This window comes from Solanum dulcamara, chromosome 9 (assembly GCF_947179165.1).
Source record: "Solanum dulcamara chromosome 9, daSolDulc1.2, whole genome shotgun sequence".
Taxonomy (NCBI): domain Eukaryota; kingdom Viridiplantae; phylum Streptophyta; class Magnoliopsida; order Solanales; family Solanaceae; genus Solanum; species Solanum dulcamara.
This window is the reverse complement of record NC_077245.1, coordinates 5,898,462-5,958,218: the sequence shown is the minus strand read 5'-3', so window position 1 is coordinate 5,958,218 and position 59,757 is coordinate 5,898,462. Positions and strand designations below refer to the sequence as shown.

Sequence of the window (59,757 nt, the reverse complement as noted above, 5' to 3'; positions counted from 1 at the left end):
ATTTTCTATAGTTTGTTGCTTCATCAGTTATGTATATCCTGTGATAATTATTACCCTTTTACATCAGTTCTGATATATAGATGTGTATGTGATGCATAAGTACTAATACATATATTTGAAATTTAATTCCTGCAGATTGTTGCTTCATCAGACTATCTTTATTCTGTTTACGAATTAGGTATAAGATACATTGTGTGTCTAGAAAGAAAAACATGCACTTGTGGTAGATTTCAACTAGACGAGATACCATGTCCACATGTAATTGCAGTGTTGAAAAGCAAGAACATTACTGACCTGCACCCATACTGTTTTGATTACTACAAACCAGAGGTGCTGGCAAATACTTATGAATTACCAATGATTCCAATGCCAGATAAGAAAGACTGGTCTGCTCCGAAGGAAATTTTGGAAGAATTTGTCTTACCACCAATATACAAAAAGATGCCAGGAAGACCAAAGAAAAGGAGAAAAAAGTTCGCTAGTGAGAAGATAACAAGTAGCAAAAATGCTTGTGGACGTTGTGGCCACGAAGGCCACAACAGAAAGACTTGTAATTTTATTCCTAAATAGATATGATGTTTGTGGTATCTCGGTATACATTCTATTTGAATCATATAATTATATCTATTTTTATATTTTATATTTGAGTTTGACACATGACATAAACATACAAATCTTTTTCAGTTGATATATATCAAGATTAGTACATTCAATTCTGATACATTAAATATAATGTATCGGGATACTTAAATCAGCAGTTACATTTAAAATATTTACAATTGGTGAAAAACAAAATTGTACATTCTGTTGCTATAATTTTTTTAAAAATAAAATACAGGACGTCCATCGGTTCTCCTTGACTTGGAAAAATGAAATCTCACATGGGTTTTGTTTTGGATCGTTATTTTCCTAAACATAAACATTCTTGTCTTTTCAACAACCATAATTCCACAAGAGTTGTGGGTGATACATAAGATCTTATTTGATATAGGTTGTAGATGTACCATATGCAGTAAATCTTGATACATGCGAATCTGATACATAAGCAAGATATATCATAAGCATTAAATCTTGAGACATGGAATTCTTATGCAAAAAATAAATGTATCGGAATCACTAAATGTTGAGAAATGAGAATCTGATACATGTGCATGATATATCAGAATCAATAAATCTTGATGCATGAAAATCTCATATACAGAAAATCTGATACATGTGCATGATGTATCAGAATCAAAATGTGACACTTATGAATACGATACTTGATACAAGTTTAATACAGTAAAATATGATACATAAACTTTGATTTTATATTCGAGTTTGACACCAAATAAAAACATACAAATCTTTTCAATTGATATATGGAAAAATTATAACATTTCAGTTGCTTACTAATTCTGATACATTACAATTAATGTATTAGATACATTAAAAGTAGCAGATACATTTAAAATGTTTACTATCACAAAAAAAAACTATTGGACATCAATCAGTTCTCCTTGGCTTGGAGAGATATCTCTCCTAGTTTTTTTTGGTTCGTCGTTATCACTAACATAACCATCCATGGCCTTCTGACAACCATATCTCCACAAGAGTGCGGCATATCTTGAACGGAAGAATTCGGCGTTTAGTCCAGTATTTGGAATAGAAATTCCATTACTAAGATATTCAGCAAAAATGGCCAGGAAAACTCCACAATCCCTGCAAAGAAAGGAATACACAAGTTTTAAAAAAGTAAAATTGACATATTAATGATTTAGCTATACATAATTGTTAATACTCACAAGCTGTCACTTATCGGTTGAACAATTCCTTCAATATATTCAACTGCAAATGAGTGATGTAGTTCAAGCATGTTACCGGTTGATTTGCCTTGTATGAATCAAGAGACGACCAATCAGTACGTTTGTTGTTGTCAAAAAAACCATTGTCTTGCAGGTATGTTGGTAGCATTGCTGCTATCTTTTGGATCTCTAGGGAAGGGTTACTACTTCTTCGTCTAGGCGATGAATCATACACACGTATCAACCTCTTTTTCAACACAACTACCGCAAGAACCCAATGAAAATCCCTGTCGCAGTTTACTAGAATGTATACCTCATCTACCAAATGCCAGGGCAACCCGACTGGTATTGAAAAACCTCTTATTATGTTCTTCACGGATCTCTTGTGATGAGCTATAACAGTGGACCTTGTCATATCTTCTTGGGTAGAAATGTCAGGTGGAATATGATAGTAGCATGTGTGTACATATTCGATGTAAATTTTGAAAATACAGTTTGTCGTTGTGTATCAATACTGATTGTTCAACTGCATCTTCGATTTCTTCCGAAGATAGTAAAATATTACATCGATGTGCTGCACATTTTAAGAAAGTATTAGTTATATAACAACAAACATCATGTATCAGATTATGTATGTATCAGATACATTAATCTATATATGTATCAGATACATTAATCTATATGTATCATATAGTAAGTATAAGTTGTATCATATTCTTTATGATAAAATTTTTACCTCATCGTTCCAGCATCTGTTCGGTTGTGACATTAGGTAGAACCAGTTCTTATCTTTAGGAAATGCCACTACAAAGTCCATTTTTTCAAAGCCGAATGAAGAGCACTTAGATCTGTAATGATCCTTCTTCGATTTCTTGAATGAAAGCTTGTAGTTAAATAACATAACAAATATAATACACAACTTGTATGGATATAAGTTGTATATATCATACTTATTTGTTGTCATGCGATTTTAGTAGTCCTTTATCTATCCATTGAGAGTAGTTTGTGAAAAGCTCAGATGGGGGATGATAGCATATACCAAAACCTTCAAAAGGGTGTGTCTGATGCATAAAAGATGACAATTTTTCCTTACCCTTTTCACTCGACCCAAAGTTTGAAAGATACGACGATTGTAAGATCTTCGAAGGAATCCTGCTTCTTCGAAATGGTGTCTTCGCATCGTCAGACAATACATTGGGTTTTGATGGAAGAGTGGTTGGTACCTGGCTATCGCGTAATAGACATTCATCCTGAACTACTTGCTCATGACTAACAACGGTCAATGGCATGGCTGGTAATGGAAGTCCGTATATTAGAGCATCTATCATATCCAGAGTTTCAGTCAAAAATGGTGCTGAAGTATTAGATTCCGATGTGCTTGGTTTGATTTTTTCTTTTTCAATATCCTCAACTTGCTCTTCTACTTTGTCAGTTTTATCAACGACTACTCTTCCATCTTTCTTTGCAGTGTTCTACATGTAATGTATAACATCATTACAAAACTTATTAATGTTGACTTTATCTCAATAATGTATTTGATACATTACATGTAATGTATCAGAATCAGCAATAAGCTGATCAGTATATGCTCTTTGTGGTTCCATTTGGTGTGCTGATACATCCTTTAATTGTGATGTAAAAATTAATATTTACGGTTCCTACAAATGTTAAAAAAACAATTACTTAATAAAAAAACTGTTGATATCATACATTATCTTAAAAAAACAATTACTTAACAAAAAACCTCCTGATATCATACATCATCTGCTACAATGTTATGTTCTGATACATCATCCACCTTTTGTATCTTGATGGATGATTCATCTTCCTGGAAACATAATAACATTTACTTATGATATATATGTACTAAATGTCTAGATATCTATATATTTAAAGAGGTTAAGCTTATACAATATATATATAGCATCAAATTGATCATCAATTTGTTTCTGATACATTACCTTTAATGTATCAGAAGAAACCTGCTGATCAAATGATTCTGGAATATCTGATGAAATATTTTGTTCTGATATATTGTCAACCTATTTTATCATGGTGGATGGTTCAGGTCCCTAAAAATATAATAACATTTACATATGATACATGATAATGAAATGTATCCAGAAGTTTAAAAGCAAAAATATCAAATATTACGTGATGTATGTACCTTAATATCTTCCTGTATATTAGATTGGTCATTTTGTTGGGTGGGTCAGATTTATTTGCAAAATTGTTCACCTCCAATTCAGTAGGTGTTTTTTGTTGTTCAACCACATATAATGTTTGATCAAAATCATCTGTTTTAAGTTGAGATGATGTGCGAGTCATTCGGTTCGCTATACTGCCGATGGCTTTCAAAAGATCAATATGATTTGAATCAATTTTATTCTCCAAACGCTTGAACTTCCGGTCAACCTTGATACAGGTATATGAAAAATCAGAATGTATCACCTAATTAAAAGTATATTGTATGTGATACATCTTAAAGTAATAACTTACGTATCTCTTTAGAGACTTCTTTATGGACTTCTTCAATGCTTTGAATTGCATATGAACAATTTGATCCGAATGACCGGAAGATTCACCTCCTACCGCTGACTTCGCCGCTGGTACATTGTCAGGAGAAACATGCTTTTCTGATTCATTTGGTGGTATGGAATCCTTATGCATGTTGACTATTTCTACTTGAATTGGCTCTTTAGTAGAAGAAGTCTTCATTCTTTTGGAAGGAGGTGGAGAAGATGTATCAGCGACATGACTAGATCTATTTAATAATTCTGTGGGTGGTGTTGTTGAAAAGTCCTCAAATTCGGGGACTTTATGACGTTTTCTGAAATTGACCTTGGCAGCTGATGTTGAAGCTTCAGGTTTTTGTTGATTGCCATGAATGACAATAGATTCCATTTCATGTTGAGATTGGACAATGTTGGAGCATCGATACTGCAAAAAAGATTGATTGCTTGTCAGAAAACAAGTGAATAATTGATACATGTTAATTCTAATACATAAACATGATGTATCAGAAACATTAATCCTTGATACATGAGAAACTGATAGAAAAACAACATTATCTGAAGTAATAGAATCTGATACATAAATGCAGATGTATCATGATATGTAATTTTTGATACATTATAATTTGATACATAAGATAGAGTTTTCATGAGCTGTAAATACTAATAAATGAGTTTCTGCTACATATAATTATATGTATCAGAAAGTTTATAGCTTGATACATTTTCATTTGATACATAAAGTAGATGTATCAGATACATTATATCTTGATATATTTATAACCTGATACATAAATATATGAGTTGATACATCTACTTTAAGAATCAAATTATACTGTATCAAGGTCATAAATATATAATGTATCTTAGATGTTATGTATAATGAATCAGTGCATAAACGAATAATCTTCAATGCATGTACCTCACTTAAGATGGTAGACATGAAGGACTCAAATTTTGGCTTCACGGCAACAACACGCCAGTTAAGAATTTTGGGAATTTTATTACCCACTCTTACATCAATTTTAGAGGGAACTTGAGATGCACATTCATATATCCATGCATTCAGAGCGTTTGGCATGCCGCCTAGACGATATATTTGTTTGGCATTTGAAAACTCCTACCGCATTCCTTTTATCAATTTAGAAAATGTTATTTTCCCCCATGGGTATTGCTCATACCTACCATCTTCAACCATCTTAAACTCATCAACAGATATAGGTGCATCACCTAGTTGAGAAAAAACAAAAGTGTGGATAAAGTAGAGAATGGCCATTTTAACAGCGTCTTCGTTTGTTTTCCATCCTCCAACCAGAAAACGCTCAACGAAATGAGCTTTATTGACCCCATTTTTGGCACCAGAAAAATATAAAGATAATAATCTACTTGTTGGATCATCAGAGTATCAAAAGTCATTGATATTATCGGTACATAGCAAGCTAGTAATGATAGCAAAATCGTTTATTGTAAATCGTAGTATATTACCCTGCACTTGACGAATGTGCAATTCTTCTTTCTTTTTTTGCTCTAACTCAAGAAGTAAGAGACATTTGATGATTTGCCCTTGAAAATTGCAGTTTGGCATATCTAAGTAGTGACCAAATATGGATTGCCTAAATAACTTTATACCTTCTTCACCTATTGATGATTCAAAATCATCAAGAAAATTAGCCCTATATGCCGTGCCGAATCTCAATGGGTGGGATGGGATCTTCTTGATGACTTATTTCATTCCCTGCATTGACATGAAAATGGTTAAATACAACTTGAACTTTATACATAAATACGATGTATCATATGCATTAAAATATCTAATACATGAGATGAGATTCTGATACATACAGAAGATGTATCAGAAACAGTAAGGCTTTATAAATTATAATCTGATACATAAATGTAGATGTATCAGAATCATTAAAACTTGATACAATAGAAACTGACACTTAAACACGATGTATCAGAAATAATAAATCTCCAAAAAAATTGCATTTGAAAAAGACACTATGTATCAGAAGAGATAGCGCTTGATACATGATAAGCTGATACATAAATGATATGTATCAGAATCAAAAAACCTTCACAAAATTTTCATTAAAAAAACCTTAATTGAACCCATACCTTTGGGAGATTAGGGCGTGTTGTAACCCCTTCAATCTTGTTGTCTATTTCTTTGGGTGTATGTTTAACTGTAGCTTTCGACTTCAATTTCTCACGTAGCTTATCCATCACTGCTGGATCGTTACGATATTTGGATCTAACCTCGTCGTAACCTTCCCAAGACGAATCAGAACCAGGTGAAACAAGAATTCCTTGATTTTTATTGGACTGTTTGAGACCATGAACGGATTCCATATGTATCATTGAAGGTATGAGATACAAAAACAGAAAGATTTATAGAAGAAAACAAATGATAACAATTTTAGAGGATTTTTCAAAGATTTACAGAAGAAATCAAACGATACAAATTTTAGGAGAAATCAGATTGAATGAGGATGAAGTGAAATTCCATATAAGGAAAGATTAAAATATACCTTAGTTGGAACCTTGAAATTGATTAACAGATGTACTCATAAATTCAAAATCTCAAAAACGGTTGAAGAGGAGCGAATTAAGTCGAGCAAATTAGGGCGAGGATGTAGGAGGAGGCGTGATGTATCAGTGAGGGAGAGAGAGTTAAAGGAAAAAGATGGATTTTGGAATTTTTTTGGTGTAATAGGAAATAAAAGTAAATATAGCATCTTAATATGTGTAAAAGGGTAATTTATCCTTAATTATATGCTTAGATTCGTAGTGCCAAACTATATATAGTAATTAGTATGTACCAAGTGGTCGATGCATTATATAGCTATTATGACTCTTTCCAGTTTGATTGATTAATATTCCAAAACACAATTTAACAGTGGGGTTGGATATGCTTGTGGTCCTCCATATATATCACAACGTACACTGTCCTTTCATGGTGTACTATCACATTAAAGTGATAATAATTGACTTTGTCTTAATGACTTGCATAGCCATTTGCTCTCTAATTGAATTATTTATTAAAGCAGTTTGGTGTATTAAGCTCTCTTTATGTGTAAGATTCGAAAAAGGGATGAATCACAAGATAATTATTCATAAACGTAAGATACTTAAAAAAAATTCAGATATTTGAGATTGTTTTGTCTGACAGGTGTACTGCTAGTTAATTAGAGGACCAGAAATGGCTTAATTAACACACTGTTGATTTAATTTTCACAGGTATCCAAAATCTTGGCCAATAGTTGCATGTCTTAGCCGTTACTCAATGAAAACATATAATTTTTGTTTTTTTGACATAATACATAAATAGATATTTAAATTTGACCTTAGCTGACAAGTAAGCCTCTAACTTAGATAGTGACACCTCAACTTGGTCTTTGTTGGAAAAATGCGGACTAACACAAAAATATATATAATCAAAATAGTGGAAATAAAATGGAAAAACAATGACATTAAGAATTTTACGTGAAAACTCTTTTATATAAAAGAAAAAAACATGAGTCAAGAGGAGCAACTGCTATCATTATAATAAGAAATTTTACCGTGGGTAGTCACGAGTATAATATTCAAAGTGATCACAACATACTCAAAAGGAATAACACTCTTTTGATTTTTCACCTTATTAAAAATAACGCTCACATTCTGTTACTATCTTCTTATAATCTATGGTATACCTCACTTGCTTTCTAATATTTTTTTCTCTCTATCTTGGTGTGTTTAACAAATGAGCAAAAGTGTCATATTTATAGGAAAAAAATTGTTTCCTTTGATGTCATTTATGATATCAATTAGAAACCAAAATTCAAAGTTAGGTTTCTTGGTAAGAAAAAATGGTGAGATTTGGTTGTTGAGATTTTTCAACTACCGATCCATATTTTTGACTCCAATTTTTTAACCTAACAAAGAAAGAAATTTGCGGCATGAGATGGATACCAACAGTCGAGACTGACAACCACACATTTCAACTCGTCCCTGTTATGCCTTGTGAACACCTAATAGTGACGTGATACATAATTTTTGTGATTGTGAGAAACCTATCAGGTCTTGTTGGACTGGCCATATCCGATCTGTCTTGTTTCTCCAAAATGGTCACCAAAAACACAGTGGTTATGAAAAACTTTTACTTTTCAAATGTTGGAAGTAAGCTTCACGAAGAGGCAATTTATAGCCTTCAAATCCTCATTAAGTGATAACAACTACTAGTAGTAGAAACAAAACTAGTTTAGTGCCGTGTCATAAAGGCTAGCTTTGAAGTAACACATTTTCAAGGCTGTTGTTTCACTGGTGAAACTGTTGCTCTCAAACGAACATACAAGTATACACGGTCGATAAGTCATATTCAAGTTGATTAATTTTTTGAAAGGTGCAAGAGTTGTAAAACAAGTGGAGTAATTAAAACAAGCAATCGAATGTAACAAATAGGCAAGCCTAGATTGACGAAGTCAAGAAAATGAGATATCGAAGGTTGTGGTCAGCTAACAAATCCATTGAATAGTTCATTTTAATGGACTAATGGAATTATTTGGTTTATTAATTGACAAAAGTTAATAGTTTTCGAGTATTTACTCACCTGTTCAAGTTAACCTAAAATTAACAAGACTGTGTTAATATAGAAAAATATCATTCTATTGCAAGAAAGAAAAGAAAATAAGCCACATAAATTGGGACAGGGGAGTAATATATAGACATAATACATAAATATGTCTTTAACTTGGTCTCAGCTAGCATCTATGCCTTTCAACTTTGGGTGTGCACAAGTAGACATTTAAACTTGTATAAAGTTGAATAAGTAAATACACATGTCCTACGTGGCAAATACATGTAGAACACCACGTAGGATGTTGCATAGGATGAAAATTGCCACGTAAGATATCAGTAGGACAAGTTTGTTTATTTGTTCAACTTTATACTTGTGCACACCCTAAGTTGGAGGACATAGATCTCATATGAGACCAAATTAAAGGGTACGTTTATGTATTATATATTCTAGTTAACTAGCAGCCAAATAGTTTGATGTGATTTTAAGGCCTTCAGAACTAGACGGATTTGTACTGAAAAAGGTCAGTTTACATCCAGATATCTAAACCTGCATAGGTAGGTCCAACATTTTGGTGCAAAGAAACTTATTCAACTCTTATAACTCCCATTATAACTCTTGGGTTAGGTAGCATGTGATAGAGCAGTTCCTAATGGGAAGTTTTCTGCTTAAGTTACGGGTATTGTTATGTGGTTTTCTATGCTCAATTTGTAGTGCAAAGGATATCATCACTGCAACTGACTTTCTAACAGATGGAAAGACCATTACTTCATCTGATGGAAGCTTTGAGATGGGATTTTTTTCCCCGGCTAGTTTCACGAATAATTGGTATGTCGGAATATGGTACAAGCATGATGTACCTGATAAGTCTGTGGTATGGGTTGCCAATAGAGCAAATCCATTCAACAACACATCAGGCATTATGTTGAAAATCATAGATAAAGGACGACTTACTCTTCTCACTGCTGCTAATACAATCATGTGGTTTACTAATTCATCAAGGCATTCGGCTGTGAAGAATCCAGTTGCACAGTTGTTGAACTCTGGGAATCTTGTCATAAGAGATGCAAATGATACTAAACCTGACAACTTCCTGTGGCAGAGTTTTGATTATCCTACAGATACGCTCTTACCAGGCATGAAGATGGGTAAGAACTTTGTAACTGGACAAGAATTTTACCTGTCCTCATGGAAGAACGAATATGATCCATCTCCAGGGGAATATACATATCATTGTGATCCAACTGGATATCCTCAGGATGTCATGAGGAAAGGTAAAGTTAAGGTGTTCAGTACTGGACCATGGAATGGACTCCGCTGGAGTGGTGTACCAGGACTGACAAAAAATACTATTTATACATTTAAGCTGGATCTTGATGAAAAGAAAGCATTTTACAGTTTCACGCTTCTGGGTTCTGTTATGACCAAATTAACCATGAACAGTAATGGTGTGCTTCAGCGATCAATGTGGTCTGAGAATAGAGAGGAATGGCATGTTTACATTTCTTCACCTGAAGATACTTGTGACAACTATGGAACATGTGGTGCATATGGTAGTTGCAACAACATACTCACTCCTGTGTGTAGCTGCTTAGACAAGTTTGTGCCTAAAGATCCAAGAAATTGGGCAATGACAAATTGGTCCGGCGGGTGTGTTAGAAGGAAACCCCTTAATTGCCAGAATGGAGATGGGTTTCTCAAGTACTCTGGTATAAAGCTACCAGATACACAGTATTCATGGTTTGATGTGAGTATGACACTCCACGAGTGCAAGCAAGCTTGCTTGAGGAATTGCTCATGTATGGCTTACGCAAACCTTGATATACGCAATAGTGGGAGCGGCTGTTTGCTTTGGTCCGGCGACTTAATTGACATTCGAGAATTACCAGGAGGACAGAACATTCACATAAGGATTGCTACATCAGAGTTAGGTAACATTTGTGAATTTCATCAAATTTGGAGTATTAGCTGAATGATTTAAACTTCCTAATTCTCAAATTTAGTTGTGTTTTACTTAGATATTGTGGGGTCCAGTGCCCAATTTTTTTTCAAAAGAATGCAGCTGCCAGTTGTTTCATTTTGTCAACAAATAAAGTTGCCTTTTTTTTTTCAATTTGTCAATCTTGGCAACATGCAATTTTCGGTGGAGTGGCACAATTTGTCAAAAATTGTGAACGGTGAAAGGAAAATTTCACCTATAAAAGGAGCTCTTCAGCTCCTCATTTCAATCATCTAATTCACAGACAGAGAGAAAAATATTTGAGCTGTGAGGTATTCCATAGACTATAAGAAAATAGACTGTGAAGAAAAATAGACTGTGATCGATATTTTTGTAAGGTGGTGATCAAAAGAGTGTTATTCCTTTTGAGTGTGTGGTAGTTTTTTTTTGAGTGTTGTACTCGGTACTATCCAGTGTAAAATTTCTTACTATAGTGATATCAGTTGTTCCTCTTGAACTGTGGTTTTTTCCCTAGATACATAAATTCTTGGTGTCATTATTTTTTCATTTTATTTCTACTATTTTTTACTATATGTATTTTTGTGTTAGTCTGTTTTTTCCAACAAACTGGTATCAGAGCAAGGTTCTATCTGAGTATACTTTGTGATTGCAGCATAGTCTGAACATCCACATCAGAAAAGATTTACTTTGATTTAATATACTTTTTTTAGGAGGGAAACGATGGAAGCCAACACTAGTAGAATAGTTACTTTGAATGGTGTTAATTATGTCATTTGAAAGAAAAATATGGAAGACTTGCTTTATGTCAAGAATTTTTATCAACCAGTCTTTACTATTGTAAAGCCTGATAATAAAACAGATGAAGAGTGAAATTTGTTACGCAGACAGGTGTGTGGATTTATTAGGCAATGAGTTGGCGATAATATGTTGAACCATATTTCTGGGGAGACACACGCTCGTATCCTATGAGAGCATCTTGAAAGCTTGTATGCTCGGAAGACTAGAAATAATAAAATATTCTTAATAAAGCAAATGTTAAGTTTAAAATATCATGATGGTTCTCTGATGATAAATCACCTGAATAATTTTCAGGGAATCATGAACCAGTTATCTGCTATAGACATTAAATTTGACGAATAAATTCAAGGCTTACTTCTACTTGGTTCCCTACCAGACTCTTGGGAAACATTTAGAACTTCATTATCAAATTCTGCTCCGGATGGTGTGATCTCTATGGATTCTTCCAAGAGTAGTGTCTTGAACGAAGAAATGAGAAGAAAATCTCAAGATTCTTTTTTTTCTTCATCGAATGTCCTGGTAACTAGCTCTAGGGGGAAATAAAAATCGCGGTTCTTAAAATAGAGAACATAGCAGAAGCATATTCAGAGGCAGACTTAGGGATATTGAGTTCTATCATTGTGGCTGAAAGGGCACACAAAGAGGTTCTGTCGGAAATTGAAGAGGGAGAACAAAGAAAAAGAGGAAAATAAAGAAGATGACAATAAAAATTGCCTAGCCACCGTATCCATCGAAGATCTTGTTACATTCCTTGATGCAGATCTGATATATATTATTTGTGATGAGTCAAGCTAGGTTGTGGACACTGGTGCCGCATCTCATGTGACATCAAGAAAGGAATTTTTCTCCTCTTATACTCCTGGTGACTTTGCACCTAATTTCTGTTGGTGTTATAGATGATGAAGGATATGTTAGTACCAATGGTGGTGGAAAATGGAAACTTATTAAGGGTTCCTTGGTTATGGGTCGTGGTAACAAACGCCGTCGTCTATACTGGACTACGGTTTTTACTTGTGCCAATATGGTGAATGCAGTTGACAGCGATAACTCCTCAACATTGTGACACAAGAGGCTTAGCCATAGCAGTGAGAAAGGACTCAATATTTTGGCCAAAAAGAAATTGTTGTCTGATTTCCAAAGTACTAAATTAGAAAAGTGTGAGCACTGCTTGGGTGAAAAACAAAACAGGGTCTCCTTTAAGTCTAAACCTCTTTCAAGAAAGACAGAGTTGCTTGAGTTGGTGCACTCTGATTTATGCAGTCCAATGGAGACAAGGACACTGGATGGTGCACTCTATTTTGCCACTTTCATTGATGGCTGCTTAAGAAAACTTTGGGTCTATGCCTTGAAGACTAAAGACCAAGTGTTAGGTGTCTTTAAGCAGTTTCAGGCTTCAGTTGAAGAGAAACTGGAAGGAAACTGAAATATATTCGTACTGATAATGGTGGTGAGTATTGTGGATCATTTGACGAATACTGCAAACATCAAGGTATTAGACACCAGAAGACTCATTCTAAGACTCCTCAGCTTAATGGGTTGGCTGAGAGGATGAACAAGACCTTGATAGAAATAGTTAGATGTTTGCTTTCTGAAGCAAAGTTGCCGAACTCCTTTTGGGGTGATGCCTTATTGACCGCTGCACATATTATTAACTTATCTCCTACTGTTGATTTGCAAAGTGATGTTCCAAATAGAGTTTGGTATGGAAAAGATGTTTCCTATGACCATTTGAAAGTATTTGTCTGCAAAACCTTTGTACATGTGCCAAAAAAATGAGAGGTCAAAGTTAGATTCCAAGACAAGACAGTGCATCTTTATTGGATATAGCCTTGATGAATTTGGTTACAGGCTATATGATCCAATTGAGAAGAAGCTGGTGAAAAGACGTGATGTCGTCTTCATGGAAAATCAAACCATTAAAGATATTGACAAAGAGGAGAAGCTAAAATCATCAAGTTCAGATGAAGTAGTTGTCACAATCCAAGCCTAGGGCCTAGACGTGACATGATGAATGAGGCACCCAAAGGTACCTCACCCAAGCCTCTTAGCATTCATTAAGCATTTCATGGGTAATGGTAAATAAATCAAGCAAAACAATTAAGGGATATAAGGACTAAGGGACTTCACATTAATAGAGTCAAAGATAACATAATATCATTTACTATATCTAACAATACCTTCTACATTAAGACTTGGCGGGGGCTAAGACATGTCTCTAGCTCACCCTCAAGATTAAGTCAAAACACCAAACTTAATTTAAACATCTAAACATAACATAATCTAGCATAAGAGAGGGACATGCATAGGTAATTTGCATAAGTGAATGCATGCATGAGAAATCATCATATGAATCCTTAAAACATTCACTTTGTGGGGAAGCGACCTTAACCGACATTAAGACCATGCGAGCCATTACATGAAATCCAACATAATCCCCTACGTTGGCATAAGGAGACTACTTGTCGGGTAAAACTCCGCCAACTTTACATTCATTCATTAACTTTTGACTTTAAGGGCTAATTGTGGATCCACTAGCCTAAAATAGCCGACAAGGATCCCTATGGTGGCACATAGTTAATGTAACATGAGACTTTCTTAAGGACCCCTTACGTCGAGTCCCCATCTATATGCTACATTCGGTGCTAGGTCAAGTCCCACGGAATAGCATTTAAACATCAATATATCATAAACATCATATAACTTTAACATTAAAACATCAATCGGTGGAATAGCTCATAAAACCTTTCATTTAATTCAATGCTAAAATTATCCTTTCACATTGAAACCTTACTTTAGCTAAGAAGCCCTTCATCAATCAATCATTTTATAAAGACTCCCTTTACATAAACATTTACCTCATATCATTCATTGGGAGTCCAAAACCTTCATTTCAACTTCACTTAAATTATGAGGAAAACTAGATGGGTTCTTTTCATAAAACTTTCAAATGCATTTTAAAGAGTTCTTGCATGTGTGAGAGTGATGAAATACATCAACTTAGAACATATCAAAACAACCCACCATTCATATTTAAAACCTCTTTCAAACCTTCATATTGGCACTTTAATAACATCATAACTTTGTGAAATCAAGAGTCAATATCCATCAATATATGTAAAGAAACTTCAAATATATCATAATCTATGCATTTAAAGTTATCATGTAAAAGCCCATAGGATTTTATCATTTGGAATGGAAATACTAGGTTGAGAAAATATTTGGGCTCCATGGGTAGAAGGACCCATGGATGAAAACCCACATACCTTGCTTGAATTCACTGAGAATTGAAGAAGAACCTTGAAGAAGTCGGAAATCCTAGCTTGAATTTGGAGAGAAACCTTGAAGGACTAAGTGAGTTCTTGCCTTGGAAGGTTTGAGAGAATTAATTGAATAGGGGGTAGGGGGTCTTAAAGAGAAGGGTGTTTTCAGACTTTGAACTTGGCTATAAAAGTGTCTAGGTTCATTGAATCGAGCTTTGGAAAAAACACAATAGCCCTTCATTAAATTTGTAAAATTGGCCCTATGAGACCCTTCTATAGGTCATCGTCGTAACGACGAGTCGTGAAAACGATTACAGGCCTGAGAAAAGAGCCTAAAATATAGTCTCTGAAGTTTAGGAATGACTCGTGCAAATGACCCATCTTTAAGGAAATGACTCATTCCCAAGGCTCATCCTACAAGTCCCCAAAACCTGCAAAACTCAAGTCTCTAAAGTTTACAAACGACCATTGTATACGACCCGTCCTATCAGGAATGGTCCATTCTCAAGGCTTGTTCTGCAGGTCCCTAAAACCTGCAAAATTCAAGTCTCTGAAGTTTTGCGACAGGTGGTTTCTATGACTCGTCTTCTCGAGGACAACTCATCCTGGAAGCTCGTAGAACCTCTCCTGAGAGTAACTCTTATTTTCTTCTCGAAGGGTCATTCTACGACCCAACCTTATGAACCGTAGAAGGACCTACAAGCCGTAGATGGGCTCATTCGCATGAATGGGTTCGAAAGTCTGAGACTTTTCTCTTTGGTTTCGACTTTCCGACTTACGGGGCCTTACAGTAGTCTATCTTGATCACATTACTCATACAAGTGTGAATGACATTGGTGGGCTTGATGATTATGGTGATGCTCAGAATCAAGTCCTACATCAATATATTGATGTTGATGATAACAATGATGTTGTTATTGATGATGCTCGTGCTCATGAATTTGTGGACGAATCAAATATTTCTCTTAAGAGGTCCACAAGACAACGCATTCCCTCATCTCGTTATTCACCCAATGAGTATGTGTTACTCACTGATGAGGGTGAACTAGAGTGCTATGAGGAAGCCATGAAAGATGAACATAAGGATCAGTGGATTGAAGCAATGCAAGATGAGATGAAATCTTTGCATGAGAACTACACTTATGAGTTGGTGAAATTGCCTAAGGGCATGCGAGCTTTGAAGAACAAGTGGGTGTTCAAAGTCAAAATTGAAGAACACAGCTTGAAGCCTAGATACAAAGCTAGATTGGTTGTTAAAGGATTTGGTTAAAGAAAGGGTATTGACTTTGACAAAATATTTTTTCCTGTTGTGAAAATATCCTCCATTCTTACAGTTCTTGGTTTAGCTGCTAGTCTTAATTTAGAGATTGAGAAGATGGATATGAAGACAGTTTTTCTTCACGGTGACCTAGAAGAGGAGATTTATACGGAACAACCTAAGGGCTTCAAGGTAAATGGTAAAGAAAATTTTGTGTGCAAACTCAAGAAGAGTCTCTACGGGCTAAAGCAAGCACCTAGACAGCGGTACAAAAAGTTTAAATCTATTATGGGAGAGAAAGGCTACAAGAAGACTTCTTCAGATCATTGTGTATTTGTACAAAAAAATTTTGATGATGATTTTATCATCCTCTTGCTATATGTGGATGATATGTTGATTGTTGGCAGGATTACTTCCAAAATTGATGAGCTGAAGAAAGAGTTGTGTAAGTCTTTTGCTATGAAAGACTTGGGTCATGCCAAATAAATTTTAGGCATGAAAATTACTCATCTCAGGGATAAAAGAAAGATTTATCTGTCACAAAAAAGTACATTAAACGTGTACTGGAGCGCTTTAATATGAAGAAAGCTAAGCCTGTTAGCATACCTCTTGTTAGTCATATGAAGTTGAGCAAGAAGATGTGTCCTACAGCTCGGGAGGAAAAAGAGAACATGGCCAAAGTTCCATATTCCTCTGTCGTCAGAAGTCTAATGTATGCAATGGTATGCACTAGACCTGATATTGCTCACGCAGTTGGTGTTGTCACCAGATTTCTCGACAATCCAGGAAAACAATATTGGGAAGCTGTAAAGTGGATACTCAGGTATCTGAGAGGAAGCTCAGATAAATATTTGTGTTTTGAAGGATCAAATCCAATCTTGAAGGGCTATATAGATGTTGATATGACAGGTGACCTTGATAACAGAAAATTCACTACTAGATATTTGTTTACTTTTTCAGGGGGAGCTATATCATGGCAGTCAAAGTTGCAGAAGTGTGTTGCACTGTCTACAACTTAAGCTGAGTATATTGTGGCTACTGAAGCTGGGAAGGAGATAATATGACTCAAGCAATTTCTTCAAGAGCTTGGCTTGCATCAGAAAGAGTATGTCGTCTATTGTGATAGTCAAAGTGCAATAAACTTAAGCAAGAAATCTATGTACCATGCAAGAACAAAACACATAGACGTGAGATATCACTAGATTCGAGAAAAGCTAAAAGACGAATCTATGTAGGTTGAAAAGATTTTTACAAATAAAAATCCTGCAGATATGCTGACCAAAGTGGTAACAAGGGAAAAGTTTGAATTATGCAAAAAACTTGTTGGCATGAGCTCTCTCTGAGATGGTGAAGATACCTCCTTCTGGTGCATAGGACTGGAGGGGGAGATTTGTGGGGTCTAGTGCCCAATTTTTTTTCAAAAGAATGCAGCTGCTAGTTGTTTCCTTCTGTCAACAAATACAGTTGCCTTTTTTGTCAATTTGTCAATCTTGGCAGAGTGCAACTTTCGGTGGAGTGGCATAATTTGTCAAAAAATGTGAATGGTGAAATGAAAATTTCACCTATAAAAGGAGCTCTTCAGCTCCTCATTTCAATCATCCAATTCACAGACAGAGAGAAAAATATTTGAGCTGTGAGGTATTCCATAGACTATAAGAAAATAGTCTGTGAAGAAAAATAGAGTGTGATCGATATTTTTGTAAGGTGGTGATTAAAAGAGTGTTATTCCTTTTGAGTGTGTGATAGTTCTTTTTTTGAGTGTTGTACTCGGTACTATCCAGTGTAAAATTTCTTACTATAGTGATATCAGTTGCTCCTCTTGGCCCATGGTTTTTCCCTTATTTAAAAGGGTTTCCACGTAAATTCTTGGTGTCACTATTTTTTCATTTTATTTTTACTATTTTTGACTATATATATGTTTGTGTTAGTCCGTTTTTTCCAACAGATATTTGTTAAAAGTTCACACAGTATATGTTCACTCTTCCCTGTCTATTTAGTTTATTTCACCCTCCATGTTTTGTTTTCTTTTTCAGGCTCGAAGAAAACAAAATTAGTTGTGTTGAGCCTGTTTCTGTTGATTGGAGCGACTGTGATTGGCCTGACCATAGGGCTGTATATTCGGAAAAAGAAGAAGAAGAAGTGGAAGATGAATTTGAAAGATGACCTAGACCTCCCACTGTTTGCCTTATCAGCTCTAACTAAAGCAGCCTCTAATTTCTCAGTTGAGAACAAGATTGGAGAAGGTGGATTTGGATCTGTTTACAAGGTAACATCGTAAGTTTATGAATCATTCTTTCAGGAAATAATCTGTACTATAATTGACTGTAAACAGATAATACTTTTGAATCATTTAGCCAGCTATGTGTTGATATTATAGGGAATCTTGGAGGGTGGACACGAAATAGCTATAAAGAGGCTCTCCAAGTCTTCTCAACAAGGAGTTAACGAGTTCAAGAATGAAGTTATTTGCATTGCCAAACTTCAGCATCGAAATCTTGTGAAGCTTATAGGTTGCTGCATTGCAGGAGGAGAAAAAATGCTGGTCTATGAATACATGTGCAACAGAAGTCTAGATCTCTTCATATTTGGTCTGGTTACTCTCGCTTAACACAAAGAACCTCTATTAGTACACATAGTAAAGTTGATAGTTTAATCACATTTTAGCTGCACTCTCTAAGGACATTATCAGTGTTCTAACAAAGGACCTGTTAACAGATGAAAAGAAGAGCTTGTTACTCAACTGGCCTACGCGCTTCAACATCATCAATGGAATTGCTAGAGGACTTCTGTATCTCCATCAAGATTCTCGGCTAAGAATCATCCACAGAGACCTCAAAGCTAGTAACATTTTGCTAGATGCTGACATGAACCCAAAGATCTCGGATTTTGGCATAGCTAGAAGCGTTGTAGGGAATGAGACTGGTGCTAATACACATCATGTGGTTGGGACACAGTAAGAAATTTAATACTATTCACTTTTTAGCATTTATATTAGGTATAGAATCCTTTATTTAACACTATTTTCTGTTTAATGTGTGATGCAGTGGCTACATGTCCCCAGAGTATGTAGTCCATGGTGTTTTCTCAGTAAAATCAGATGTATTTAGCTTTGGTGTGTTAGTGCTAGAGATAATCAGTGGTCGGAGAAACAGAGGATTTTCCCATGAAAGTCACAGTATCAACCTTCTCGGACATGTAAGTTTTGTTTGTTAATTAAAGACGAGTTTAAATTTTGTGCACTAAAGGAGTCAAATAATCTTTAAACAATGAGGTCACTTATAAGGTAGTTACAGATATTTCTCTATAAAATAAACTGATCACACCTAGTAAAAATGACAGTTAACGTATGATAGTTATACTGCATTCAACTTAAATCCATTAGGCACATGTACCGCTACATGTTTCTTGTTATGTACTGGTTGTGTTATTGACAGGTATGGAAACTTTATAAAGAAGGTAGACCATTGGAGTTAATGGATGCATATCTAATGGATTCGAGTTATATTTCTGAATTGCTACGCTTAATCCATGTTGCTCTGTTATGTGTACAACAATGTCCAGAAGACAGGCCAGACATGCCTACAGTGATCTTGATGTTGGCTAATGATGCTATTTTGCCTCAAGCTAAGGAACCTGGTTTTTTCACAGAAAGCAAAGTCACGTCCGAATATTCTACAAGCATGCGTTCAACAAACGAAATTACCTTCACGCTGTTAGAACCCCGGTAAATTAAATTACATGTTCATTCAGATCGTTGAATGTCTACAAGCTTGAATTACACAAGGGTTTCCAGGTCTATCTTACTATTAAGATCGTACAATTTATGAGTTAAGACCCTCCTTTTTCTCTTTACTTTATTGTGAATCCTTGCTAGGAATTCTAAGGTGTTTTACTGATATTTGAATATATGTATTTATCGACTTCATGCAGAAACCAACTTTACATGCAGGATACTAAGTTACTAACTAGGAAATTCTTTTCACAAATTCTAAGGAAAACCAAGATTAACTCCATAGAGTTCAAGAAGTCTTTCTCAGGATCTTATTTGGAAAATGTAGGCTAAACTTAGGCAAAGTAATCTCCTTCTTAGTTCCTTAGCCACCCTCCTAACTTTTGCTTAATGTGTAAACATTTCACTTGACAGCAAGTAATATTTGTGAAAGAAATTTTGTTGCCTATGTTATATGGGATCTGTTATTAGTAAGTCTTCAAGACGGGTGTGTACTAGTATTTAGTGTGGATACCTGTAGTTTTTATTAATTCTAGTGTATTTTAAAGAATTCATTCAAAATACCCATTCAAAATGAGTACATCAAAATAAGTGAAAGATCCATATAAAATAAATCAATACAATGAGAGTTAACAAGAACGGCAGAACCCATGGTTGATGGATTTTAGAAGCTCCAGTCCCATAGTACTCCATCAAGTACAGAGTATCAGTTATGTTGTTCCCTTTCTCTGAGTTTAGGACATTAGAACATCAGGCAGTCGCTACACTAACAATTAGAATAATAGCAGAATGGCTTGATTAAAGTCGTGAAATTGCCAAGACTAGAGTGACTAGAAGGATTGCAATTCTAATTTCTTATTTTCCTGCTAAAATGTACAACTATAGCCAAAAAGATAGAATAAACAAAATCCTCTGATAGAATAACCTGTAAGTATTTCAACTATACATGTAAGAACATCATACTCTAACAGAAGGTTTCATTATTCATGGAACTATCATCTGTACAAAAACTCAATAACGTTCATCTTCCCATCTCTATGTGAGACTGAGATAATCTAAAAACTTCCAAAATCTTGCAGCTCCAGAAGTGCTTATAACTATCTCCTGTGTATGCTAAAGTCTCTATTCAAGATATCATCTTCCCTTCCTCCAAAAATAAATAGTTAGAAGAATCACGACTGGCAATATTCCCTCATGTAAATGCCCAGAAATTCATATACTTGATTATGATTCTCCAATTTACAACGTATGTTGAACCGATTAAGAAGAGAGATGATGGATAGGGCTTTTTCCTAAAACCAAAAAAGTGTCAAGAACATTTTAAAAGACATGCAAATAAATAAAAATTGTTGCATAACAGTCATTTAGAAATTTGAACCTGGATTAATTTCTAGGTCTTCAAGCCTGCAGTTGTTATGATTTGGGGGCATAGGATCACCCAGCGTGCGGGAATTGGATTTGAACTGAGTATAAGCTGTTGTGAGTTTTTGATGGATCTCTTTCATTTTCCCATTTTGCTCATCCTGCCGGTCCATTTCGATAAGGATCTGTGGAAATGAACACATGGCATAACAGACATATAATGGAAAATATTCTTAACTGAATGTAGCAATTAAAATATACCTGAGCAGGGATTTGCTTGAATAATGGTTGAAACCTTTGCCTGCAATACTCATTGAAAAGGAGTGTCAAGATTATCAGCGGAATTACGAAGCTTGACGCCACTGTAGACTTTTTTAGTCCAAAGACTGCCATGGCTATAACTTGCATCAGCACCATTGAGAAAATTGTTGCATTGTGCACAATAGGCCAATAAGTTCCCCCAGTTTGATATTTTGTTACATATACATTGAGGATCTGAAAGATTTAGTGAATTGGGTGTTACAAACACAGGCTACAAGAGTGGGTGCAGACATCGATATTCAAGTTATAATACTAAAAATAGTGATACAATAAGATTAATCAAAAACCTTTGTTTGAAATGTCCTCCCTTGGACGACTTCCTGTTCTTTTTTGAACCGTTCAAGATAACATTCACTTTCTTTAGTAGAAGAGTCCAATTACACATATTTTTTCATAAATCTATTGTTCCTAACTGTTAGATCAACAGATCCTTGGTTATGACTTATGATTATCACATTAACCTTGGTAAGTAGGATTTTTTGTCACCTAAAAAACCACAAATGTGAACTTCCTTACAGTACATGCATAATCTTGTTGCTTTTAAAAATAAAAGCGTTTACTTTTCATGCACATTGTCTTAGGCAATTCAAAGAACATCGGGATTCTCACAAAACTAGATCTAATAATCTAAGATAATCAACGAAGCTTCTTGCTGCTACGTAATCTGTTCATGACATTTTTTCACCTGTTTATTTCAAGTAGATATAAGATAAGGTTGCATAACAATCTTCAAAATACTGAAAGGCCAAAAGCACAACTACCGGGTTACTAAATGCTTAGAGGTGATACTACTTAAGTACCAAATTCGACTGTGTGGATATTATTTGGTAATCATATTTATAAGGGCTCATGATTTTATTTTATTTTGAGTTTCGATCCTACTGCACATAACTGTGGTGCAACCATAAAAACTTTAGACAAATTTATTCAAATTCAGCTACAAAAGCACAACTCAAACACAGCTAACATCTCCAGAGGTATCATTTTTCATCAAATTCACACAAATGAGAAATGCAAGCAATTTAGAGGCGAGAAGCAAGAAGCTCATTGACTTTCAAAATATAAAGGCAAGAACAGGTATCTTAACTAATCTGCCCTAACAAAATCCAGATACAGCTTGATTTTCCATTTTTCTTATTGTTGGCTCAAGAAATTACTGGATGCTTTTTGCGATCGTTAACCTAAACATTTCATATGTCAAATAAAACAAAATTGGACACATAAAATAATATTAAGAACAGATGGAATAGCTCAGAAGGGGATGTTTACCTGATTACGGTATACAAGGTAAGCAAGGGAAAAATAAACCAGCAAGAATGGCAGTATCAAAGGAGACAATGTGGAATACACAAAGCCAAAAAGCCCAAATAGAAGGATCCTTGGAACTTCTGTGTGGTATGGAAAAGTCAATGTGCCATATGTAGTGACATCCTTGTTTCTGAGAATAAATATATAGAATAAGTTGCAGAGTAAACCAAACGGTTGCATGAGTTCGCATGATAGACTTGCCCAGCCTGATGTCAAAACATAAGTCATAAAAAAGGTGGCCTGCAGAAAAAAAATTAATTAATCATCACACACTGGGTGAATTCTTCAAGTTGCAAGGTGAAGGTGAAGGGATCAAAACAAGGGCAGCTCCTTGTGTAGGAAAAGTACTCAATAAGGAAATTTAAACAGAAGGGATAAAGAGAACATAGGTGTAGTTTCCCAAAGTCTCCCATTTCCTAATTGGACAACTTAGAGGCAGTGATGACACATTACTAGCTGCAGTTTTTGTTTTAACTTCCTCTTAGATTCTCATCACAAGTTGGACAAGTGGAAGTTTCTGCCCTTTATCATGTCTTATGATGTAGGAAAGGGGACATGTACTTTCTACGAAGAACTAGTACCTTTTCGTCTTTTTCCTTCTATCACTATTAATCTTGAATAAAATGTGGTGCAACTAAGAAATGAGTTTTTCCTACCACATAAATAATTAATAACTACACTAAAGAAGACTAGCTCTCTAGCACCCATCAACCCAATAAAAAGGCTAAAAATAAACCTAGTATTAGCGTTGTTGTTTTCTCTAAGGAAGCATTAATAGAACATGATGAATTCCTAAAATCAAATATTTGTCGATTTAATAATTGAGGATTGAGAATAAAAAGCCGGTAAACACAAATATATATACACATAGAGGAGGAAGGTTACCGTTGATGGTACTGCTGTTGCAAGTAGGTAATTTACATCCTTAAAAATCTTACTGAACCTCTCAATCACAGACCCCGAGAGGATGTTACCAAAGAAAACATTCCAGATGAAGAAGCATAAAACTTTTATGCTTGCACTCCTCTTCCTGCCACTACGAGAGGTAGAGCCTTCCAATGTAGAAAATAGCAACATTATTGGAGGAACCATGTACATAAATATTATTAACACGACACTTGGTAGATATCCCGTAGCCAGCTGACTCATTGCTTTCCTGCAAGAAAGAAATGGATAAAAGATAGCCATATTTCCCGTGGATATAGCTCAGACTTCATAAATTGGTAGTAATATTATGAATCTCTAGGCTGACGAGTTAAGGTTAATACAGAGAATGAAAGAGAAGCATTGAAGTTAGTAGCAGAATGAAAACAGTGCAAGGAGGAAGGTGGCAAATCATTGTAAAAAAAGTCAACTTTGAAACAAGAAAAATAACTTTATTTCCTCATGCTGTGTGTGAGAGAGAGAGAATGATCAATAACTGTACTCCATTCAAAAATAGATTTCCAAGGTAAATTTAAAACTTAAAAATTAAGAGTTACAAGTTTACCAAAATAGGCAGTGACAAGATTACCTCTTTAAAACGCCTTTAAGAAATGGAAATGTCTTTTGAAGCTTGTCGAGGTGAACAAGACCTTGTGTTAATGAAACAGGCACAATGAAAAATGCCACCAAAGCCATCGAGGCCACAAGAATAGCTACTTTGCGGATCCAAAGGAGTCTATATGGAACACAAATGTTTGACCAATACATATCACCTGGTTCTGGAGAAAGATTTGTGACCCATGACATGGGATTTCGAGATTGAAGGCTCTGAGAAGCAACCAAAGCAGCATAGCGATTCCTGAAAAAAACTAAAGCAGCTGCAGACTCCTGCAAGAAAAAATTGTGTATTCATTTCACTTCTTAATTTTGTCTAGCCTCATGAAAAATGAAGCTAATTCAAAATTTTCAAGACAAAAGAGTCGATCGAGCACACCAAACGTAATATGTAGTATATGACACTGTAATCTATTTAGTTAAATCAGGAATAAATACAACTTAGTGCTGTTCCTTCCATTGGAGATTAAGCAAACTTAGAACTGTGCATTGAAGTAAACTTTACCAAGCATGAGAATTAAGAAGTTAATAGTGAAGCACATGTCAAGCCTCAAATGAACCCAGACATAGTTCCAAGAAGGTAATGTTCCACCCATGGTGTATTGACTTGGAAACTCTCTCTAAAGATGCTATGGCTTAATTCTAACCATCAGTGGAAGTCATTACAATCATATGAAATCTGCCTAGCTGCAAAAACAGATGAAAATAATAAGAATCACACAAAATACCTTTTTCCTCAAATCTGAACCACCAAAATCACTTCTTCCTTTGTCACCTTCCTCATCCATGGGAACCATGCTGAATGATGCTGTTGTTCCACAAAGACCACATCTCATGGAATTTGATCCAATATGTGGTTCCCTAGGCGTTAGTTTTAGCATCTTGCACACCTTCCCTGCATCAGTCTGCAGTCATGCAACATGTGGCACATTAACAACCAGAAGAAAGAAAAAGGAGTACAAGGGAGAATAATGTCAAACCACTAGTATAAGAAGAAGATAATTACCTTTGTTTAGCTCACATACATATGCTTTATGAGGAAAAACTAGTAGAAGATAGAGGGGCACTGGGGTGTGCTATTACTCAAATCGTATTTTTTTAACTAGGGCCATGGAAACTCATAGGAGTTGGCATTACAATTAAAAAAATCCTTGATCCTGACAATAATGTCAGAGAGCGTATTATTCAAGAGCAAAATTTAGATAATATTCCTGAAGTTTCAGACACCTTATGTCTACCATGAAAAAAAACACTCTATATTTCTAAGGAGAATTACTAGATTCCCATGTGGAAAACAAATTGCCAGCATCAAAACCAACCAACTCCGTTTTGCAGTTAAATTTTACCATATCGTGCAGTTTCAATACCATTTACCTTTTGAGTTTTTACATCTCATGGATGCTACAAGAAAAAACGACTTAAAACTCTTCGACCTAATATTTTGACAAACATCTACAGAAAAATAATACATATCGCCGAGTACAAACAACTCGAAATCATTTTCTCACCATTATGGCCTTACAAAATATGAAGAAACTTATAGAATATCCCATCATACAAAGTAAAAATTTCCAACTCATATTAATTAATTAATTGGAACCAGAAGAGGATAATAGATGTGTTATAGAGGAAAAACTTCAAAGACACATCAAGCTTTGAGATCAAGAGAAATATTTCCATAATGAGACTACCAAAAAGGAGTGAATACCCACCACCAGTTTCTGAACAGAGCCAGAGCGATAAACGATTTGATGAGATAAAAAACTTGATGCATAGAAATTTGTGAAGAATCTTTTCACTGTTCCACTGTACGATTCTTCTCGCGACCATGGGATGGCACGAACAAGAACTGTGAAATAACTTGGGTTGGAAACAGATGAAGTAAAGTAAGCCAGCCTCATCCTTGAAATGCTTTTGTACTCCTAAAAGCAAGTGAAGACCTTTTATGAAAAAAGAACAGACATAACATACATACTACCACATACTAAGGATCAAGTATGAAATACATACAATTTCAAGGAAAAAGCAGCAAATGGAAATTAGGTGTGATTTCTTACAAGGTAAAGAAGAAAACAAGAACAGCAGGATACGAGGTACAGCGCAAGGCAGTGAGCCCAAAGCCTGAAGAAGATGAAAGGAATATGTAGGTGAAACTGAATCGGATTAAAATGGAGCAACAGGTTAGAAAACTAGCTTTTTCTATAAGATGACAATTAAAGAATTAGGAAACTACCTTCTACATATGCTTCCTTAGTCAACTTACAACACACAGTCTCTTTAGTAATACTTTATCTCAGTAAAATTAAGGATTTACTTTTTCTTGAGAAGGTAATTCAGGACCTAAACAAGTCTCAAAAATGAAACAAGACAGAAAAAAGCATTGGCAGACTTGCAGACACTTTCAAGAAACAACAAATAGAAGCTTTTAGTTCCTTATTCTATTTCCAAAATGTGAGTCAAAGATCCTCTCGCGATATGTATCTATGTATGTTATTGAGAAGAGAATAGACTAATCAACTGCATTTAAATCATTATCAGCAGATTTGTACGCATTTCATACCATCTTGACCCTTCCTCAACATTCGCAATGGTGAATACCTCCAATGTCTCAGCTGGAATTTGGTGACGCTGCATCTCTTTTCCAAAATAATTAAGTGGGAGCACAAGGAAATTGCATACAATAGCTGCAATGGAGAATATTCGGAAACTGTCCACAATGAGCAGAAGGAGAGTAAGTTTACTGCAATGGAGTAATGGTTCATAGACATAACAAAGTGCAATAGAAAGGTTGTTCTTCAAACTGAACTTCACAAATGCACTGTTGGCAGTGATATAAAGTCTGAAGGTTAAAAGAATTATCAAGAAAATGAGGTTGAAAAAACAAAGTAAGCAGAGATATAAATGTGTAACCATACTTTCTAAGTAACATTTAAAACGACTTCCACAGGCAATGAGACAAAAAGTGTAACACTATTATAGGTAGTATTTGATATATTCGCCAAAAGTATAACTAAGCTTCTGTGGTCACAACATTCTCACAATAGCACACTATGCATGACTCACTTTACACAAGCTACACAGATCCACTATCACCGGGAAAAACACCAAAATCACTTAAACAGTACATATATATTATATTTGGCCACCATTGCAGTTGGTTAAACCCGTCATAAATTATCAGAGAACAGATTCCATTTTGTTTTTGCTAAATCTTCTTTTACTATGCTCCCCAAAACCCCGATATTGACCAAACTTATTGTACTACCTACTCATCTGGCAGCTTCTGTACATCCTTACAATACAAACCATACTGCTAAGTATTCATCAGAAAGTTTAACCAATGTAATTCAATCATTCATCCTTTTAAGGGAATAATGACACGGCAATGACAGTAAGCCATGACTACTATTTTGGCAATAGGTAAACGACTTCACACTAGATAATACAGAACAATGGATTTATACGATATATACTGATCGACCATGCAAAAATATGCTAGCTCCTTTACTATAAATTCTATGCTTGCTGAATTTTTCCCTGCAAATGATGAAAATACTCGAAATGGGAAAAAAAATGATAGAAGCTAAATTAGACTAACTCGTTTAATTATATAAGGAGTTAATTGGCTTTTTCTTAAACACTAGACAATCTAACAACTAATAAAGTGCTGAACATTCCAATTTCACCTGAAAACTATCATCCGCACGAATACCACTGCATCCAAGCCACCAGTAGCGCATATTTCTTCATCAGATGTCTCCCATGCCTTTAGGATCCAACTTGGAGAAGGAACGAATCGATCAAAGTGAAAGGCATCCTGCTGTCTTGATCGTACCTGAGCAATCTTCGCGCCAAAGTAAACATTTACAAAGCTTGGTTGTTTCCTTAAAACCGAATACAAGGAGAACAGCACTACGCTCACTGCAGTATTGATACCAGCAGAAGTCAACAGAGCAGCTAGCTTCATTTCCGTCCCCAAATATTTCAGAAACCTCAATAATTAAGACATATCATTGTTTCTGCCTTCCTTTAAAAGATTGAAAAGATCTCAGTGCAGCAGCATGAGAAGATCTAGATACAGCAGCAAATGTAGTGCATTAAGGTTAAGAAACTGCAAGCAAAATAAGAGGTCACATAGAAAAACTTTAGCCTTACAAGCATGCTCATTTCAAATATCCCCTGATCAACTCTACGCATTAGCGTTCTACCTAGCATACTAAAGTGTAACAAAGTCAATATAATCCAGTACTGACAATTCGGCCACCCGAGCACAGATAACATCTAAAACCAAAATAAAGACTAAAAAAATGAACAATTTACAGTTAATGTAATGCATACATCCATGTTGTTCTTCACACTATTTAGTTTCGGAAAACAGCATTTTTGCATAATTTTCTGTTTCCGCGGAGATCAATTCAGAGGCAATAAAGTAGTATCTCGAAAGAGCAAAAAAACCATACACATTGCGTCCGTTACTTTTCAAAAACAATTATAATTAATAAAACTAAATCAAAACGTTACCGAAGAAGACGATTCTAGACGGAAATCCGACGAACAATTAGAAACAACAGGAAAAATTTATCAAAAAATAAAGAAAGTAAAATGAGAAGAATCACCTGAAATTGATAACGCTTCCTATTTCAGAATGACGAAATAAAGAATCCGAACGCAAATATTTTTTGAAAAAATGGATGAATGCTTAAAGCAACAAAATAAAGTGATTGCTTCAAACACAAAAGAAACACTAGAAAATTCGTTCTTCCGTTTTTTTGAGATTTCGCGTTAGGATTTGGGAGACGAGAGAATGCGCTCTAATTTTTCCGTAAGAAGGGAAACAGTGCGAGAGAGAAGAAAGGCGCGTCGATTGTGAGTGTGTGTGTTTGTGCGAGTGAGATTCTGTGGGCCCGAAAAGAAAATAATCTGCCACGTGGATTTAGAGAACTGAGGAGAGTGTAAACGGAATGGAACCGCTCCTAACTGTCAATATCCCGGTTTTTTTCTAGTATCAGTTTGACCCGCTGCACTACCGTGTTGTACCTAATGCAAATAAAATGTTTTGAGTATTATAAATGTGGACTCACAAATCTGATGCAGCGTGCAAGTCAAAAAGTTTTGATGATTTTTAAGTATATGGATATAGTAAAGTAGTATTCCATTCGGTTATCTTTACTTGTTCAAATTTTTTAAAATAATCAAGAGATAATTTATGATTTTATTTTTATTATTAAATATTATTCATTCTTTAATATTTAGATGACTTATTATTAATAGCGGCGATATAATAAAATTATTCTTTTATTTATTGTTTTTCAAGAGTGTGTATGCCAAGTCAAACATGAATAAGCAAAATGGATGGAGGGTGTAATTTTTATGTAACTTTTAAGTTGATATGGATATAATTAAGTGATTTATATGTAATAAAAAAATATTTTTTATAATATGAATCTGTACTTAAATGACCTTTCATGAAATTAACTCACGAAAATTCTACCTATTTATTTTGGTAAGCCACCCCCACCCTCCATTTTTGGACACTCAGGAATCAAGATGATCATCATTCCTTCATTACTTATTGTTGATACATTTCAATATTCATGATGAATTCTCCAAATTCATCAAAAATGAAAAACACATGTTGATTTGACTAACCAATTATTATTGCTTTCCAATTCTATTATTACCAAAACGTGAGACTACGTGCAAGAAATGTGTACTTCTGTTTTCTTTTATGATAACATACTGCCGTTTTATCTAATTACATTATAAGCTTGCTCAACTTACACGCATGTGGATATTTACCTAAATAAAAAAATGAGTAGTAAATTAGTTGAATATGATCACTAATGTGCCATAGAGTTCATTGTTCTTGAAACTTTTATGCTCTTTCTATATTTATTTTTGTTGATCTTAAGATAGTTTATTTCATCTAGTGTTTGTTCTATCCGCACCTCAAATTAATTTTAGAATACCATAGTTCCAAGAATTGGATAGATTCCATTTTCACTTGTATATTGTGGAGGTTAGATTTTATGTTCTTCTTTTTTATATTTACTTTTTGGATTTAAATTTTAATATATATCATAAAATATTAATCAAAGTTCGTACAATTTGATAATTGAAAAGTGAAACGCAACAAGTAAAACTGAACGGATGGAGTAAGGGACAAGAAGACTAAGAGCCAGTTTGGATTGGCTTTAAGTTGGTCAAAACCAACTTAAAGCCCCTTTTCAGCTTTTGGACGTGTTTGCCTAATGCTAACTTTAAGCCAGAAAGTTTTTAAAGTCAATCAAAAATGAAAAGTTAGGATTCCTAACTTTTTTTTTCCTAAGTGTTTAAAGTCATTTTCTTTGACCATGGAAATTACTTTTATATCGCTTATATTTTAACTAAATTCCCAAACTACCCTTTTTATTCTTTTAACCCTAAAATTCACATCATTTTCCTCATTTAAGCACTTTTATCCAAACACTCAACTGCTTATTTATAAAAATAACTTTCAGCACTTTAAAGTTCTAAAAGCACTTCATACATAAAAGTTACTTTTTTTAAGCCCATCCAAACGGGCTCTAAGTCCTGGCAACTTTTGCTTCTAGCCGGAAACTCTAACTCTCAACATCATCGGTTCAATTCCATCTCCGGCGACGTTGAATTACCTGATTCCGGCATCGATCTACGAAACTACTACTATTCCGTCTTCCTAGATCTCATCACCGACGGCTTCCTCTCGCTTAACTTTCAATCTCTGTGTATTGAAACCTTTACTGGAAAAGAAGTAGAGGCGTTGATCGAGTCTGAGTCATACATCAACCAACAATTGATTAGTACTACTATTGCCTAGCAGAGTCGCCAGTTGGTGTGTGAAATCGTCTTCGTATTTGCTGGTAGCAGCACATTGTGATCCTCTACCGTCTGTTATTTCTCATCGCCATCGTACGCTTCTCCGATTTAGCTTGAACACCTTACACCTGCAACATCCCTTCCACTAAGGCAAGGCAGATCTAGATCTAAAAAGCATTTTGGAGCTACTTGGCTATTTACGCACAAATACAGATCTCGTACCTGTCGACCGACAGCCAGCAGCGGCAAAACTCGCCATCGCTTTGCTGTCATCACTATTAGCTGGCCGGCTGAACTATAATTGTCCCTCACCGGAATTTGACTCGTTAGGAGTAACAGATCTGAAGAAACTCGACTTCGCCGGTATCATCAATCGATTTCATCGATTCTTAACATAGAGAAAGCAGCTGCGGCAGAGCTCGAGTCAGTCTTTCTTTGCTGCCAGTTTCATGATTTTGATATTTGGGGCAAATTATCGTTTGTTTGTTTGCCCTAAATTTCTCTTCTTTATCTGTTATCTTGCAACGTTTCCTTGTTCTATCTATTTGCTGGGTTTTGACTTGAGAAGTTGTAAGCTATTTGATCTTGCGGAATAGGCCGTTATGGCCGCAGCCACCGCCGGTGGAACTACCCCACCAGAAGAGTTTCCACCCTTACCTCTGAAAAATAATTCAGATCCATAAAATACTAAACCTAAATAACCAAATAAAGCCCAGTTTGTCAATATTCTTAAACCAAAATTAATCACCACACCACAGATTAATGTTCCCCCAAACCTGTAGTAATGATTCATGAAGAACCAAATATCACTTGGAAAGTATCGGAAGTCAGATCTCCTATCATTCAGGAAAACCTACAATTTGTCATTAGTGGCAAATTTTTGTATGGTAAACCTGACATAATAGAGTTGAGGCGAACATGTTACACCTTGAAAATCTCTATGTTAAGATTCAGACCGTTCTTTGTAGGTGTATAGGCTTGAACTCGAAGACTTCAAATTATATATATGAGATAGGATCAATTCCTAAGGATTTAAGGTATATTAGATGTGGTTTATGGTCATAAGGGATATCTAACTCCAAGACAAGTCCAAAAAATTTCTATCGGCTAAGTTTTTCGATGAGTCCATATAAGGGTCAACTTCAAATGACCATATCTCCTAAAATATAATGAATTGGATGGTCCATGACCTATAAAATTAAAGATCTTTGAGTCTTCTTTCCAATGCCACTAAGATTGCATTTTTTAGAGTTCAGAGTAAAAGGTTATGCTCAGTCAAACAGAGAGGTGCGCGACAAGTCCGCGATGTGGACCTATCGTGGACTTGCCCAGTTTTTCCAAATTTTAGTTAGGGAAACTTGGACCATTCCCTATTATATATATACGATCTTGGACGCATTTTAGGGCATTTTTTCAGTCTTTAGCCTCCTCAAAACCCCCAAACTTCATCCTCTTCTCTCTCAAATCATCTCCAACAAAATTGGTCTCTAACTCAAGTATTCAAACTCTCCATTTAGAACCTAACATCATGATTTCTTCAAGATCTACTCTAAGGTATGTAAGGCTAACCTAAAATATAGATTGAGTTATAGGTGTGTTGGATAGGAATTGTGAAAGACTTGAACCCTCCATGAACGTTTTCTTGAATTTTCCTAAAACCCTAGAATATCTTTACATACTATTAATTGATTGATGATCTTCCTGACTTGAATTCTTGAAAAATTACTTTTCATATGTTATTTCATAAACTATAGTCATATATATATTGATTGTAAATGATTATGTCTATGTATTGATTGGAATGAAAAGCATGAATTGGGATAGCTAAGAATGTGAATGGCATAAAATAGGAACATAACTCATTGTTGTCATACAAGTATATCTAACTACTCTTAAAAGATGTGATTGGGACTAATTGGATAGTATGATTTGTTGAAAGGTTTGATTGTGATAAAATTGATAAATTGATAGGGGTCCACATGAGACTTGTCGATATGATTAGATTGAACTGATTAGATAGAGTTTTATGAGCATTAAGTTTTGGGAGGAGTATCGAGCACCGAATTAGGTAAGAGTAAGTAATAACTCGAACCCAATAACTATGTCACCAAATGTAGGAGAGGATTGAACCATTAAAGTCGGATGTTTCCCAAATTAATGTCCTGACATAATAGGACTTGATTGATTGTGGATCCATGATTATTGATTCGTTCCTACCCTGGCAAGGTATGAACGAGCGTGGCAACAACATCGGCTTGTTGTACTATCATTGGCTCATAAGTGATAGTTGTCGGATAAGAAAAAATCTCATATAAGTCTTGATAGTATTCTGAGTCAGATTGGATTTGATAGTATATGATTGGTCTTGTCTAAATCATATTTTTGTTTAAACCTAGGACATCTGTATTTAGTTGTTACTTCTTTTGAGTTGAGATCCTGAGTTGATTTGATCCTACCTTGATGTATTTTTCATTCTGCCATTTTACATACTCATACATTCCACGTACTGACGTCATTTGTCCTGCATCATTTTATCATACAGAGACAAGTACTAGTGATCATCAATAGGCACACCGTTGAGGATCTATTCGCTTCCAGCTAGTTGGTGAGTCCTCTCTGTTTTCGGAGGATACCGCAGTTATCTTTTCAGCTTTGAGTTAGTTTTCCTTTATTTAATTTGTGGCAATCATGAACCTGTCATTGACATCTTTTAGATTGTTAATAGAGGCTTCATAGACTAGAGTGTGGATGATGTTGATTTGTTTTGTTTTGACTAGTTTCATTCTTACTAGTTGTTGATTGGATATGTGATTGGTCTTTGGCCTTACTTATGAATAGTATTCTTGTGAGTTGAGCCTTCTGCTGATAGAATGTGACTGAATGAAAGTGTGATTGGACCAAGTGGTTCCCTTGAAGGCCAGCAATGGTTTTCGAGTGTCGGCCACGTCTAGGGTACCCTCCCGGAGCATGACAGAATAATACCAAATCAATGTGGAATTAAAAGTGAATGCACGATTGACGTTTTGGATATAAGACATATCTTAATCAGACTCACAAGTTTGGAGGACTATGTGCATCTGCTTTCAATATCAGCCTTTTATGTGAAAGCGAGAGAGAATTATTGACAGATGAGAACACTAAAATGACACCCTTGGTCTGAACCAAATGTTGAAACAACGATAGTAGTAGCATGAATATCCTTTCTAGATCTTCTACCTAACTTTTTTGCGAAGGAGGCAATTTTCTCTATAGCTACAGCAATAGGTAAGCCACTAACGATAGACATGGCAACGAGGAATCAGACGAGACCTAGTTGTTCTAAAGTCAAAATAGAGATATATCTAACTGCGAAGTTGCCACAAAGAGTTAAAATAACGGAAGAAGATGATGTGATAGGGGTTATAAATTTTAAGTGGATCAAAGTGTAATATGACTACATGCCCAAATACTGTGAGGAATGTTACTTACAAGGACATAACGAATACAGTTGCGAGGCAATCCATCCAGAACTGTATGATTCAAGTATTGAAAAAGAGTAGAATTGGGAGGAAAAAGAACTCAAAAATAAGCAAGGAGTGAAAAAAGAAGAAAGAAGAACGTTGACGAGTGGAAAGATTGTGGGACCAAAACACAACAAACACGAGTGGATGGTTAGAAAGAGGAACAAATATAATAGGGATAAATATGGGCATATCGAAGAGAGGAAGGACGTACAAGATGACAATTCTTTTGCTGCATTGAAAGAAGAGGAAGAACAATATGAGAAAACTGATAATATGAATAAATTTGATAGAAGCACGAAAGAATAGGTGACAAAAAGAGGGGCAACAGGTGATAATTGTAAAGGAACAAGAGGAAGGGAAATCTGATACAAGGCTAACTGAGACACAATCAGAAAACCAAAATGACAAGAAGACAATTGCAGAGGAACAAGAGGAAGGGGAAGTTGATGCAAAACAAAATAAAAAGAACAAGATGTAAAAGAAGGACAAAACAATGAAGAAGAGGAAAAGGCTGAAACCATGGTGATTCATTGTAATGACCTTGAGGGTTATTTTCAAAAATTTATGCAAAATTATCATTTTACCCCTATCTTTAGTGCCCCGAGTGTTATTTGATTAGTTTGTGTTGTTGGTTTCGTTAAAATATTAATAGGTTGTGAATTGTGTGAGTTTTTGAATTTTCATAAACTTTAAGTGTTAAAAAGTGATTTTCGGTACCAATCAGAGCTACGGGTCTCAAAATGGAGTTTCGTCAGTTCCATCAGCTCCAAAATATGAAAATTGGTCTAGAAGAATTATCGAAATCACATTTGGGGTTAATACATAGATTTGAGTTATTGAGTTGAAAATTTTGAATTTTTATGAGCTAAGTTTGACTTTGGTCAACAAATTGAGTTTTGAGTGTTGTATGGTGATTCCGCTAGTTCCATTGGCTCCGAAATGTATTTTCTGATTAATTTACACTATTAGTTCAGATTTATAGAGTTTCGAATGAGTTTTGAGGGTCAAAAACATGTTTTGAAGGGTGGTGGTGTAAGTTGACCGCGGTCAACACGCAATCGGCAGTCAACACGCGTGAATAGTAACTTTTTGGGCAGAAAATGCCCCTTTCAAAAACATGTTTTGAAGGGTGGTGGGTAAGTGATTTTTGACCTAAAACTTTCCTTTTTCATTAAGTATTTAATGATTTTAACTCTTAAATCTTAGTTAGAGCCCAAAAAATCTTTGTTTCTCCCATAATCCGAATTTAAGAAAAATAGTGATTTCTAACTCATTTTGAGCTCTATTTTTATGGGTTTTCAGAATATTAGTTCCTTATTACCAGTAGAATGTGATTGTCAAATAATTTTTTAGATTTGACCCTTTTTGGAAATAATTAATTTTTGGACCATTTTACCCCCGATTCTAAAACCTACCAATATGGGTGTCATTGAACTCCTTGTAATGTGTATGTTTCATTGTTGATAGTGGGTTGTCATTTTGGACATTGAATTCGAGAGTTGTTTGTCCAGTGGAGGTATTCAGGTGCGGTTTCAGCAATTGAAGTAGGTTTGGCTATTCTTCTTTGAGACTGAGATGGGGTAATTAGTCATTCCTATGTTATAGACTTTGAAATATGGTTGTTATGAGTTGAGAATGTTATATATATTATGATGCCCGTGTGGGGGCTAATCTATTAATGTGTTGTCGTGTGGGGGTTTATTTATATTACATAGCCCGTGTGGGGGCCTTATTTATTATCTTATTGCTCTGAGAGCATGTGATTCATGATTTGTCTGTGAGCGAGGCTTGAGGATATTATTTAATTTGTGATGCCCGCCTGAGGGTTGAGTTGAGGGGTTTGAGCATGTCACGCCCCGGGAGGGTACCCTAGACGTAACCGGCACTTAGAAACCATTTCTGGCTCTCAAGCGAACCACATAGCCTGATCACACATCCGTCCATTATTTCAATCAGCGGAAAGTTTAAAAATAAAGAATAATTTAGCGGGCAACTCAAAACATCAATCTAACTCAAAGAATAAAGGCCATGGGCCAACAATTCAACTCTAATATTTGTCATTAAAAATAATTTGACAAGAATAATTTAAGGAAAGAAATACTCAATCGACCCTTCACTATCTAGTCTATGAAGCCTCTATCATTACTATCTAATTGGTGCCAATGACATGTTCATGGCTACCTCAACTCAGACAACTTTATGATAAAAGTCATAAATTAAAGCAAAACATTCAACTGCAATTAAGTAAAAGAAAATTATTCAATTAATGTCTCAATCTCAACAACTCTCTCTGATTTGTTTAATTTCTTTGTCCCATTTTTTATAGTGATTGCGATATGAAACAACGTGTTATAATATTTGAAAATGGACATAAGACATGAAAGTTACCAAGTAGGCTGACCATATCTGAAACATCACATAACACAATAATATAATACTAATAAAAACATATATGCTCCCTAGCTATACTACAATTCTCAAATTACATCAAATATTAAACATAACAATAATAGAATTAATACATATTCCATATATATCTTTTCAACGATCTGTCCTTCCATCACCTGATGATAACTTAACAACCCAATTCGCAATTGTCCTTCTCCTCCTTGAGCCAGCAGCCTCCACGAATCGTGACGGCTGCTGATGAAGATTACGATGAATATCTCTGTCAGAATTGACAAAATTATTAATCCTTTGCATCGCGAGGTCGAGAGTTTCTTTCGACATGTTCGCGAAACAAACTCTGAACCAACCCGGTTCGCTGCAGTGACAAGAAGATCCAGGAGATACATTTAAACCAACATCACTAATTATTTTCTTCCACAATTCCATTTCTGCTTCGAACGTGTTCGATTTTAGCAAATTCCTCATGTTCACAAAACAGAACAATCCAGCGTTACTTTCTAAACATTCAATCCCCGAATTCGCAAGGCCTGTAGCGAGCATTTCCCTCCTATGCATCAATTGCTTCTTATTTTCCTTAACGTAACGTTCTATAAATCTCCTATCTCCGAGAATTTTAGACAGGAGATACTGAGTTTGCGACGAAATTAGCCCAAAACTCGACATTTTTGTAGCAGCAGCTACAAGCGTTTCGTTATTCGAATAAATCATCCCAACTCTGAAACCTGGAAGGCCTAGATCTTTTGATAGACTCGACACGATGTGAACTTGGTTCCACATTTTTGATTTTTCGAGTTTCCTATCGATTAATGCCTCCATAATGCTTATGAAATTTGGCGAATCGAATACTGTACCAGCGTATATTTCGTCGCTAACTATGTGAATATTTTTGGCCATGGCAAATGTGATTAGAATGTTTAGTTCGTTGCGTGACATTGTTGTCCCGAGTGGATTTGAAGGATTTGTGATGAATACACCCTTGACTGTTAAATTAAGTTTTTGGGCTTGTTCATATGCTTCTTCAAGGGCTGATTCAGTAATTCTGAAATTATTTGAACTGTAGCAGTATATTGGTACAATTTCAGCCCCTGTTCTCCATTTAAGATCTCTATCAAACCTGTCATGAGAAAGAAAAAATAATCAGAATAATGGCTTAGAGTTTGTTACGGAATTTGTTAATGAGTTTAAGTTTTATGCACTAATAGTTAAAAAAAATATTTGAATAATTATTCAATAACTTTTTATACTAATAAGTACTATTACATTTATTTTAATTTGTTTGTTTAGTTTAAACTTAACACGGTTCAAAAAAGTAAGAAAATTTTTTGAACCTTGTGGTCTTACACTAAAAATGTTCTATAATCATATGATTTTTAAACATGTTAGGTGAAAATTTAGAATTAAAGAGTTCCCAAACAGTGAAGAGACGTTCTTCTTTAAACGAACTTAAAAAAAGGGTAAGATATACAAATTGAAATTAAGAGGAATATACTATTTGATTTATAATCTAGAATAATGGTAAAAAAAATGTTACAACATTTCAAGTTACATTGATGGTTAAAAAAAAATCTAATTTTGATCGGTGCGCATAACTTAAATTCATTTTAATTTATTTTTTTGTCTCAATTTATATAGCACGATTGGCTTTTCTAGATTCGAACTTCTAAACTCTAATTGTGAATTCGGACATATGCATAAGCTTTATGTTTTTCCAAAATAAAAATTTTAATATTTGAAAACGACGTAAAAAATTTTACAAACCACAATAATTAACAACTTAAAAAAATTAAAAAACATATAAATAAATTTTGATAAAAAATTGGTTGACTTTCGAAATTTTAACCGTGTCATTTAAATTGGGACAAGGAAATAAATTTTTTGAGTAAGAGATGGAACAGTAGTAATTGATGTTACCCTGGATAATAAGGAGTTGGAATAAGGAGAGCTTCTCCAGGTTCAGCTAAGCAAAAAATGACTGTTTCATTTGCTGAAGTTGAACCAGCTGTGAGTACTAAATTTTTGGGATCAAATTTTACTTTCTTTTTTCTGATCTCAGCCATGAACGACACAAGTACCTGCAAAATAAAATGTAGCTTAAAATAAGATATTTTTCATCCAATAATAATGACATACCACATGTGAAGTCAAAAAATATAGGATGTACACAAATTTTACCCCTATCTTTTGTGAAATAGAGAGACTGTTTCCAACAAATGTTCGACTCGAACAAAAATAGGATATTATATTTATGTAAAAAAAATAAAAAAAGGAAGAAATTAAATTACATTCTTGAAAGCCTGCAATCCATGATAATCTTGGAAAAGAGCCAAGTCTCTGAACATGGATCCTCCATTTTCTCTAAACTGAATTACATCTTGGTTCCTTGTGAGCCATGATTCAAGGAGATCGAAAGAGAGCTGTTTCATTAATTAATAATTAATTAGAAGAAGAAAAATATGAGATTAATTAGAGCTTCAAAAAAAGATATATATATACTCATTATATTATATGTTAAATGAAAGGAAATATATATAACTAGAAACAAAAAAAAATTGTGTATGCTATTCCAGATACATATAAGAGGTTTCAATCAAACACTTTTTGGTTGGTCTTTTGTCAATGTCACATGAAGCAATGAAGCCACCTTTTTGAAAACAAGACATATATAGTATTTAGCAAAAGTAGCTCATATACAATTTGTCATGTTACCAAACTATGCATCATTATAAATTTTTCAATCATCAATCAATTACTCTACAATTATCGCTGTTTTTCTTTTCTCATGATATATCATTAATCATGCATATAAATTCATAATCACACTACCCTTCAAACCAACATTCCTATAATTCGATCTGTAAATATTTTTTAAGTAATCTGATAGTATAACGTAACGATGTATATAACTTAAACTCATTGTTTAAAGAAGGGAAGCACAATAAAAATAGTAGTAGTTGAGTTTAGTGTGCTGATTTATAATAGTATGTGTACATATATATTAATTTGGTACCTGATTCTCAGCTAGACCCATTTGAATAATACCAGAAGGATTTTGAATAGAATCATAAGGGTTCTTCTCATATTCTTGCCATCCAATGAAATAAGAAGAATCTTGCCCATCTGATTTGCACATAGCCATTTTGGACAACATTTTTAACATTGTATGTATGAGAAGAAGAAGAACGAACAGTGAGGAAGAACTTAGAGAGAAGGAGTTATTTTGAGTTAGGTATATTTGCAATATAATGTGGCATATATTTATAACAAGACTAAGGTTGCAAAAGAAAATAAAATATCCCAATCTACAGTAGTCTTCTATGGTGGATGGAATTCTCATTATTACTTTTTGACTAATGTGATCTGTGTGCATCTTATCCTCTTATAAATTGATGGTCTATCGGAAATATCCTTATACATATAAATTAAAGTATACAATATCTCCATTCTATAAAAATAGGAATAAAATTCGCTTATTTTTTATCCGTCCAGACTCTATACGTAATTGTTGCTGTACTTTGACTAACGTGATCAATTATTTTTCTTAGCTTCCAACAAAACTTCTACTGTTTTGATCAGTTTCTATAAATGAAAAAATTTTAGTGAACCAAAATTTAGTTTCACCGCTCAACCGACTTTTTTATATTAAAATATACTACTGCCTAGGCCCTAGCTAGCACGCTTTCTATTTTAAGTTTGAGTCAATTCCTTCATGTTGAGAGAACATAATTTTATTTATTTAATTATATTTTTAATATATTATTTTATGTGGGGGGGGTTAATTTTTTGATAATGTATGGCAATGTGACTTGGACTGAGGTCCTTTTTTCAAATTTGCTACTATTTTGAATCAGGAAAAACTGACTATTTTTTTTTGTACAAACAGAAGTAGTATATTATATATTAATATGCATCATTACAATATTTACTAATACTAGTTGACATACCTATCTCATCCAAGGATGAAAAGGAGGGTATCGTAGTTCTTGATAATTTGTACTCGAGAGATAGTTGTCCAATAATATATGTATATATGCATTCTTGAGAATAGAAGAGTCATGACGATCTTTCTGTCTACTCTAATATCCTATTAAAATTGTGTGATAAAAATTGTTAGAGATAATTCACTTTCTAGATAAAATATAATATTTATACTAATTGAATGGTTCAACTTAATTAATGAGTCATGATGATCTCTCTGTCTGCTCTAATTTTAATATTAAAATTGTGATGAAAATTGTATTCACTTTTTAGATAAAATACATATAGAATACGTATTAAAAATGATGTTATAATACTTATGTAGTATAAGATGCCATTAGCATTACTAGTACATGGACCGAGTTGGTTCGGATTTTTTACAAACCAAACCAAATCATTTGTGTCGAGTTATTAAATCTATAAACCAAACCAAACCAATAAAAGTCGGATTTTTCGATATCAATTTTTCTCGGGTTCTTTGGGCTTTGTCGGGTTTCTCGGGTTTTTCATAGTATCTAATAAAAAACACAGAGCACTGTTTGAAGTTTTAACTTTATAATATAACTTTATAAGATGAACTTTTTTTTGTATATTATTTAGATGAGTTTCTCAAGTCCAAATCTAAATGCAGGAAAGAAAACAAAAATTATGAAAAAAAATTTAAAAATATTTATAAATTATATTTTAATAAATATTTTTATGTATAACATAATTTAAAAGTAGTATATCTATAATCGGATCGGTTTGGGTTCGGTTTGACTTTTTATAGTTAAAACCAAACCAACCCTATAATGGTCGGGGTTTTTTTCCAAACACCAAACCAAGTCAAACCAAACCACTGGTCGAGTTTTTTTCCAATTTGGTTCGATTTGTTGGTTTGGTGCGATTTGTCGATTTGCCCTGTACAGCCTTAAGCATTACCATCGACATGTCTAAATTACTGCTCCTATCTTCTATCAATATATTATCACCTCACATATATGTGTGTGAATGTCAAATGAAATACAAAGACAGACAAGAAAAAATATTAGAAAATATTTTTTAATTAATTACAACATTTCTTTTACGAAAACAATTTTTCCTTTTGTCGGGGTCCTTTAGCGACCAAAAGCCCCACAATGTCCCCGTTCCATGTGTTACAATTCTATTTGTATCCACTTTTAATTTGTATAATGAAATTCCTCCAAGGAAACATAAATGCGTTTTATTTTTTCAAATTTCTGTTTAGATGTAGGATGCTTGTTGTTAGAATATATGGTAATTTGTTACAAATCTGTCAGAATATATTACCATATATTCTAACACTTGTGTTATAATCAAGTGCCTCAATCATGGTTAAAAGAATATATACACACATATAGTTATAAGTAAATGGATATGATTAAGTCTCTCCCACGTCCCCTTTTAACCAATTTCAATACTTAATCCCTTCTTTACTGACTCAGAAAAAATGATGGAGTGTTGTGATTCTAATGTCGTCAAATAATTTTACGTTGTTGAACGAACGGTGAAAATAGATCGAAGTCGAACAAAGGATATTGTTAGAGAAAGGGATGATGAAAGAATTGGTGACCAAAAAATCAGTTATCTTGAAACATGTTAAAATTGTAGTTTTATTTTCATATTTATTTCTCAAAGTAAACATTTCCCTTTCTCCAATATTTAACACAAGAAATGAATAAACTCAAAAAAAAATGATTTATTGACCATGTTATTTTTCTCATGTTAAAGAAATATAAATTGTGAACAAGGTTATTCATGCGAGATTGAAATTCGAAAAATATTCTAGTGTAATATATGATTAACTTTTATCTTATGTTTGATTTACAGGATAAGGATTAAAATTTTATTTGATGATAACTGACACGGTTTAATTATTTTTATTTAATCAAGATTTTTTTTAAACCACAAGACACGTGACGATATGTGCGTGAAGTTGCACATATACACCGAGTCAAGAAGTACATGATTTCTTAAAATAATATTAATATTATTAAAACAAAAATTAATTGAGTAAATAAACATACATAATATGTAAAATTTGCTTTTGAATTCTTATATGGTGACTTGTTTGTTGAAGTCAAGATAATTAATTAGATACATATGTTTTTATACTTTTTTATTCTATAAATACAAATATGTAATGAAGTGTATCACGTGTAGACTTTAATTAGACGATATTGTATGTACAATTCTGGGACACTAAGACGCCAAAGATTTAAAGCGAATGTTAAAACTAAACTTTGGGCATTGATGAATCATGTTTATAGGAGGGGAAAAGCTCAAATTTGTTATCAAAGTTTAAGAAAAGATTTATCTATATCATCTGTTAATAGTTGAACTCACTTATATGCATGCCATTGTTGTGACACAAAGTGTCCATTCGTGCAATTATTTATTAACGAAAAACATAATCGTTTTTGACGACGATAACAATGAATGGATTATGTCACTATATTAGTAGATTGTTGTGATTCTAATGTGCCGCCGAATATTGCATTGTTGAACGGACGGTGGAGATGGATTGAAGCTGAAGAAAGGATATTATTGAAGAAAAGGGATGATGAATAGCTCATTGATAAAAGAAGAAAAAGATTTTACACAATAATATCACATGGTTAGTTTCCTAGTTCAAAATATCCAAATAAAGAAAGTTTGTCTCTTGAGTTCTTAATCAAATTTGTAATTTTCCTAGTTCATTAAGGAACTCTAGAATGAGATCAAATTAAACGTGTGTGTCTATTGTTTATTAGATTAAGAATTTGACTCTCAGTATCCAATTCAATTTACAACTCTCGGGCATTTATATTAAGCTGAGATGAATATTCATATAGAGGTAGCATAATTTTTTTTTAGTTTTTAAGATTTCTGTTTATCTATTTTTTATATTTATCCAAGTGAATTCTTTAGTTTGATTGTATTTATAATGATGAATCTCAGCGTGAGGATGATCTCAATCTTTAGTTTAATTTTATCATGTTCACAAGAATAATAAGTTTTTGCATCGACAACATTTTGAAATTAGAATATGGTACTAATTATATAAAAGCAATCTCAATCAAAATTAAATACTTATCTCAACCTGTATAAATTTGTTTTTGCTAGAAGGGTGTGATTTTCCTATTAAAAATGTTGGTTTTACTTGTATTATTATTAGTAGTAGTAGAAACATGATTTGCACATTGCAATTTCAGTTTTACTTGTAACGAGAGTTTTTTTAAAAAAAAAAATTAAAAATGCAATTCTTGTTTATTTTCCTAATAAAATATGTGAGTACTTCTTGAGTTATTTTTAGTTTATTAAGCAATTCTAGAATGAAATTAAATTAAACGTGCATGTCTACTATTTATTTGATTTACAAATTTTGACTCTCTATGATGTTCAATTCAATTTAGAATTCTTCGGCATTTATAGTTGAATTAAGATAAGATGATTTGAATATTCAAACAGACATACCACAATCTTCTTAATTTTATTTTTCGAGTCCCTTGTTTATATACTTTTATATTTATCTTAATGTATTCTTTAATTTATTTATTTTATAATGATGGTGCTCGATCCGTTTTCGCGCTGCTCAACTTTTAATTTAATTTTATCATGCTCAGAAATAATAGGCACTTGCATAGACCACATTTGAGCTTAAGATAGGGTACTAATTATATGTTATTATGTAACAGTATTCCCTATCAAATTTTGTTTCAACTTGACAAATTTATATTCCATCCATCTGAATTTATGTTCATCTTTTGCTTTTTGAATCTACTCGTCTTTGAAATTAAAATGAATTAGATCAATTTAATATTTTAAAATTTAAATATTAAAAAACTAGACAAAAAATATTACAAGTTGCCACTTCATGTGTCAATATAATTAAAAAATACAATACATACTATCGATCAAAAATTTATATAATTTAAATCTAAAAAAAAAGTATCACGTAAATTGAAACGGATCAAGTATTTGTTAGAAGAGTGTGATTCTCCTATTGAAAATGATGATTTTACTTGTATTGTTAGTAATAAAGGCATGATTCGCCCATTAAAATTTTGATTTTGCTTGTAAAATGAGATTATTCTATTAAAAATGTTATTCTTATTTATTTTTCTGATGAAATATATGTGATTACATCTTGAAGATGTGTTTTTGTTTGTATTGCTTATTAAATGTGAGACTTTTGTTCGTTATTTTATTATAAGTGCTATTATGATTTAGTTAAATATTACATAATTTAATTAAAAAAATTACCGCCGCACCTATTTGATAAAAAAAAATTATTCATTTCTTCAAAGTTTGTACACCTTAGTACAATTCCCTCTGCGTCATTGACCACATTATTACATAAAATTACATTCTCAATATATAACTTGTTTTCTTATTCACGAGAAAAAAGAATTTGTAGGCGTTTGGCTATACATTCTAATATTTTTTTCACTTTATTTGAAATTTTGGAATGAGAATTAAAAATATAGTTGTGTAGTTATATATTTTCCAAAAAAATGTTTAAAATAATTATTTTTATATTTTAATGTACTTAAATACAATTTTAAAAACGAAAAATAAAGAGAAGCTAAATTGGTTAAAAAAGTGAAAACTTGTCCTAAAATCAAGTGGATTATAACACAAGATGAGGTCAAATCTTTTAAGGCCATTATTTACCCCTTGTATATTGCGTACAAAACACAAAAGACAGTGTGGATAAAGTATATGAAAAATAACCATTCTTTTTCTACATTCTCCACTTTTTCCATGGAACAAGGGCATCTTTTGTATGTCCAATCCAACCCTCCAACATTCAATCTTGTCTCACTTGTCTGTTTCTTCATCAAAAGTTTCTTTTTTCTCAAATACTAATTATTAGACTATGACAACTTATTAAAAGAAATTTTACCATATTCAAAACACATTTTAATTCATGACCATTATACTTGCATGCTTAGATTATCGAAAAGAACTTTTATATTTACGATAATATGATATTTTAGTTTAGAATCATAAATATATGATCAGTATTTTCTTGGATCGATTTTAGTTATCGTGCTTACCATAATATAACGGATCCAAAATAATTAGTATTTTAGAAAATTATAATATAATTAATTATTAGTTCCCTTGTTTACCTTTATTCAATAATCTAGGGAGAGATTAATATAGTGAAAAAGAGAAAATAGTAGTAAATTGAGATAAATGAATGAATAAGAATAATCTGAGTCATATAATCCTTTTAAGGAGCGTAGAAGAAAAAAAACATAAAGTATGTGACCGACATGGTTTTATATTAAATTTGCGTTTCAAGACAGGGCACAAAATACATCATCAATTTAATACATGACGTATGACAATAAGTTAAAAAATAATAGAATTAAAAAAGATAGTGTGTTTAAACCTAATTGCAAAATGAAAGCATCTCAAAGCAGTATCAAACACCTATGGCCCACATGTCAAATGATATTACTTGAAACTTCTGAAAGAAACCTCTAGAAAATGCTCTTTCTTCTATCTAATTTTAGGTGGGCATACATGTATATCGATGCAAGCCATAATCAAACATTTAAAGTGATCTTTTTTTAGCAAATATGATCATTTTTAATTTAATATGATCTAACATTCATCTTAATATTTATATCTTTATACAATACTCATTTTATAATATATATAAACTTTAACGGTCCAACACTTATATTAGTACCATATAACAATTTTAGTCTTATATATAGTTCTTCAGAATTTACCTTTCACTTTGCATAGTAGGCATTCTTCTATATCACGTAACACTTGATAACATTTCTTCATTTTAATCATCTGATTTTAATTGTATATAATTTTTTCCATTTTCTTGAAATAACTAGCCTAAATATCAAAATTATTCGATTTTGGCATCACAATATTGTCTAGTCATGTTGACTGCAGTACTTGTAGTACATTATTCAGTGTTCTACCAATCCTACTATATATGCCTCTCCATATAATTCAAGTTTTTGACTGACACTCTCACTGCTTTCGCCAATCAATATATTAGCAAATAACATATACATACACACCATATGTGACCGACCTTATTTTTTACATAATACTGTTGTGTAGCAACACGTGTCCTGCTCCCATCTATACTCCCTGGTGGTCCATAATATAAACACCCATCAATTTGTTTGGGCAATGGACAAGGGCCTCCCTCTGAAGTCTGAACAAGAAGTACTGTCCCGTTTGGCCCCATTTTTCCTGTTAACTTATTATTCTATCTTTATGTGGGATCATTTAATAAAACCCTTTATTTCACATATAACACATAAGCAACTGCAATTTCTATATAAGGAACGACAACTACAAAGTATTCAACAATGAATTGTGGCCTCTTTCTAGCATATACAATATATGACCAAACTTTTCCTATTCAAAATTGCACTTATCCTAGAGCTCAATAAACTCTTTTTTTTCTCAAGTCTTTGTGACAAGACTTGAGCAATTGAGTGTTCTTGATAATTTAATTTGACACCAATAAGTCGATCGAGGCAGTGGCCGGTGCAGGATAATACCTAAATTGTCTACCGTTTGACACTTGGAACTAAGGGAACAAGTTATGTTTCCACAATATTGGCAATATTCTTGACGTTTTGTAGTTTTAATTTAAATGGCAACTTGTGAACTTATAGTAAAAATTTAGTGAGATATAGACTGATAGAATAGAAAGTTAAAATACTTCATGAACAATTATAGTAACAAGGAATAGATAATTCATAGAAATGATCGTGACTCCTAGAGTTTCCACAGTTGGACAAGACTTTTGGCGTTTCCACAGTTGGACTAGAAGGCGGATAGGTTTCATTTTCTTCGTCCTAATTTGACTTGAGACAAAATTTAATAAATAAAAGAAAGCTTTCTAAACTTGTAATTTTAATTATATTATATAACATCTGTTACAATATATATATAAAATCTTTCTCAATTATAATAACGACATATATATGCAGTATAATTCTACAAGTAGGGACTAGACACTACATAAAAATGATCTTTAGAGATAATTAATTAGAGGCAATTAGCACTCTTTGTAAGTGTCCTTATAGCCTATAGCAATATTGGATCCAATGGCAATTAACTAATTCTGATAAAGGCTTTAGCACTCTTTGTTAATATGCATATTTATTGCCGTTAAAAGTTATATTTGTTATAATAAGAGAGGGTAGGGTATGCACAACCTTATTTATAACTTGTGAAAGTAGAAACATGTTCTTGATAAATCGTACATAAAAAAATCCTTCTCACTAAAGAAATATAGGAAATTAGGAATGTGAACAAATCGGAATGGAAGTAGGTGTATTATTATTTTCCCTACTTACATACAAATACAAAATGATGATATGAAAGGAGAATTTCTAGTTTCTATAAATATTGAAGTAAACCGACCAAGTAGTTTCAACAATATATTTCAAGTCATTTATTACTACATGTATGTTCCAGATTTTATGTACTATATTTTGTTAGATTTTGTTGGACATATATTTTTGTAGATGTGTTACTCTATATGTATGTGCACATGATCAATATCAATTTGGGTTTCTCCTGGCTAGAATTATTTGCAATATAGTAAAGGAACTATATTTCCTTTCCACTTCTATGTTTAACGAACTAGTTAGAATTGCATATTATTGTGAGTTTCTTTGTTGTTTGATTCGAACATGATAAGTTAGGCAAGATGACAATTGACAATGCCATATATATAATTAGTTCAAAACATGGTTAATAACATGCATGCCTTAGAGCTAGTGTACCATTTCTATAAGCTTTCAATATGGTTTGGGGATAGAGACGTTTAATCCATATACTAACTCCAGACTAATCCATTGTATTTGAATTATAAACACTAGTTTAGTAGGAGTAGAACTATAGCAATCACGACTTGGGTCACCGATCGTCGGAAATTCTCATGAAGCACATAGAAATCTTTGTCCACAACCTAGGTATCTGTAATTAGGAGATATATATTCAAAACGTTTTTCTCTATTGTAAACCTTAGCCATCATACTTCATGAGGACTCCACGACTTGGATCACTGGTCGTCGGGAATCCTCATGAAGCAGATGAAATCCTTTCTCCACAACCTAGGTACCCTTTAGGAGATATGCAAAACATTTTTCACTATTGTAAACTCTAGCCATCATACTAATGTGGGAAATCGTCCTTCTAATTCTAACACTCACAATAGAGCATCTATACATTATATATAGGCTAGGGTTTAGGAGGAGGACAAACTAATAGGTTATTAACAGGATAATTAGTACCCCTTATGGGTGGAACCAAACATATATTTATGTCGTCCACACTGGTCACAAAGAAAGGGATCGGATGTGCTCTCGTTACCTAAAGTTTTTTCATAATTCTAAAATTGAAATCGAAATCTCTGATTAATCAAACGTAAAGCGATCTTATTCATCCGATCCTAATTATTCCACCACAATTGACTCAACACTAGAATAAATGTGCAGGAGGGGATCATGTGGCTTGTGAATGCAAAGAGTATGAAAGGTCATGTGAGAGCATCGTTCTAGGGTTCTTCAATGCACCCTTAAAAACCATCATTTTAAGATCTTTTGTAGTCCTTAAGGCCACTTCATTTGGTAACATATAACGTGCATCCCCACGTTACACCATAACTCACTGTTCTAAGCACAATAAAACCACACCAACATTGTGTTTCCTTTACTAAACAACCTCCTCTCTAGAGTATTAATTTACCGTCAAATCTCTTTATAATATCATCATTTGATTGTTCAAAAATCTTATTATAAAGAAATCCATTCTAAAAAAACTTAACCTTTTTTAGTGAAATGTTATTATACATAATTATTATATAGAAATACTTAAGAAATCGTAATAATTATATATTTCTTTCTATATCAAGCACGGATTAATATATATGAAATATATACATATTACTACATGTAAAACTTTGTGTGTTTGGTACGGAATGGAAAAACATTTTTTGAAAAATGTTTTCTAATGTTAAAATATTTTGAAAATATATTTTCTCTAGGAAAAAACTACTTAAAAATAATTTTTCAAATGAAAGTAGAAAAAAATAAGTTCCAGAAAATAATACTTCAAGTTCATTGTTTCCTCTCAACCCATCCAACGCCTCCAAACCCCATCCCAACCCAACTACATATTATTTTTTAAAATTATATATAAATATTTTTAAAATAATATTTTTTTAACTTATCACACACTAAATACTACCAAAAATCCCACTTATTTTAAGAGAGGCATTTTTCCATTGAAAAATAGTTCTACCACAAATTAAAGAACCACCACCATATAAGCCTATAATACACCTTTTTTAAGCTAAAAGTTGAAGACTAAGGCCGATTTTTCTATTAATAGATAGGAACACAGCCCAACCAATTCAAGAAAGAATTTTTATGATAAGAAAGCAATTTATATATATATATCATTTTATTTACCAACTTTATTGTATATGGAATATGAAAAAGAAATATGTTGACAATAACAACTAGCATGCACGCAGCTGAAATATTTATTAATTCTACCAGACTATATATATATATATATATATATATAACTTTATTGTATATGTAATATGAAAAAGAAATATGTTGACAATAACAGCTAGCATGCACGCAGCTGAAATATTTATTAATTCTACCAGACTATATATATATATATATATATATATATATATATATATATATATATATATATATATATATATATATATATTTATTGTATATGGAATATGAAAAAGAAATATGTTGACAATAACAGCTAGCATGCACGCAGCTGAAATATTTATTAATTCTACCAGACTACCATTTGACGAATAGCAAAATTTCCTCGTGAGATTTTCAGAATATGGCAGTAAAACAAAAGTCAAAAGAATTTTCTGCAAATATGTTTGTAAAAGCTACTACATTGCTTAAAGTTTTCTCATTCAATATACACTAGCTATATGGAGTAGTACTCTTTTCAACTTTTCCACCCATTTTTTCATATGAGTAGTATATTATATAAATATATATATAAAAACTCGATCCTACCGTTTCAAAATATCTATTATAATTTCCTTTCTAAAAATCAAATAATATATTAACTTTGATCTGGTAAGATATATTTTTAATTAAATATATTTATATGAGAAAAAATATAATTTATAGTACTTTTTGTATATTATTTAAATATTTAAAATTTAATTTTAAAATATCGAATTAATCTAATTTAATTTAGTTTTAAAAGAATGTGACAACTATTTATATATATGCAAGCGGTTGCTCAAATAACAATGAAACTATATCCGGAAGATAATAATAGAATAAAGGAAAAATGCTCAAATATATCATCGAACTTTACAAAAAGGTTTATTTATATTATTCGTTAAAAGCTTAGCTCATCTATGCGATTACTATTTAAGTAACAACTTAAATATTTCATGAAATGTTATGCGCGTCTCAAGTCTTGATAGTGAATTTTTCCGTGCTTGACAGTCAGGCTCCACTAAAAGAAATATGTTTGCCATTAGTTTGTCCTTAAATAGCTTGTCGTTCATAATTTTTTTAATAATTTGCCAGGAATTTTTTATTAAATAAAATTAGTAACGATTTTCTATTGTTTAGCCACAAATCAAAGTTATCCGTCTAATATAAATAAAAATACGTTCTATTCAAATAGATACTCACCTTTCATCAATTCCCTGTATTAAAGTGTTAATTTCTTGTCCTCCAAGAACGTAGCCCATACCTTGGAACACTAAAATGGAAATATATAAAAGAACACATGCATGAAGTTATACGTTCAAAGAATTGCATGTTATCCATTTTTCTCTTTATAGTTAATGTTGTAGGGTGTAAAGAGTGGCAACGTGTATATCTTCATGTTCAAATATTGGAATCAATTATTTGAATTCTTTGACTAAAACATAAATAATAATTATATTAGCTTACAACTTGACTATCTATGAATGGTTCACGAGGGCTGATCAGTTAGGAAAAAAATATTTAATAATCTATGGATAAGGTGGTGGAGGTTAGGAGAGTTACTGATAGGATGATGTCGATTAAGGTGGTCATTAAAGGGATCACGTTGAACATTATTAGTGATTATGCGCCGCAAGCGGGCTTAGGTGAGGAGGATAAGAGGCGCTTTGGGGAGGATTTGGACGAGTTAGTAGGAGGTATACCGCCTACTGAGAAGCTTTTCGTGGGAGGGGATTTCAATGGGCACATCGGGTCTATTTCAGGAGGGTATGATGATATGCATGGAAGGCTTTGGCTTCGGGGACAGTAATGGAGGAGGAGTTTTACTTTTGGATTTCTCAAGAGCCTTTGGGTTGGTGATAGCCAATTTGAGTTTCCCAAAGAAGAAAGACCACTTGGTAACCTTCCGTAGTTCGGTGGCTAAGACTCAGATAGATTTTTTACTCCTTAGAAAGGTTGATAAAGGTCTGTGCAAAGACTGTAAGGTCATTCCGATCGACAACCTTACGACCCGACATAAGCTCTTAGTGATGGATTTAGGGATCAAGATGACGTGGAAGAAGAGGGTCGGGATGACCGACCTAGGATCAGATGGGGGAGTTTGACCACGGCTAGTGTCTTGGAGATGGGAGAGAAATTGAAGGATATGGTGGCCTGGGATAGTAGTGGGGATGCGAACAGTATGTGGGATAGGACGGCTAGTTGTATTAGGATTGTAGCAAGGGAAGTGTTGGGAGTCTCGACAGGTAGCCATGGTCGACATCGAGGGAACTGGTGGTGGAATGGAGAAGTGCAAGGAAAGGTGAAAGCAAAGAAGATGGCGTATGCGAAGTTGATAGAAAGCAAGGATGAGGTAGAGAAGTGAATGAATAGGGAACTTTATAAGATAGTGAGGAAGAAGGCGAAGTCGATGGTTTTGACGGCAAAAACGGCATCTTTTGAACTCCTTTATGCTGAACTAAAAGAGAAAGGCGGGGATAGAAAATTGTTCAGGCTATCCAAGGTGCTGGAGAGAAGGGCACGCGATGTGGATCAAGTGAAGTACATTAAGGACGAGCATAGAAAAGTATTGGTAGAAAAGACCCTCATTAAATAGATATGGCAGTCATACTTTCATAAACTCTTGAATGAAGAAGGGACAAAGAGATTGTGTTAGGAGATTTGGAACATACATGGAGTCATCACAATTTTCGGTGTTACAGGAGTATTATGGTCAAAAAGGTTAAGGATGTTGTACGTAGGATGCGCTGGGGAAGAGCGATCGTATCTAACAAAATTCTTGGGGAATTTTGGAAGAGCGCGAACTCAGTAGGTTTGAAGTGGCTGACTAGGTTATTTAATGTCATCTTTAAGACGACAAGGATGCCTGAAGAATGAAGGTCGAGCATAATGATCCCTCTATCAAGCTTCTAAGCCATACTATGAAAGTGTGGGAAAGAGTGATGGAGATGAGGGTGAGAAGAGATGTGTCTATTTCAGAAAACTAGTTTGGATTTATGTCGGGATGCTCAACTACAGAAGCCGTTCATCTTATGAGGAGACTGGTGAAGCAGTATAGGGAGAGGAAGAGGGACTTGCATATGGTATTCATCGGCCTAAAAAAGGCTTACGATAAAGTTCCACGAGAGATACTATGGAGATGTTTGGAGGCTAAAGGTGTACCTATGGCGTACATTAGGGTGATCAAGGACATGTATAAGGGTGCCAAAACTAGGGTAAGGACAGTAGGAGGGGACTCAAAGCACTTCCCAATTGTGATGGGGTTGCATTAAGGATCATCTCTTAGTCCGTTTTTATTTATCTTGGTGATGGATGGATTGACACGACAAATTCAAAGTGAGGTGCCATGGTGTATGCTTTTTGCAGATGACATAGTCCTGGTCGATGAGACTTATAGCGAAGTTAACGCTAAGCTGGAGGATTGGAGACATACCTTGGAGTCTAAAGGGTTTAAGCTGAGTAGGACCAAGACAGAGTACTTAGAGTGCAAGTTCAGTGAAACACCATAGGAGGTTGGCGCAGAAGTTAGGCTTGGTGACTGGGCCATCCAAAAGAAAAGTAGTTTCAAGTATCTTGGGTCTATCACGCAAGGCAGTTGGGAGATTGACGATGATGTCACACATCGTATTGGGGCAGGGTGGATGACATGGAGGCTCACTTCCGGTGTGCTATGTGACAAGAAGTTACCACCATAACTTAAGGGCAAGTTCTACAAAGTGGTGGTTAGATCGGCTATGTATATGGGGCGGAGTGTTATCCAGTTAAGGTATCTCACATTCAAAAGATAAAAGTTACCGAGATGAGAATGTTGAGATGGATGTGTGGGCATACCAGGAGAGAAAGGATTAGAAATCAGGTTATTCGGGACAAGGTAGGAGTGGCCTTGGTGGAAGACAAGATGCGGAAAATGCGACTGAGATGGTTTGGGCATGTGAAGAGGAGAGACGCAAATACCCCAGTGCGGAGGTGTAAGAGGTTGTCCATGGATGGTTTCAGAAAAGGTAGGGATAGGCCGAAGAAATATTGGGGAGAGGTGATTAGACAGGATATGGCGCAGTTACAATTTACCGAGGACATGACCTTAGATAAGAGAGTGTGGAGGACCCATATTAGGGTAGAAGGCTAGTACATAGTCTCGTTATTCTTCTGTATTAGTAGGCGCATTAGTGCACTATAATTTCTTGTGCTCTGATTTCTGTTATCATCTATTACTTTCTGTACTTTGATTACTCTATTTTATCTGTGTCACTTTCGTTATTTGCTTTTTCATATTGCTTTGAATTTCTTAGCCTTATATGACCTCTTTTTATGCTTTTATTGAGTCGAGGATCTCTTGGAAACAGTCGTCCTACATTGGTAAGAGTAAGGTCTATGTACACTTTATCCTCTCCAGACCCCACGTTGTGGGATTTCACTTGTTGTAATTTATGGATAAGGTAGAATTTAAGGATTAAAATCATGCATACGTGTATGGAGATATACACAGCCACATAATCTAAATATAGCGTAGTGTAACTTCTTGTCATTGGCTTCTTTTCGAGGTAACAAAAAGTAAGTACATCCATACCCAAATTAACATGTTTGATTATAAAAAGAAAGATGAAAAAGCTTAAGATAAGAGAGTAGTCTCTATATATGGACCTCTATAATTTTATCTATTTCCATTTGAGGTAGAATTTTTGGTACGTATCCTAAAGTTATGAGACATAAATGATAACTCATGGAAAATGTATTTATTAAAGTCATTTATAGTTTTTGTAGTAAGAAATTAAAACTCTATGAAGAAAGATGTACTAATATATATTTAATTATATTGACCGAACCATGTTTTGATCAAGTTTAAAAACTAATTTATTTTGAAAAAAAAATTATATCGAAAGTGTTATTTTTAAAAAAATTGAGAGAAATATTTTGCGTTTAACCAATAAATTTAAAAACTATTTTTGAGCAACAATTAGCATTTGACTAATAAATTTAAAAAATATTTTGAGCAAAATTAGTGTTTGGTCAAGCTTCTTAAAAGTATTACTAAATGTATTTTTCTCGGAAGAATTTTCCAAAAAAAAATGTGTTTTTCTCAGAAGAGTTTTCCAAATAAGCACTTTTGAAAAATAATAAACATTTTTTTACCTCTCAAGTCTCAAACCTTGACCAAATAGGCTATAAGGGGTTTTTTAGTTTGGAACAGGTTATTCCGATATTACTTATTTCACAATAAGTTAGGAATAATAAGTTATCTCACTGTGTATTTTATATCTCACACCAAACGATTGATGGAATTGTCTATTTTAGTGTTCCAGTACATGATTTCCATATTTGTTAAGTTGCCAGTGTCCAGTTGACAAAACCTAATATTGATAGACGTACACTTTATCATCTTACTTGAAAAATAACTATTTCTCCATTTAAGGCAGATCATATTTAAGATATGGTTTCCTCGAATAAGTTATGTTATAGGCTTTGTCCTTTTATATTTTTTCCAATCTAGACATTATTATATATGCCATATCTCTCTCTTGAGTCTTGATTCCCTTTCATTTCACAGTTTCAATATATAACAGTACGTAGTACTTGTGATTCAAATTTACTTAAATAGTGTATAAAGATTTTCTACATTATTTTAATGTAGTAATAAGTTTTAGATAGATCTGTTCAGGGGCGTTGGCAGAGAAACGTTGACGGTTGAGCCGGCCAGGCTACCCCGCTTCATTGGAAAGTATTTACTTATACAACAAGTAATAATATATTCAATATTATAATCTCATAAAATAAAATTTGAAAAAAGATAAAATATACGTAGACTTTATATTTATTTTATCTTTGTGAAACAAAGAGTTGTTTTCGATAAATTTTTGGTTCAAAACAAATGTAAACAAAGCACGATAGAAAGAGAAAAAATGACAACAACATAACAAGATGAATAGAACAAATGAAATAACAGGTAATAGTAAAAATTATAGGAGAATAAGCTACTATGTACGTGTATACAAACTAATACTAAGGCGCTTGGCTACCTATTACCCTTCTACCCTTATCCTCGACATTCAATTTTTTCTATGTAAGGTCATGTCCTCAGTAAACTGAAGATGTGTCATGTCATATCTAATCACCCTCTAAGTTATTATTCAGCCTACTTCTACCTCTCCTAAAACCTACTATAGTCGACCTCTCACACCTCATAACTCGTGCATATGTGTTCCTCCTTTTTACATGTCTGAACCATCTCAGCTTCGGTTCCCTCATCTTATCCGACACGAACGTCACTCCAACCTTGTCTCATATAACCTCGTTCCTAAGATCTTATCTCTTCTAGTATGCCTACACATCCATCTGAGTATCCTTATCTCCGCTATCTTCATCATCATCTTCTGAATTTGTATGTTTTATTACTAGTCAACCCTCTGCCTATACAATAAAATAGGTCTAACTATCACTCCGTAAAACTTTACCTTTAAGCCTTGGTCTTAACTTCATGTTAAAGTAATTTATTAACTTCTTTAAATGTCGATAAAAATTAAATCACTGGCTTTGGTATGCTAGGTAGGAGCAATTTGTGCGTGTTGCATGAAATATTAATTGTGACAATCATGCATGATTATTGTAAGGATTAGTAATAACCAAATACATATGAAAAGAAGTTAAAACGTGAAAATCAAGTAAATCAAAGTCCTGATTAGATAGTAATGCTTTATTAGGGACATTGATAGCTATAATTGACCATATTGTCCCACTACTATTTATCAACTGTTCTCCCTTTATGAGAACATACTCCCAGCTGTGTATCCATATAAAGCCCCTTTCTACTGGAGACGTAGTCACCTCTTGTCTCTGCTTCTGCCACTTTATTCAGTGCAGTACTAAAGTTTGAAAATAATGGCTTTCACTTGTGGAAAAAAAAAAACTCAAGGAAGCCTTAGTGCAACTGTTAAGTTATCTTGTATGATCATAAGTCATGAATTGAATCGTGAAATCAACCACTTATTCTTGTGACATCAAAGTAGGTTGTCTAAATCATACTTTTTAGGTGTGGCCATTTCTGAAACTGTACATGTACGCGGAATGCTTCATATTATGAATCCCAAAAATTTAGACGACCAAAGAGGAAAGTAAGACATGAAAGGGGAAGACAAAGTTGCATTGAGTTTGTCACCAATAAATTAACATGAAATAAACAAATAAACAGAACCAAAAAGAGAAATACAGATGATGTATATCATTTGGCTTAATTGGCCATTAAAACCAGAATCACAAAAATCTCCCATGAAACAGCAATTTAATTTCCATTTTGCAATAAATCAACAAACTGCCATAACCCCATATATCTAATAAGAATACACTAATCAAGATGTTGGCATACTCCATAATTTTTCAAGGAGGCACCTGCTATTCTCAACAACTTATCAACACAGCTGAAAGTTGTCATAACATATCTTGATCATCATCCACGAGCTATGCGCGATTCCTTCTGTGTGTAACTTCCGTGTAATTGTATCAACGGTAAGATCTCAGGTGGAAAATTTGGCAGCTAGGAACATATGATTTCTTCGAAGCAGCTTGCTCGAATTTCTTGATGGCGACTTCATTTTCCTCTAAACTTGTTTGAACAAAATATCGCACCCACCAAGTTGAGCTCCTCAATTTGGCCTTCGGATAGAACAAAAAACAAATGTGGAAGTAGTTGGCATCAGGTTTCAAAATTAGCAGGTAATTTAAGTCGATGTACTATCAATTCTTTTCAAGGACGAGAAAATAAACACAGAGAAAGATATCACGAGCCGGCCTTTCACTAAAATATTTCACCATACAACTTTGGCTGCCAAAATTCATGAGAGATTCAATGTCCATACACTGTAACAAAAATATGTAAATGAATACGATGCAGGACAGGTCGCTTACCAGCCCTCCAAATCTGGACTTTTCTGCAAACTTAGCTTTATGGTGACGTGGATAACCTGCAATTATCAAATATTAACATCAGATAAACACCAGTACAATTCTCTGGATTACAAGGTTTCCATTTTAACTTGTCTCTTATATGCAGAATGTCTTATATTAATCATGTGGAATAAAGGATGCATGTATGAAAATACCCTAAAGGCATTTCTAGCTCCTTAGAAAGCTTATGCATGGAATGATATGGTCAAATCTTAAAGGAGAAAACTGAAGGAGTTAACAGGTATATAAAAGCAAGGTGATCAGACTCGCCAACACATCCAAAATACAAAATGTTACGCTATAGAGGTCAACTGACCAAAAGTTATACAAGAATAAAAGCATGCTAGTTGAACTGAAAGTACGCCAAATTGCATTGATTTGGAATCAACAGCGAACCATTCATGTAGTGGAAAAGGATATGTATGCATGAGGTATCATCAACCCAGATCCTACTTTCACCATATCATTCTTTATATTATCACTGCTAAACAGGAAAGGAGACAAAATGAATTCTCAAGTATCTTTTTTTCATAGTAACAACCAATTCTTGCATAATTTAGAAATGAATCTGTTCGTTTCCAGAAAAATGAAATGAAAGGAAAAAACCATGCTTTGCTGCTATATTCTTCTAGAGTTCTACTAATACAGGTTCTCTCTTTTAGTTATACATAGACCCTGGTCATCTGATTTCCCACATTTGTAAAATCTCCTCACTTCCGCACCTAAAGCAGTTTAATGCCATTTATCCAAAAAAAAAAATCTTCATCCACTGGACACAGATGTCCTCTTCTTTTCTCTCTGTGTAAGTACGTAAAATCCAACAATTTGTCCTTAATATCCCTGCTATAAAATCTTATAGATATTCAGCTTTTCATGATATTATTTAGGTGATTAATGAGAAATGCTGATGTACTTTTTCCCTCTGCAGCAGTACGATGGCGATAACAAGAACTTCTCCCAGACGATTTTGTCCTACTTCAAAGGAGAAAACTGGATAGGGCATTTTTGGACCTAGTATAAAGGGGGGCATAGAAACCTATTGAAAGCATACTGTATAAGAGACATCAGCGTGGAAGGAAATTAAAATTAAGGCAACAAATAATCAAATTTCTAAATAGCTTTGTCTATCAACAAGAGGAATGTGCTAGTATGACCAAGTACTGAAGATAAAAAAGATAAAAAAGATAAAGTTTCACATGTCAAAAGACTATCTCTGCTGAGGGTC

The 59,757-nt window shown here is 33.8% G+C and overlaps 4 protein-coding genes across 5 annotated transcripts in view; 1 reads left to right on the top strand and 3 right to left on the bottom strand.

The window, feature by feature from the left end:
- The first annotated feature begins 9,349 nt into the window (after window positions 1-9,349).
- On the top strand, window positions 9,350-20,064 carry LOC129902775 (G-type lectin S-receptor-like serine/threonine-protein kinase At4g27290). The gene is made up of 6 exons (XM_055978170.1): window positions 9,350-10,786; window positions 18,165-18,397; window positions 18,509-18,719; window positions 18,847-19,084; window positions 19,176-19,326; window positions 19,566-20,064. The coding sequence occupies exons 1-6, from the start codon at window positions 9,508-9,510 to the stop codon at window positions 19,857-19,859; spliced, it is 2,406 nt and encodes an 801-aa protein (XP_055834145.1). The 5' UTR covers window positions 9,350-9,507; the 3' UTR covers window positions 19,860-20,064.
- A 664-nt stretch (window positions 20,065-20,728) lies between these two features.
- LOC129904711 (CSC1-like protein RXW8) lies at window positions 20,729-28,685 on the bottom strand. Of its 2 annotated transcripts, none has more exons than XM_055980290.1 (11): window positions 28,078-28,685; window positions 26,952-27,098; window positions 26,449-26,512; window positions 26,104-26,313; window positions 25,120-25,296; window positions 24,366-24,664; window positions 23,738-24,008; window positions 22,814-23,092; window positions 21,485-21,718; window positions 21,240-21,408; window positions 20,729-21,153 (listed from the first exon to the last, which is right to left on the bottom strand). In XM_055980290.1, exons 1-11 carry the CDS (start codon window positions 28,356-28,358, stop codon window positions 21,122-21,124), a joined length of 2,163 nt encoding a protein of 720 aa, XP_055836265.1. In that variant the 5' UTR covers window positions 28,359-28,685; the 3' UTR covers window positions 20,729-21,121. The 2 variants fall into 2 exon arrangements, with proteins under 2 accessions (XP_055836265.1, XP_055836266.1); XM_055980291.1 differs by having other exon boundaries at window positions 21,240-21,384.
- Window positions 28,686-36,978: 8,293 nt separating this feature from the next.
- Window positions 36,979-40,297, bottom strand: LOC129903877 (1-aminocyclopropane-1-carboxylate synthase 3-like). The gene is made up of 4 exons (XM_055979389.1): window positions 40,148-40,297; window positions 39,423-39,554; window positions 39,052-39,212; window positions 36,979-38,254 (listed from the first exon to the last, which is right to left on the bottom strand). The coding sequence occupies exons 1-4, from the start codon at window positions 40,295-40,297 to the stop codon at window positions 37,273-37,275; spliced, it is 1,425 nt and encodes a 474-aa protein (XP_055835364.1). The 3' UTR covers window positions 36,979-37,272.
- Window positions 40,298-57,713: 17,416 nt separating this feature from the next.
- LOC129904129 (probable pectin methylesterase CGR3) overlaps window positions 57,714-59,757 on the bottom strand; it is a 6,645-nt gene continuing 4,601 nt past the window's right edge. Inside the window, exons 6-7 of the mRNA XM_055979664.1 lie at window positions 58,494-58,549; window positions 57,714-58,241 (exon numbers count right to left, since the gene is read on the bottom strand). Of these exons, the coding sequence (XP_055835639.1) occupies window positions 58,089-58,241; window positions 58,494-58,549 (209 nt within the window). The 3' untranslated portion in view covers window positions 57,714-58,088. The remainder of the gene's footprint in view (window positions 58,242-58,493; window positions 58,550-59,757) is intronic.

Excerpts from the sequence above, each read along its gene's own strand:
- LOC129902775 (XM_055978170.1), top strand. The coding sequence starts at position 9,508 with ATGGGAAGTTTTCTGCTTAAGTTACGGGTATTGTTATGTGGTTTTCTA. Across the intron at positions 10,787-18,164 it reads GATTGCTACATCAGAGTTAG|GCTCGAAGAAAACAAAATTA; the intron begins GTAACATTTGTG and ends TTTCTTTTTCAG. Across the intron at positions 18,720-18,846 it reads TCTAGATCTCTTCATATTTG|ATGAAAAGAAGAGCTTGTTA; the intron begins GTCTGGTTACTC and ends ACCTGTTAACAG.
- LOC129904711 (XM_055980290.1), bottom strand. The coding sequence starts at position 28,358 with ATGAAGCTAGCTGCTCTGTTGACTTCTGCTGGTATCAATACTGCAGTG. Across the intron at positions 27,099-28,077 it reads GTGCGGATGATAGTTTTCAG|TTTCCGAATATTCTCCATTG; the intron begins GTGAAATTGGAA and ends CATTGTGGACAG. Across the intron at positions 21,719-22,813 it reads ACCTTGTATACCGTAATCAG|ATCCTCAATGTATATGTAAC; the intron begins GTAAACATCCCC and ends TAAATCTTTCAG.
- LOC129903877 (XM_055979389.1), bottom strand. The coding sequence starts at position 40,297 with ATGTTAAAAATGTTGTCCAAAATGGCTATGTGCAAATCAGATGGGCAA. Across the intron at positions 39,555-40,147 it reads TGGGTCTAGCTGAGAATCAG|CTCTCTTTCGATCTCCTTGA; the intron begins GTACCAAATTAA and ends TTAATGAAACAG. Across the intron at positions 39,213-39,422 it reads GATTGCAGGCTTTCAAGAAT|GTACTTGTGTCGTTCATGGC; the intron begins GTAATTTAATTT and ends TTTATTTTGCAG.